Source organism: Phasianus colchicus, chromosome 1 (assembly GCF_987193195.1).
Source record: "Phasianus colchicus chromosome 1, bPhaCol1.hap1.1, whole genome shotgun sequence".
NCBI classification, from domain to species: domain Eukaryota; kingdom Metazoa; phylum Chordata; class Aves; order Galliformes; family Phasianidae; genus Phasianus; species Phasianus colchicus.
The window spans coordinates 140546240-140618328 of NC_143436.1; the positions used below are offsets into that span (position 1 = coordinate 140546240).

Consider the following 72089-nt stretch of genomic DNA (forward strand, 5'->3'; position numbering starts at 1 on the left):
TTTTGGAATAAGTGTGGTACAGGAGGAAATGGGAAACGTCAGACAGTCACCATTGCATTTAGCCTCGTGGTTTCATTTCAGCGTTTTGTCCTTTCCCTTCTCTTGTTCTCCCTTGGCAATTCTTACAGATTTCTCCTTCTGAAATCAGTGTAATTATGGGTTAGCAAAGGCATAGGTGGTATTACTTCAGCCTTCATCTCTAAAATTCAATACTAACATAATATAAGGTGAGTAAACAAAAAAAAAGGAAAACTATTTTTTTTACTTAAAGATTTTTTTGTCCTTCTTGCACACTAATCATTCTTGCTTAAGGGATCAAAATTTATACAGCAGCAGATCTCTGTCATACCAAGACAGCAGCTTGGTGTCAAGTTTTGTAGCCCTTGAATTAGGCTGTGAGAGAAGTAACAGGCAAGAAAGGAAAGGAGGGGATGAGCTGGTCGGTCTATTGGATGGAAGGCACAGAGCTAAGAGCAATTTCCATGTTCTCTGAGTAGCTTCATCCAAGCAGAAAGTACCTCAAGAAACCTCCTGTGTTCTAAGTGCTCCCTTCAATGCTGGGCAAGTGAGGCCAGGTGTGGACCACAGCTGTACTTGCTGCACTGCACACTAGCCAGCTCCAGGAGTAGTGAGCAAGCAGCACATGATGTGTGTGAAACAGGAAAGGGAGACTTGCTTTGGGCTGGAGGCACCTGGATCTTCTGCTAAATGAAGAGTTGGCCTTCACAGCCTGTGCTGAATGAGAAGCTGGAGAAATAGGACCATTCTTCTGATCCTTTGGTGTCTGTGTCCAACACATGTCCTGAATGAAGAAGTACGTAGTCCTCCCTTCATTCTGGCTTCCCAGGGAAAATATGAGACAGGTGGGGTTGCAGCCGAGTCCAGTTGTGAGGTGGCAGGTGTCCAGCAGAGTGACATGCTCCTTCACATTTAATCTCACCTCAGAAGAGGTTGTCCTTGGACTGGTGATGCTGCTGTGGTAGACATTTCTCAGGGGCCATCTCCCACGTGCCATTCTCAGCTTTGGTGGAGTGACTCTCACAGGCCTTTCTTAGCCCACTGCTGGGGTGAGGAGCAAACAGCAGACATTTCTGGGGTGATATCCTGCGTGCAGGACAGAGAACTCCCATGGCACATCAGTGTTCAGAGTGCACTGGTGCCGCTATGGAGTTGCTGCTTCAGCCTCCAGCAGGTCTGGGAGAGATGAGCTACCTCATGAGGGTTTTACTGCATGAAGGGGACATGGTACCCACCAACCTGGTCTCTGAAGCTGGAGCAGGAGTTGAGAAGGCCAATGATTTGGAGGAAAGTCTCCATTGCAACACTTAGGCTTGGCGTGCAAGCCCATGAGGCTATTGCAAGGCTTTTGAGGAAGTCACGGGGAGCAACATCCAACCTGCATGGCAACCAAGCAATTCAAGGTGTAATGCCACCAGCAGGCTGCACACACCAGCACAGAGGAAGGTAGAAGCTGCATGCCCTTTAGTTTTACAGCTGACGGGCACCAAGTTGCTGCTAAAGGCAATGACTTGTTGCCTTTGCAGGACAAGGTGAGCAGGCCTGGGAGTGGAGAGGTGTCCTGGCTCTCAAAGCCTGGCTTTCCAGGCCAAGGGCTGGCCTCAGCTCCATGTGCTCGGAGTCCCTCCGCCAGGTCATCTCTATGCCCCGCTGTACCTGTGAGTAGGGACTGCCCAGCAGAGTGAGAATCCACAGAGTGGGAGCCATATGTTTCAGAACAGCTAACCACCCACTGCTCTGGATGACTTAGGGGCTTTCCTCAGTGATTTTTTGCTGGTTTTCAAATAAAAGCTGCAGCCTCTCGCTGTTAAAATGATATGTCTCCTCACATATATAATAATTTCTCAAACATTACAGCAAAAGGCACACAAGTGTCACGTTTACACCAGATCCATCTTCATTTCAGGCAGGTTACAGGCAAACGCTGGGCTTGCTGCAGCCAGGGGTAGCCCTCTCTCTTCCCTGATGAAGCTGTATGTTTCGCAAGGAAGGCAATAAGGCTCCCGCAGCATCTGTCAGCACAGCACCGCACAGCCTGCTGTCTGCAAAGCAGCAGGAACACTCCTCCCTCCCACAGGCTCAGACCATTCCTTGTTGCAGACCTGATGAGCCAGCACCCTCTCCTTCCCCACAAGGGACCTCACACTGCCAAGGCAACCTGGCACAAGGCATTTGTTAAGAGCCTTCAGTTTTTGAAAAAAAGTGTGTCATTTCCTAATAACTGATGTAGTTTTATACCTAATAACTGATGTAGCATGGGCATCTTCTGATATGGGCCATCTTCTGATGGTCAGGCTGACAGACACCCTGTGCTTTTAGGATTTTCCCCTAGATAGAACCTATTGCCTATGGAAGAGACTTTAAAGAGTACTGATGTGCCCATGAAGGAGGTTTTGCCCACAGTGCAGTGCAGTCTGACTACCGCACCAGTAATCAAACACCTGGCAAGCTGCTCAGAATAACACAGTTGTGGAAAGGCCATTTCAGCAGCAGCTGCCCAGGAGATCCTGAAGGAAATCAGCTTTGCTCTGCAGGGAGCAGTGCCTCTTTTTCCCTGACTAGAATGTGTCTAGAATATTGTACACTCCACTAACTCTGCAGAGCAGATTGTGATAGACCACTTGTATTATTAACAATTCCAGCAGCAATTAAAAAAAAAGAAAAAGAGAGAAAAAAATTGAAAATAAAGTAACTTCATCTCAGCACCCATTCCGTGTACCATTTCCAGCTGTTAGCTTAATGGTGCTGTTTTTCATCCTAAAGGATGCACATGAAACAGACACTCATGTTTCCTCAGCCAGATAATGCCCACGTGCACAATTTGCAGGGGATGCATCAAGTGCTGGAAATATCAGGAAATATCCCAGAGTGCAACCAGGTGGTGGTGTCTTATCTGGCAGCCAGGACTGCTGTGGAGATGAGTTTCATATCTACCTACAAGATACACTGAGGACCTTAGAGTGTGTCCAGAGAAGGACAACAAAGCTGTGAGGGGTCTGGAGCACAAGTCTTATGGGGAGTGGCTGAGGAAAATGGGATTGTTCAGTCTGGAGAAGAAGAGGCTCAAGGGAGACCTTATCACTCTCCACAACTGCCTGAAGGGAGCGTGTGGTGAGGTGGGGGTTGGTCACTTCTCCTATGTAACAGTGATAGGATGGGAAGGAATGGCTCCAGGGGAGGTTCAGGTTGGATATTAGGGAAAATTTCTTCTCCAAAAGAGTGGTGAGACACTGGAACGAGCTGCCCAGGGAGATGATGGAGTCACTATCCCTGGAGGCGTTCAAGAAATGTTTAGGTGTGGTACCGAGGGCCGTGATTTACTGGAAAATATTGGTGGTATGTGGATGGCTGGACTGGATGATCTTGGATGTCTTTTCCAGCCTTGATGATTCTATGATTCTATGATTCTATGATTCTATGATTCTATGATTCTAAGCCTTATCACTGGGACTTTGCCAGCAGTCATCTGGACGTTGAAAGCTAAAGAGAGATTAGAGAGGGTGAGAGGATAGAGAGCACAATACATTTCCATGATTCCCAGCTGTGTAAGCAACCATGACGACAGAGCATGATGCAGAACCTAAACTGTTGGACAGCTAAAACACATGATACAGAGTTGGAGCAAGCTGTCAGGACCCTCATAATATGCAATTCTCACTGTAATCCTGTGCAGGAGGCCTAGGTCATACTCAGTTTAATCACAAGAACAAAAAGGTTAAAAAAAAAAAAAAGTCAATTGCAGTAATGCTTAACTTCAAGCAGACAAATCATATATAACAAAGTACGTGCATTAAAAGGCATATGAAAAGTATGGAACAATTTCCACTGGGATAAAGAGGCTTTATGGACACTGCATCAGAGGATAAAAGGAAAAAATGTACTCTAAAAGATTCTTAAAGGGAACCTAAAAAAACCCCATTCGTGTTTTAAAACAGTAAAGAGTACTATTAGAAGTCAAGGAAATAAATTCCATGAGAGAACGGAGGATATCTCCAGTGAGAGTGATACAAAAAGGATGAACTCTGGCAGACTGAAAGGGAAACTTGTGACTTGGTGTTCAATATATCTGTAAGTGATGTAGGACAGAAAAAAGAAAAACATAAATAGTGAGGTGAGAGGATTTGTTGGTCACGCAAAACTATCCAGAGTTATCTGAACTAAACCCAACTGCAGAGAATGGCAGAAGGATCTCATAGTACTGGGACCTGGAAAATGAATTTGGGTGGAGGAGGCAGGGTAATTCACATGAGGAAAATGATCCTAACAATACAAGCAGACATAAGAATGAGCTCTCCATTTTCTGTCACTATATAAGAAGGATATTATTGTGTTTTTGAGCAGTTCTTTGCAAACACTGGTGTAATGCTAAAGAAACTGTTGGTAATTACTAGGAAAGGAACAGAGAATAAAATAAGGTACATCATTATGCTGTGAATTTATGATGCGTCCTCTTTTCATGTGCTGTCATCTCATCTCAAAAGGTTGTGGTAGAAATGAAAAACAGATACAGAGAATAATCAGGATTTGCTGTATAGGTCTGCTTCATATAAAGTACTAAACAGAATATGATTCTTCTCCTTGGATAATAGATGATTGAGGAGAAATATGAGATAGCTCTACAAAATTGTGTGCCGCATAAGAAAATTTATTCACTGTTTCTCACAGTACCAGGGGTCACCGAATGAAAGAGTCAGAGAACAAGATTAAAACAAACAGAAATGAGCACTTCTTCACGCTGCGTGTGCTGAAATGGTGGAGCTCATTGTCAAAGGATGTTTAGAAGTGGAAACCCTAATTCCTTTAGCGTGTGATTGTCAGAGGTCAGAAGGTTTTATCAGGGAAAATATGAAATTGGATAAGACTGTCCCTGAGCCAGACTCAGTTCATCTGTTTCTTTTTTATTGAGTTCTTGCGAAGAAATAAATGTAGGAAGAAAAAAAAAAAAAAAAAAAAAAAAAAGAGAGAGAGAGAAAAGAAAAAGAAAAAAGATAAAAAGGGATTTCAGAGATTTCAGAGCACAATTACATGAGAAGAAGCACCAAAACCTTCAGGTGACCTGGGACTCGTGATGAGATGAAGCTGTGACGGTGCTTGGCTCCTGGATCCCTGCAGAGCCATGGTGAGGATCAGAAGGCTGTTTGAGGCACCCACTGCAGTGCATGCATACCTGGCTGCTTAGTTTGATAGTTCCTATAGATGGGGCCGCTCAGTCCAACCTGCCCATAGCTGTGGCCCAGGGCTGCAGAGGTGCTGGTTAAGGCCTCCAGTGCCTCACAGGGTCTGTAGTGCACTCATCAGGCTCCTGAAACCTGGACCCAGAGCTGCTATCAAGTGCCATCTTAATCAATGCCTTGTTCCACTTTGTGTAGGAGCTTGAGGAACAAGGTTAAAGCATTTCACTTCTCTATCCCTGTGCACTACGGCCTGGCTCCCTGAGGAAAACCTTACACTTCCAAGTTAATCGGTATAGATGTTTCTAAAGTTTGGTACCACAAATCAAGCAAGAAATTAATTTCAGAGAGTGGGAGCCCCTACTTTCTCTCCCTCTCCAGCCAATTTCAAATGCTCCGCTCTACAAGTTTCTCTTCTTTTCAATTACAGTTCTCCCACGGTAGTAAATAAATTTGTTTCAAGCACACGCGTTTCTCTTCTTTTCAATTACAGAGGCCTCACATGTAATCCAATTTCTTTTAAGTCTTCAGTTCACATCCAACTTTCTTTCCAACAAATGTATATATCAAGTGGCAGAAATACCTCCCAGGCTCTGTCCTTACATTGAGGTTTTGGAAGGTGTTTTTTGTCTCCGTTACCTCTGACTGAAAACTCCTCCCTAGTTCAGCGAGGGCTACGTAGATCAAGTGACTTGTAGGAGCGCTGCCATGTCACTTCTGTTCAGGCCATCTCCTTCAGTCCCAGTAGCTGCCTTAATCTAGCTGTAAGAGTGATGAGAGTGCTGTGTGTCAGAACCCCAGCCTTATGCTGGTGGAAATGCATTCATTTTAACCTGCAGCAATAGCTGACACAGCAGCGAAATCCTCTGAAGGCTCCATCATTAGCTGTTGCAGTCTGATGTTTGTCTCCCTTGCATTTTCACTGAGCAGTAGCAGACATGCAGGATAGGGCTGTAAATGCATGTGAGAGGTAGATGGCCAACCAAAGCAGCTGGAGGTTGAGGACTGCCCTGTTGCTGAGGCTGGGACTATTTGCACTGCCTCAGAAAATGTTACTCCAGGACCCACCAAAGGCACCAAATGAGGAGGCAAGGCAATCTGCCAGTACATGCACTCTGTCTGACCTGTGAATGGACATGGGGCTTCAAATCGAAGTGACCATTTGGGTACCTTCCACGTGAAATGTTGGCAAAAATATACTTAACTTCATAATATTAGGGACCTCAAGTAAGCTGCTCACATAAGAATAAGGGGTTCAGACAGATAAATGATTTGTGGTTCATACTTAGCATGCCACACACGTGGTTGGATTCTGGCAGAGTATATTAAGCTGGCTGCATTAGCAACCCAATCAACAGGGAACAATATGTTTCTGATGCTACAGCCACCTGTCAGCGGACGGGTAGAGCAGCCAGAAATCCATGAAGACCCTCCAAAAGCTTTCTTTTGGTTTTGTTCATTTCATGGAATCATAGAATGGCTTGGGTTGAAAGGGACCTCAAGGATCATCAAGCTCCGACCCCCCTGCTGCAGGCATGGCTGCCAACCTCCCCATTTAATACTAAGCCAGGCTGCCGAGGGTCCCATCCAATCTGGCCTTGAACACCTCCAGGGATGGGGCATCCACAACCTCTCTGGGCAGCCTGTTCCAGCACCTCACCACTCTCATAGTAAATAAATTCCCCCTGATATTCAACCTAAATCTTCCCTCCTTCAACTTAAAACCATCTCCTCCTGAATCACAGAAGGTTGTTGTTTGGATTAGGTTGGAAAAGACCTCTAAGATCATCCTGTCCAACCATCCACCTATCACCAATATTTTCCACTACAAAACATCCCTCAGTTCAACATCTAAACATTTCTTGAACACCTCCAGAGTTGGTGACTCCACCACTTCCCTGACCAGACCATTCCAGCACATAACTACTTTCTTGGAGAATAAATTATTCCTAGCATCCAAACTGAATCTCTCCTGGCACAACTTGAGGCCATTCCCTCTAGTCCTATCACTAGTTACACGGGAGCAGAGACCAACTGCTCACCACAACCTCCCATTTAATCATGGCAGCAAAAAAAGAACAATCCGGCCTTTTGTGCGATCCATGTAAGGGCTATGCAAGTGACGGCCTGAAGTTGCCTTACCACTGCTGCTTGCACCTGGGATCAGGCTGAGCATGCACACCTCCCCTTTCCCACCCTGCTAAACAGATTGGCTGCAGTGCCTTTGGTGGAGAGCCACTGCTGACTCCTGGTGGCCATGGGAAATGGATGTCCACACTCACTCTCATTCAGACATTAAAACAGGAAGGGTAGCTCTATTTTCATTCTCCTCATCTCATTGCAGTTCATTTCCTTTTGGATGTGGCTTTTATTTGCACCCCACTAACAGCCATTTTTATTTCCTTAGTCTATATCAGATGAGGCTATGCCTTTTTTCCTCCCCATTTCACTGTAGCTGTAGTTCATTCAGCAGATCCCTAATTCAATTGCTCTGTTCTGACCCGACCACAGCTTTGCTCTGCCTCTTGGCTGATACCATACTATTTCTTTCCTTACAAAGAGTTGTTCTCTTACTTCTAAACTGTGCAGAGAAGCCCGTATGTTCCCTTAGTCCATGTGCTATAAAGCACAGCGACTTACTGTTTAAAAAAAGCTCTCTGGGGTCCTCCTTGCAGCAGTGCCATTTCCATTGGCAATACAAAGTAGACTTGTGGAGAAGGGCTCCAGAGCTGCTGTGCACAGTGGCAATAGAAATGCAACCAGAGATCGACTCAACCAGTGCATGCCACATGCAGTGTTCTGCAAGACAAAGCCTCCCACCTTTTACATGCTGCACAAGGCACATGCTGAGCAGCATTCCCCTTCCCACGATGCACAATGATTAAAATCCTTCAAAGATACCTACGTGCTCCAAACCCCTCCTCTAACCCTTTGGAGCAGTGTGTAGGAGTTCACTGATCTTTCTCCTCTAGCAAAACATTTACTGGGGGCTCATTAAATGCCTTCTGCACTTTGCTTTTGTCCCTTCTCACTTCTGTGTCAGACATTCATTCTCACAGCCTTCTACCCATTTGCTGATGGAGGATGCTGTTACAAAGGCATTTTGATTTTACTGTACTGGTGCAGCTCCTCAGGAGTGGAGAACATGGGAGTAACTGAAGTTTGCTTCTGATGTGGCATTTGTATTTTTCCCTATGCATTATTTTTCCTTTTTATCATTTTCTTTCTCCTCAACAGGTGGGTTTTTTTGTGTGTATTTTTGTTTGTTTGTTTGTTTGTTTGTTTTTGTAGTATCTCTGTGTCTCTTCAGTTTTAGGGCATCACCTGTGGTGTGCACACACTCATGGGGTGACATTGTGGAGAATCAGAAGGAGGGTGAGAGCAGAGCTGGAGCCCTGGCTGCAGGTAAGAAATAGCACATCTACAGGTGCGCTCTGGAGAACCCTACCCATTTGTGTTGACTAGAAAGCCAGAAGGAGATCTGAGAATGAGACCTCAGATGAGGTGAAAAAAGGATATTTTGAGGCTGATACACTACAAGGGTAGGATGTAGAGGAAGGCTTTTCTTAAATACATACTAAATCAACCTTTTCTTGCAAATAATCACAGTGAGACACAATCCATAATATTTGTATTAACTGATGTTTTCAAATATATTCTACAGAGAACTTGCAAACAAAGAGAAGAAAAAAAAATGCATCGCAGTATTACTGTCACCAGACATTGGAATTTCTGCTGTGTGCTATGACATTTGGTTCCATCACACCACGGAGCAGGTATGTCCCAGATTAGATTTTTAATTGATTAGTGTTGTTGGTGCTGCTGTCGTTATTCCTAGAAGGAGCTGCTCAGGTGGATGGGGGTGATCAAGAGATGGACAGCACAAGCCAACATGATGGCAGAATGCTTTGCTGATTGCTTGGAATTTTGGAGACGCACTGATGCCCATCAGCCCTCACAAACTTCTGCTCCTGACTATGAGGAAACAGTGTTCGGCAGTTTCTCAGGCCCATATTGGGCTTAGATTGGGCAAATTCATCTGCTGCTTCAGTAAAAGGAAAACTCAGTATCAGGTAAAATTGAGGTTGGATAGTGATAGGACAAGGGGGAATGGTCTTAAACTGAGACAGGGGAGGTTTAGGTTAGATATTAGGAGGAAGTTTTTCACACAGAGGGTGGTGATGCACTGGAACAGGTTGCCCAAGGAGGTTGTGGATGGCCCATCCCTGGAGACATTCAAGGCCAGGCTGGATGTGGCTCTGGGCAGCCTGGTCTGGTGGTTGGTGACCCTGCACATAGCAGAGGGTTGAAACTAGGTGATCATTGTGATCCTTTTCAACCCAGGCTATTCTGTAAAATGGGTATTGTGCATCATCTATGCCAGATGTAGTCTTTCACCTGTTGGAAACATATGGCTGTGAAATATATAACTGTTGTAATTCTGGGCTGGTTTTATCTTGCTGGTCATAGCAGGCTTTGGTCTTTGCATTTCCATTTTCCTTCTTTCCTTTTTTTTTTTTTTTTTTTTTTCCTTTTTTTGCTACTTCTACTGCTCCCAGAAGTGATATACCTGCAGCTACAGGTTTGAGAACATAAATCCATATCAAGCATTGTCCTGGAATGCCATTAATTAAGTAAAACTTCTGGTAGAATTAATCTTAATTCAAAAGTAGTTTTGCTTATGTAGAATTCAGCTTCTCTAATTTTCCTGTCAGATCCAGATAATGATACAATATGTCTAAGTGCCTGAGCCTGGATAAAATTTTCAAGCTCAGTACAAATGAATGTTGAGCCTAGCATCTGGATTTACACAGCATGGGAGCACATCTATACTGAAATCCTTCAGTGCTCTCAGTATGGTCTCTGTAGGACAGCTATATAGAAATAGGACAGCTATAGGACAGCTCATTTTATTCATAATAATTTAAATCTTACTAGCAGTAATAAAGTTTCTGGTGACACGGCTATGGGTTATCCTACTGCACCCCTCTGGGAAACTGGTGTGCTTGAATACCTCTCTGAAGAGCCTGTACACCAAAGCACATACCATGGGGAATAAAAGGGAAGAACTAGAGACCTGTGTGCAGACACAGACCTTTGATTTCATTGCAGTTATAGAGACATGGTGGGATATCTTGCATGACTAGAATGTTACCATGAATGGCTATGTGCTTTTTAGGAAATACAGAGAAGATCACAACCCTGGAGTATGGGAGAGCTAACTTTGTCCTCTTCAGGAACCTTCTTGGAAGAATGCAATGACAACAGCCCTAGAAGGAAGAGGGCTATGAGAGAGCTGATTAGAGGATCACTTCCTCCAGGCTCCAGAGATATACATCCAAATGGACAAGAAATCCAGCAAAGAGGGCAGGAAAACTATATGGTGAACTAGGAACTTCTGACAAAGCTCAGACATAAGCAGGAGGTGTACAAGAGGTAGAAGCAAGGACAGGCTTCTTGAGCTGAATATAGGAAAGTTGTCAGAGTGCTCAGAAGTGTGATGAGGAAGGTTAAGGCCCATTAGGAACTACATCTGGTTTGGGATGTCAAGCACAATAGGAAGGCTTTCTTCAAATAAATCAGCAACTAAATGAAAACTATGAAAAATGTGAGTCCAGTGCTGAATGGGGCAGAGACCCTGGCGACAGAGGAAGCAGAGAAGGCAGAGACACTGAATGCCTTCTTTGCTTAATTCACTGCCACTGCCAGCCCTCAGGAATCACTGACTCAAAATCAGGTTAGAGATTATTTAGGCAAACTTGATATCTGCAAGTCCAACGGCCCTGATGGGATGCACCCACAGGTGCTGACAGAGCTCGTAGATATTATTGCTAAGTTACTCTTGATCATCTTTGAAAGATTATGGTAATCAAGACAGGTGCACATGGACTGAAAATAAGAAAATGTCACCCCAATCTTCAAAAAGGGCAAGAAGGAGGACCTTGGGAATTATAGGTCAGTCAGCTTCCCTCAATCTTTGAAAAGGTGATGGAAAAGTTCATTAGAGGTGGAGGCTGTATTTAAGCATGTGGAAGATGTGATCAGGAGTAGTCAGTATGGATTCATCAAAGGGAAATCATTCTTAAACAATCCAATTGTCTCCTATGATGGGACAACTGGCTGGACAGAAGAGGGGAGAGCTGTGGATGCTGTTGGTCTTTAGCAAAGCTCTTGACACTAGCTCTCATGATATCCCCGTAGACAACCTGAGGAAGCACAGTCTGGATAAGTAGATCGTCATATAGATTAAGAACTGGCCAAAGATCAGGTCTCAGAGGGTTGTGATCAATGCTGTGGAATTTAATTGCAGGCGTGTAGGTAGCAGCATCAAACTAGATCCAGTATTATTTAACTAATTTGGATGAAGGAATGGAGTGCCTCACAAGCACATTTGCTGATGGTAGGAGTCTGGAATGAATGGCTGATAGCCCAGAGTGCTGTGCTGCTGTTCAGAAGGATCTTGACAGGCTGAAGAGATAGACAGATTAGAACCTCTTGAAATTCAACGAGGTCAAGTGCGGGGTCTTGCACCCGAGGGGGAATAAACCCATGTGTCTGTACAGGAGCTGACTTGCTGGAGAACATCTCTGCAAAGAAGGATCTGGGTGTCCTGGTGGGCAACAGGTTGGCCATGTCAACAACATCAAGAGGATAGGGTCAGACACTTCTCAGTAGTGCCCAGCTATAAGACAGAAGGCAATGGACACAAAAAGAAACACAGGGAGTTCCCTCTTAACACATGGAAAAGATTCTTTACTGTTTGGGTGATTGAATACTTGCACATGTTGCCCAGAGAGTTGCTCATTCCCTGAAGATATTCAAAAGGCATCTGGACATGATCTTGGGTAATGTACTCTAGCAGACCCTTTTTGAGCAGTGGGGTTGGGCCAGGTGATCTCCAGAGGTCCCCTCCAACCTCCCCCATTCTGTGATTCATTCATTCTGTGGTGCTAATTGTGGCAAAGAGGTTACTACAAGCTCCTAGGCTAATACACTCTGCTCAGTATTTTCATCACTTTGTTTTGCTGCTTGGTCTGTGCTCCTTCTCTGCACCCTGACATCTATGCTGCTTTCAGTTGTTATTGGATTCTCAGAAGTATTCTTTCTATACTGGGAAAATTCTGGTGAATCCCTGAGAATCTCAAAGAACAGCTCCTGTCCAGGAGGCCACCTTTGCCTCCTTTTGTTTTACACCAAGATGAGTTCCTCACTCATTTTTTTTGATGTCTATCAGCATGAGATCATGTTCACATTTGTCTTTATTCCCATACTACTCAGCTGAGCACAATATTGAGTTATTCCCATACTATCTCTGCCTGAGCAAGAGATCCCCTGTGCGTATCTTGGTTCTTTCACCAAACAAGTTTAGTCTGAGGGGTGATCTCATTCCTCTGTCTTTAGGTTCCGTAGGATTACTCCCTCAGCTGCTCTTCCTTTTTCTGTTGAGGCCATGACAGGCTTAACCTCAGGCAGTGTACCAAAGACCTAATAAACTGAGCTCGTTATTTTGGGCTCAGCGCCACACTGACCTGGTTACAAAGCTTCCCACTGGCACTTGTCTGGCCAGGGACTGTTATTTTTTATATTCTAGCAAAGTAATAACCACCTTGAGCAAAACTATCGAGATGTGAAGGGCCCAGTGGGAAGCTACAGTGTGTCCCATCATTGAGGTTGTGAATACCCAATTCCTGGAGGTATTCAAGGCCAGGCTGGATATGACTCTGGGCAGCCTGGACCCTGCACATAGGAGGGCGGTTGAAACTAGATGATCATTGTGGTCCTTTTCAACCCAGGCCATTCTATGATTCTATGATTCTATGATTCTATGATTCTATGATTCTATGATCCTATGCATGTGGAGGAGCAGTCCAGCTGCCCAGCTCCTGCTGTCAGTTCCCCATTGTGCAGGGGTTGAGGGGCCTAAAGGACTTGTTGCATTAGATGTGCTGCCATCACCAGCTGCAGGCTGGTGAAAGAGTGCTAGAACAATAACTTTGTTTTTCTGATTTTGTTTTTTAAGTATGCAGGTTTGCACAGGCTGGACACAAAGTAAGTACAGAAATATGCAAGGCTGTACTTCAGAAAGCGTGCATTACCAATTCAAACTTGTACTGTAGGTAGGCACTAGCATGTAAGACAGCAAGGATTACTTTTTAATTCTAGTTTTCTTTTGTTCTCGGGACTTTGATGTTTTGTGAGGTAGTGCTTTTGTACATGTGCATTTGTAACCCAAATGGCAGAAATTCCTTAGTGATTTATAGCTTGATTATAAATATTAACCTGGGGTACATCTTCGGACTGCACAAAGATGATAGTTTGTTAAAGAAGTTTATTAGGAAAAACTTACAGAGAAACTTTTCTCAAGGAATGTGAATGTGAAGCTGAACACAGATCAAGACGTGAGCACAGCCAGGTGCAAGATCAATGTTTAGAGAAGTACATGTTTGCAAAGCTGTTCCCATCCCTGGAGACACACAAGATCAGGCTGGATGGGGCTGAACATCCTGATTAATTTGTAGGTGTCTCTGTTTACTGCAGCAGAATTGGACCCGATGACCTTTAATCGTTTCTTCCAACTCTAACGCTTCTATTATTTTCTGATTTTGATATGTTTCAAATTACAGGCAGCACAGAGCAGAGGAGCTGAGGGGAGGCCCGATGGCGGCTGCAGCTCCTCACAGGGAGCGGAGGGGCAGCACTGAGCACTGCTCTGTGTGACAGCGACAGGGCCCGAGGGAACGGCATGGAGCTGTCAGGGGAGGGCAGCTGGGGCTCAGGGAAAGGGGCTGCACCACAGGGCTGTGGGCACGGCCCCCAATGCCGGAGTTCAAGGGGCATTGGGATATCACCCTCAGAAACAGCGTTTGAACAGCGGGTGGTGCTGTGTGGGGCCAGAGCTGTGCTCAGTGGTCCTTGTGGCCCTTCCGACTCAGGATCTTCCATGATTTTAAGATTCTGCTAGTAGTGTCTGAAATGTTATTCTGTAGGCCTGAAGAGGGCTTGTGAGTTTTAAAACTTTTCAGCGGGTCTAATGACGCAAATAGCAAGATATTTTTTTTAAAAAATGTGGTTATGTATGGAGGGACATGACTACGCCTGGTAGAACTCGATCCACACTTGACAGTATAAATTCTTAATGTAGTTAAGTCAACACCTTAAGTCAACTGCCCATCAGTGGTGCAATTGGATCTGTTAGCTTCATTACTCTTGCAGTTGCATTGTTGGTACATAGCTGAAATTACGGGACAAATTGAAAAAGGTTTAATTCTAATTAAATGTAAGAAAACCTTTTTCTCCCATTCCATTGGTGTGGGTCCTAACAGTGGCCTACTCTTAAGGATTGTATCTGCCAGTCTCAACCATCTTGTAGTTTGGTGACTCCCTGTCTCAAGTTTTACTGAAAATTTATGTGAAAATTTAAAAACAAGATTTTAGATGGCCTCTGCTGTTGTCTCAAAAAGTGCCTGTATAAAGGCAGCCTCAAAATTCTTGTAATTTTTTATGTATGAAGAATTGCCATTGTGTGATAGTGATAGGACAAGGCGGAATGGTTTCAGTCCAAAAGAGGTGAGATTTAGGTTAGATATTAGGAGGAAATGATTTACTTGGAGAGTGGTGAGCCACTAAACAGGTTGCCCTGTCCCTTCAGGTGCTCAAAGCCAGGCTGGACGGGGCCCTGGGCAGCCTGAGCTGGTGGGGATCAGCCCTGCCCATGGCAGGGGTTGGGGCTGGGTGGGCTTTGAGTTCCCTTCCAATTCAAGCCATTCTACGATTCTGTGATTACACATCTCAGCTTTTGTCTGTGACATTTTCTACCACAAACTTCTGCCTTTTGAAGTGTTACCAATAATGGAAGGTACCTAGCAAACTCACACAGTATGTTTAAGTCATGCCTTCACTGATCTTCTACATTGAATTAGAATTTAGTACTTCGTTTCCATTGTGCCTGACAAGAGATACACACCTTGAAATCTGTACCGGTGTGTGGCTGAACACTCAGACAAAATCACAAGAAATGCTTTATAAAATAAAACATCTTCTCTTTGATTTTGAAATACAGTGTCTTCTGAAGCATTTTTAGGTAAGAGACGTGAAAAGCAATTGAATAAAACCAGAGTGTATACATTTTTTAAGACCTTGCTTTACCGACTATAAATCTTGCTGTGTTAGAATTCTGTACCTAAAATTTTAATGTAAATGGACACATGCAAATTTTGTTGATACCCAAAGAAAAAATCCTTTAGGAATCAATTTATAGCCAAGTACTTCTGATGACATGTTTACTGTAACCTAGTGATGCTTTGATTTATTTGAAAAGCATAAGAAAGCACATACATGCAGCAAGCTCTGCAAATACAAAAATAACATTGTTGTTGTGTTAGTATGATGGCAATGGCACATCCCTCTGGGCACCACATAAACAAATCAAATTGTGTAAGAACAGAGCCTGGATGCAGTTATTCAAGCACATGCAAGTTACGTGCATGCCAGAAAGAGTGCCTCAGGTGAGAGTCTCCTTTCCTTAACTGTCTTGTTTGTCCCCAGAAGGCATTGAGGAGTTTCACTGGACTGGCCAACAACTTGCAGAATGACTGTGCAGCTGCCAGTGCAGCTCAGTGAGAATGCAGCTCTCCATCTGAATACACCGCAGGTATCTTATATGTAGATAGTAAACCATTTATGGTGCATTTAAATATTGACTTCTCTGCAGTCTGTATCATTTTAAGCAGAAAAGTTCAAAGGTGAGCACAATTTCCATGATCGGAGAGGCAGAATTTTCAACCTGTTTTTGGAATTCAGGGCTGATAGAACCTTTAAACCTAGAATATCTAGTATGTGTTTCTGTGATTCAGTCAAGGACAACTGACTCAGCTGGTCCCATCTGCTTCCACATACTGACAAAATTATGAAGTTCCACAGTTGCTCTGAGAACGATTATGGAGAAATGTGGTTTAAAAGCTATTAATGACATGTTCAAATATCCAGTAAAAATATCATGTCTAAACAAAACATTCAGATACAATGTAATATGTTTATTTTTTGAATCCAAATGGTAAAGGTCCCTTTTTAAACAAAACAACAGAAAAAATAATCAACACAATTCAGAGGGCTTATCTCATTTACCATATTCTTCCCACTCTTCATTTATCATATCACAAAGCAGCAACTTATATTATTAGTGCTTATATAGTGCACTTATATGAGTTTTGATTTATGTATTAAGCTTTAAATACAACGTATATCTATGAGCATAGCCCAGAATACACAACATTACATTTTCAAAGCATATGTTAAAAAAAGGACAATAAATGTATATCCAAGACGGTCAAACTCAAATATTTTGACTTGCCAAACTCTATAACAAGTAACAGTAATTTTAAACTGCATACAAAGCAGAACAGTGCCAACATGCCTCCGGTCTGTGAGCTATGGTAAAATATCAAGCATACATATAAAGAAGAGAAGCAAAAGGAAAATGCCACATATTCAGAACTAACCTGAGGAACACCTGACTGCGACTGCACAAAGGCAACCCACCTTCCCACTCTATAATGCAAAGAGCCCAACAACAGAAAGCACTTCTATGCTATAGTAAAGTGAAACATTAACTTTTCCAAATTTTGCCTCTGCATTTTTAAACGACTTGCTCAAAAATGTGAAGATGAACATCTAATTATACTGAACAAATGTACAAACTATAAAGTCAGAGAAGCTCCATAAGATTGCCACTTTCCAACCTTGCATAGTGATAGTTGGCATTGATATTACTACCATAGCTTCGGCAGAAGATATGGAAAAGGAAAATCTTTACTTCTAAGTGATGCACATATGTAACATTTTCTTCACAAAATTCATTTAAACATAGTTTTAATAAAAGGGAAAACAGCTCTAAAAAGAGAAAGATAGTGTTCACAAGCTTAGAAATAAAAAAATACAAAACCGGAACATTCCATAAAAATGAAAATAACCATTCCATCATAACAGCACCTACTTTATCACTAAACAAGCCCCATACATGCAACAAACTAAAACTATCGTATAAGGCTGTCAAATGAAAGGTTTACTTTTTATATAAACAAAGTGTAAAAATAGCAGTAAGTTGCAATTTTCAAATGTAATGCTATGTGAAGATTTTGTGCCCCCAGATTCATTTGGTAGCAATTTCAATATGCATGTGATATGAAGGTCGTTGAATCTAGGAGCCGTGGTACAAATACATTGTGCCTAAGACAGTATTGTCATACCTCTGTTCAACTTTAACAGAATTGGAATGCTCAACGACACTACTAAGTTCAGGGATGCTTTCAGCAGTATCCCCAAAACCGTGGTAGTGTCCATAGTGCAAAGTATCTCCAGGGTCTTCCACCCACGAGGGGCGGTTAGAAACGCAGCTACTTGGGCTTCCATTCAGATGGAGAGATCCACACATATCAGTGGGATTATTCATGGCCTTTTCTGGCTCCTCGGTGCCATTACTGGTATGAATTCGATGCCTACCGGGAGAAGTTACTCCAGGAATTATTCCAGTAGATGTTAATGTTAAACATTCTTCTTGCCTGGTATCCATCCCACTGAGCTGTTGTGCGGCGGTGAAATCCAAATGTCCATTGATGGCACATCCATTTGTCAGTGCATTCAATATGGAGCTACTGCTATTCATATCTGCATTAAGAAATACACCTGTCACCAAAAATTAAGGATCAATCGAAATACATCAAAACGTCTCCACTATACTCCACTGATTTTTAAAATGTTTCCATACACAACTTTGCAAATAAGCCTACCCTTTCTTTATCAGTAACTACATACACAGTTCGTGTTTGTAGGAGCTGGACTGAGGCATGGATTTTAATGTAAAAAATGCAACTATCTTATCTACATTCAACTGTATTTGTCTTAATCTTTCAAAGACATTGTGAGTTTTTCAGAAATTGTTTCCTGTAAGTGTAGCAGACTGCATTCTGGACAGCAGATTGAAAAATTGAATAAGACATCCTTTCATCTTAACTGCAATGCCCTCTTGGGCTCTTAGATTGTAAATATACAACGGAGTATCTGTGACAGGGCGAAGAGTTGCCTTTTTTAAAATATTATTTTCTGTAGTAATTAGTCTATGACTCATTTCTTTCTTTTCAGTGGTCACACTTACAGCACAGAATACACTGAAGTAGGTCGAATAAAGAAATGTTATGGTGGGATGCTAATATAAAATGTGTCAAAGTTCTTTTATTTAGAAAGTTCTTCAACTCATCTAGCAGCTTGCTAGATGAGATAGTGAGGTTTATATTAATGAGTTCATAATAACATCTGTACAATCCACATGCAAAAGGCCATACAATAGCAACAGCAGAGTGCACAGAAGACTAAAAAAAAGATTAATAGTAGGGAACAAAATTCTAAAAATGTGCATGCAAAAAAATAGACAACTGTTTTAAAGCAATTCCTGTTGGATTTAGTAGTTAGTACAATCATTATTATTTCCATCAACAGAATTTCATCAGCATATCTGAAATGCATTTTTTTTTTTTTTTTGCAGTGGTACTCAAAAGTACTAGCTCAACAGCTGCAGAATACACTCTGCCTTAAAATGCCTACAGGTAAAGGACATCTAAAATTTATATCTGTATTGGTAAAGAATAGCGAGGCAAATGGAGAAACCACAGGTCTATACAGCTACATTTAAAGATTTTATGTCCCGTTGTTGTTCTTGGATATATGCACATATGTTTGTGAATACATAAGTGCATAAACCTACGTGCAAAACAGGACTGCATTTACGCTGTATTTCCAAATCGAGCCAGTAAGTTAGTCTGCCTGCTGGTAACTTTCCACATTTAAAAACAACTGGGTTCCTGTCTAAGTGACATGAGTACCACTGTTTGACAAGGAAGAATCAGAAGCTTTGGTTAGTAGTCCATTGCACGGATATGTTTTGAAATATGGATACACCAATACACAAAGCCAAAAAATGTGTTAATTTTGTACCTCACTGTGTGTACTAACCGGAGTTTCCTGTTTCATCCCTTCATGACGTCAACAGAACTCACTAACAACAAATTCTTATTGAAAATGAAAAAGAAAATCCACCCAAACCCATCGAGACACCAAAGCTAATATTTCAGTGATGAAAACGCACAGAAAGAATTTCAGATAGTGTTTATTAACTGAAAAGTGCGAAATTTTAACTGTTTAAAAATAAATCCTTATAGGCTGGCTTTGCCAAGTCGAATTTAATAAAAGTGGCGCTACCCACAGTTAATATGCAAAAGTAGGTAATGAATAATTCTAGTGATAATTATAGAACGTTACTACGCATTAAAAATTAGCACCTATAGTAATAGAGAATATTTATGAATGACAATCATTTTTCCATAAATAAGAACACTTAGTAATTATCACTGGAAAATATCATAATCTACTTTTTAAGAACTGACTGTATATATATGTATATATATTTATTTCTAATATATTAAAATATCTGTCCATTATCATTCCCTTTGGCAAATCTGATTTGTGGTACAAAGCATAAACATTTTAATCACAGAACAAATTAAGGTAAGATATTCATTTCTCATTATAATAATGCACTATCATAGTAACTCCATGCTTTACCTACAAAGTGCATGGAAAAGCTGACCCCAAACAGGTTTTATCAAAGCTCTATGCACACCCTGGGGTTATCAAAAAGCATCTGATTGAGCAGCCCTGAAAAAAACACCATTAATATCCACTACTACCACTAATATTATGACTGTTCCGTGAGGATCAATGTACGAAGTCCAAACAGCTTTCCGATACTGCAGTTCCAAATTTAGTTCCAAACTAGCCTAAGAACATCAGTATCCAGTCTTTTTTTTTTTCACTAAAATCCACAAATTTGTTCATAGCAAGATCCTGTGCTTATATTGTCTGAACAAATTCTGAATACATTATGTAGTCTAGACTATTCTTTATAGCATTTGTTAAACTATGCTGAGTACAGTTCAGTTGTAACATATATTATTTTCAAAGCTATATAAGCACTATGATATGTTTCCCTATCAAGTCTTATCAGCAAGTAAAACTATTTAATGGAAACAAAGTGAATCATTTACATTACTTCTGAGTTTCCGTTAACCTGAAATCATAGCAACTAAAAGCAAGGCACAACGTAATACAAGCCTCAGGTTAGAAGTGAAACAGCCACTGTGGATTTCTGTTCATCTGAGAACTGCTATTAAACCTTCTCTTTCACCATTACAATATATTGCATGAAACAGCTAATTTTAGACACCTACTAAAACCCCATTATGTTGGGTGTTACAATACAACAGTTTTCAAGACTCTAGTCATCATGTGCAAAAGTAAAGAATTAAGTCTTAAAAATAAAATGCGTATTGGTTCTTGCAATGACAAGGCGTTTGCATTGCAGAAACAGTGTATATTTCAATTTCTTTTGGTCCAACAGAACTACTCTCCTGTTGTTTGGTGTCTTCGACCATTTGAATGTTGTTGTAGTTAACAGGAAACTGTCCACTCCCACCTGATACAACAGCAAACTCTCTGTCAACGTGCATATTGTCAGCATCGTCCTCAACTCCTCCATTCATCATTGGTATTAAGCCATCAAAGCTGTAAGCTGATTAAAAAAAGAGGTTTGCTTAGTCACTGGTGCACACTTGAAAACTCAGCCAACAAACAGATGAGTACTTTCACTATTAAAACAAAAGCTTTTTACATACAAATCTAAACTGCTCATGTGTGAAAGCTTCCGACATTTGAGATAACAAATGTGAAATAAGCAAAGGGTGAGTAGCTGCATCTTCATTACTATCCTCAAAAATGCAGAATTACCACCGTACCTACCAGACTTTGCACCTACGTATCAAGCAATTACTAGGTGTAAGTTGACTAGAGTAATTTAGGTTGCCCAGGTAGCATGCCCTGTGGATATAAGCAGACTATCCCAGAGAGCATTCAGTGTCAGTTATGATTGTTCCCCCTTTGCTCCCAAGTTCCAGCTCATATTAACTCATGTCCTACTCATGAGATGTTCCAGGGACCATCCAAGAACTGAACATAGATTTCTCTTGATAAAAGCCAAGAAGTGTCAAGACGTGGGAAATGCTTTAATAAGCAAAATGGGTGTGACTGCACCACCTCTTATCAGCACCCGCCAATGCACCCCTTCAGTATTAGCCCAACAGACCCTGCAGTTTTTTTTTTTGCTGACACACTTTTCTATACTCTGCACACACATCATAATATAGAGGGGCTACTTCAGTAGACTGCAAGTCTTTTTGCATTACTTTGGCACAAGGGAAATCTTAGTAAACTACTTGCTTTTAATGAACCTTAAGCAATTGCTAGTGTGTTTCAGGGCTCCGGAGTTAACATAGGTCTTAAAGGAGACCATAGAGAAGTGAGATTTATATCACCCTAGACCAGGAAGAGAAAAACATTTTCTCTGGATATCTAGAGGAATATGGTGTGCAGTTTCTTGCTGGCATATGCAAGGGTACAGCCACTCAGCAATGCTCCCCATCTTCATCCCACAAAGATAACCCAACAGCAGCCATGTCGAATGTCATGATATGCAGTTGGTCACCTCCTGCACACATCAAACTAAGTGTGTTGAGCTTGTACAGCACAGTGCAAAAGCCAGTCTGCCAAAGGCTGTGGGGTAGATGGATGAGAAGGACTGCAACAAACACACAAATGATCAACTGGCCTCGCATGTATCATCTTTGTATTTGACTGTGTGACCCAACTGCCCCAGGAATCAGAGAGACAGATTTCTGGAACTCACTTCAGAAGAACCGACATAAAATTCAGCTGATGTTTCTAAGTTAAAAGTGGAAATTATTCAGTGTGTATTCTGAATGCAGACTTGCAACAGAAGCTACCAGTGTACATTTTTTCAGCTTCTGGAGCTTATTCTTGTATTGCATTTGCTATCAGCATTGCATAAGTTTGAAGCTGAAGGCTTTTTTAATACTATGTGCCCAATAGCAGATTTGTGTGCAAAAAAACCCCAAAATCGTGTACATAAAGTTCATCTCCTCTCCAGTTTAGCTATTCCAGGACAAAGGGTGAAGCTTGTTTCATATTTTTCCGTACTCCACTGCTTACAATCTCATTGCAAATTGTGTATACCGTGCCAAGACATTGTGTAAGCTTTTCTCAATTGCTGTAATCTGGTCGTAACTGCCTGCACTCTCTGGATATCTGGAATCCCATGTGCAAATAAATGGCAATGCTAAAGGCAAATCTGCCTGAATTTGCTTGTTTTTTTAAAAAAGGCTAGCTAAGCTCAAAGATGTACTGATGACTCCTCATTACTCACCTTTGTTGTTTACAAGGTGCCTCAAGAAAGGTGACTCATTCTCATTCCCAACAGGCTTTTTACATTACTGTGATATTACTGACGTTGATGTCTTTGAAGGCAGACACTGCATCAGAAATTTCGAGTTTGGATGCATCTCTTAATTACTCTAAAAATCTTCAAGCAAAGGCAGCAGTTTCTACCTTGTTTGCAAAGGTGTTAAAAGTCATACTGGTAAAAAAAAAACTCCAAAAAATACCTATTCTGATTGCTTCTCTAATATCTCGGTAATTGGCTAAGAGACCTCATTCACTTGAACATATTGTACTTGTTTGCTTCATCTGACTTACCCATTACTCCAACTCCTTATGTGGAAAGATAATGCGGATATCGCTATTTCACGGCAACATATCATAAATGGCCCAGTGCCACTCCTGCAGATTTTGGGGAAATGGTACCTACTGTCTACCTTAGAACAATTTTCTGAAATGAAAGAGCTTGCTGGTTATGAATATCCAGAAGAATAGCTCTTCAAGATCAAAGGTGTTTATCTCTGTCTTCAAGCAACATCTTCTCATTACCGGAACATGAATGCACTGAAAACATCATTCCTCAGCTGTTATGTCCAACTGTGTACTGCATTTTCTCAATCCAAGCAACTACTTAAAGACTTCATTCCTTGAAACATAACCTTCCATTTAATTGAATAGATGCTCTTTACCATCAGGAATTTATTTAGTTTGGAACAACTAGATAAAGTGGTATATCTTATACCATATTCTTAGCTTCAGAGTAAACACATTAATGCCTCCAATCCCAGGACAGCTGAAATGGTGGCTGGATAGTAAGTACTAAAGCAAATGCTATGGAGTGACAATGTTGTTGTGATTTATTTTATTCGTATCAGATTTTAAAATGTTTCTTTGGTCTCATTTCCACTCTCACTACCTGCAGTTAAGCACCAGTTAAGCCCAGGTTTCTTTGACTCACTGTAAAACACGCTTATTAGAACAAAACACGGTTTCATGAAGATGTCTTCAGTGATTGTCTGTAGAATCCCTATTCCATTGCTGGTACAGGAACAAAGGAGGTTTGAGTACAGAATGCTCAATTCCTCTTCAGTATGAGTTTAAAAGGACGTCTGCAGCAAGGCAACAGGATATTCTCTCATGTTATTCATGCAGTATTTAAGATTTGAAAAAGATTTCTTCATATAGCCACCAAAAATATCTTCAAGGTATTATCCTATCATTGCCGGCAGAAACAGCACCCTCATCGCACTGGGCTGAATATGAATCCCTCAGATTCATTCCCATCTGATAGTCTTGTATAATCTAACAGTTCCCCTTGGAAAATGATCCTGGATATTTAGTGTACGTTCACTTCGTGTTACAAACACAATCCATACCAACGCAGAAACCTTTCTGCATCAAATTTATTTCATCCATCTTGCTTAGTAAACCATTTCTGAAGAATAAATGAATCCCAAAATGGAAAATTACCATCAGAACATCTGGGCTTCTTTGTGAATTAGAATATTATGTGGCTCTTCTAAATGAGAAGAAAGCAAGGAAAGCAGAAGCTAATTTCAGCTTCTGCTCTTCTGTGTGTTATTCTTGGTGTCGTGTAACTACAGTACTCCCTGGGAATAGAAATTTCAGAAGACGTCAAGATGATGACAGGGAGAAATGAGACCATATGACATGTGTACACTCTTCAAAGGATGGAACAACTGTATTTACCTGCTTCTGGTATCAATGCTTAATTTAGATATGTTGGTGAGTTTGTGAATAATACTCGACATCCACTCTGAAAGGCTTTAAAACGTTTATTTTCCTCTCTCAGCAACAGTGTCACCCCATCCCTTTTACCTCTAGGGTCTCACCTTCCGTTCTAGCTTTCTTTACTCCAGCAGACTCCACATCTTCAAAGGATCTCTTTCGACTTGTCCCACCATTGAATGGATTGGGACCTGCATTCTGATGACCCCCATTTAAGGTGCCATTGCTATAGTAACGATTCAGATGACAGTTCTGGAGGTTCAAGAGAAACTGGGCACATTCTTGGAAGCCCTGGGTATGTGCAAGGTCTGCTGCTGTCAGGCCACTGGCATTTCTCAAGCTGTACAATACAAAGAAACTGAATTACACTCATTCATCAATCTAGCTTGCTGCTGCTGCTGCCCTTACTGACTATCTATCTGCTGGCGATGAGAGAAAACATACACTTAGTAAATTTCCATTAAGAAATTAGTTATCAATCATAGTTTTATAACTAACTTAACTTTTCTCACATACATCTGTCTTCTAAGCAAAATTTGGGAGACAATACACTTTAAACTAAAATCAATATACTATGTGCTTTAAAAAAAAAAAAAAACATCTTCCTATTTAAACTTCTCAAAATGCTTTAATCTAAAATAGTCTGAAGTACCTGGCCTTTTACATAAACTTCAGACTGATTAAAGCCTTGAAATTAACCATCTATGATCTTCTGCAGTTTATTTTGTAATCTATATCTTGAGTAAAAGATCAAATACTTGAAACAAACTTAACATGACTTGGCAATTGTCCATGGCATTCTGGTTTCTAAGGTAACAATAAAATATACACACATAAAGGAAAAAAAGACAAAGATGCTACACTTAGTTATGCTTTGCTTATAGGATTTTTTTTTCTGGTTTCTTTCTTATTTCAAAGTGTGTGACATCATAAGTGTTGGAACTTGCTTTCTTATTTGTATCAAGACTTTCTCAACATACAAGAGAAATGACATTGGAATTTGAATACTCTAAAGCAACAAGAATATTATAAATGAAAACAGATAAGATACACAGACTTATGAAAGTTTAATTTGAAAGTGTGTGAAGTTATCACATGTATTTAAACAAACATACATGTCTGTGCATAGAATACAGATTAATAAGGAAATGTAAGTGGTGACAAGAGGGCTAAAAATGACAAAAGATGCCAATACATCTTTCCTAATTTTTTTTCCTCCTTTCCAATACATCAGAAAATTGGATTTGTATCTGGGCTTCAGTAGCTCAGACAAGTTCATTACTTGAAAATTCAGAAACAGAATAGCCACAGAATAAGAATTTAGAAGACTGGTAAGACCTAATTCCCCTGTTGAAACTCATATGAAAAAGAAATCAACTTATTCCAGCTCACGTGAAGAGCACAAAGAACAAAGCTTAGCTTTTCTTCCTAGAACGTTGCAAGCAAACATAACGCAATGCAACAGAAACTTCAGGAACATAAACTTGAAAAATAACCATTTTGAACAAAAACAATAGCTCACTTATATCTAATCCATTTTACATTTGCTGGCCCCTGAAAGGCACTGAAATAAATTTAGACAAGAGCAAGTGCATAAGGCTGCATATACCAAATTTTGAGAAAGGTTTGTTTCCCAGAAGAAGGAAAAAAAAAAAAAAAAAGAAGAAGAAATGTGATCTGAAGTTTCACCTACTTTATAATGTAATGAACCTATTCAGATTTCTCCCCTTCCCATATCCTAAGAAGTTTATCCCTAATAGGTAAAGAAAAACAGGAATATTTTAGAATGGGCTGCAGCACACTGGGTGTAACATTCTTGATTCTGACAGCTTAGAACTTTCTCTCTTAAAAATCTGAATTTAACCTATAATATTCGAAAGAACTCCCACTGTCAGGAAATCAGTGATTAAAAAAAAATACAAACAAATCAAATAAGAAGATAAGAAGGATCTAGATGACTAGAAACTTGCTGGCCAACTGCTATGTAAGAGAAAACAGTTTCTTGCTATAAAAAAATTCATTAGAGAAATGAGAATAGAAATGGTTCACTGCACTGACTACACAAGACACAATAAGGAGCTCCATTTCTTATATGCAGTCCATCTCTATACCAGTCCTTGACTGTAAGCTCTAATAATGTAAATTATTAGAAGGAAATCAAAGTAATCAAAGATTAATTTTGATATTAAGAATAGTATGTATGATGTGGACTGCACTGTCAAAATATCAGAAGGAAACTCAGAGAGGTAATTACCATATTGGAGTAAGTTTTCAACTACCTCAGTTATTAGAACGTCTCTTAAGAAACACTTCATTTCTCATAGCTGCTTATGGAAATAATTTAAATACATAAAGGGTATTGAAGTAATGTGAAAATGGGCTGTGAAAGAAAAGCAGTAAAAAACAGCTTTGGACAGCACAGATGGATAATTCAAAAATTTTTATTTCCTGAAAAACCATTATTTTCCACCTATCCTCCATTTTTTGTAAGTTAAAAATCCCTTCAGTCCTAGCTTTGAGCTGACTATCCCTAATCTTGAAATGGTTGAAGCTCAAAGAAACTCAAAATATACTATCTGATATTCAATCTTCAGGCAAGATATCCCTTTGTTTCTTCTAATCATGCTGCAAATGTGACAGCTCTATTTCTCTATTACTCATTATTTAAAACCTAGCAAGGCCTTTTTTTGAAGAAGAAGAAAAAAAGATACTGCACCTGAGAACAGTTTTGTTTCAGGTCTCTTTAAACTAGGCTACCTAGCTAAATTAAGATCAAGGAAATAACTAGCTAGGTAGACTGGTATTTTTCAAAATTTTTTTTTTTTTTTTTTTTTTTTTACAAAACAGCTGCCAGCAACGAAAGTATGAAAGGATGTAAGAAGTAATATTAAAGAAAAGAAAATCAGGCTAAGTCTTGTGTGCACTATATGAATTTCACAATTAGTCATCTACTAAATAGCATTTACTGACTTGGTACTATATTTTCTAAAGATTGGTCGAATTTCTATCAAAACAGATATGTTCCAAAAAAAGTAAGAATAAAAAGTACAGCTCTGAAAACATAATTCCACTTACTGGCACTTACTCCACACAGAACTGTGTCCAACACAATTCCACTGCAGTGCTGACAAACATGAGAAAAAACTGACTTTACCTTACTGAGGATGAAATGCAGTTTTTGGTAGGTTGTTACACAGTTGATGCATTGTACACTTGGAAGGCATATGCATGTTACCATTTCCAAAGAAATTCATGAATTTGAATAAACAAATGAGTCCTGTTATCCTGTTAAGATTAGTTAGCAGTATTTCATTTTGCTTTGCAGTTCATTCACTGTATCTATGTACTCTTATTCCTGCAGATAAATTAGAAGTATGATGTTATTTGCCCTCAACCTTCTTTATGGGCTGAAAGCCAGGTGCTGGAAATGATAAGGACATATTATTTGCCTCAAAGCACAGAATGAGATGCTAACTCCAAAGCAAAGTAAGAAAAATACAATTGGAAAGAGAGTTTTTCATACTATAAAGTTATTATAAATAGAAAAAATTCACAACAAAAGTCGAAAGAAATCTGGATACAGAGAAGTGATCTTGAAGTTCCTTAACAGATTATATTTAACATTTGAATTATTCTGTAGTGACAAGCATTACATAAGTGAGCTGAACATATGTACTATTAAGAGTTAAAGCTCTGACTTTTTTATGTAAAAGTTTATTCACATACCTGATACAGTGCTTAAAAAAGAAAACACTCTTACAAACCAATTTTTCTTCATCCATCAATTGACGTCCTCAAGGCAGTCTTCAAAACTGACTAATTTTGGCATGAAGGGGGCTCTCATTTTAATCTGCTTTTCTCCCTCCAGTTGACATCACAACTGGCATCAAAGGAACTATGAAGAAGACGCTACTGAAACCGAAAGGCTTTTAAAAAAAGGCTGACCATGTGCCTAATTCATTCTTCAAAAGCAAGGGAACAACTATCCTGACCAAACAGGACTGGTATATATATAGAAATGCAAAGTTAACTTTCAATTCAGCTTTAGTTTAGGAAGCTTTTTTTTTTTACTATCTCAATTTAAATGCAGTTGTTGTTTTGAGAAGCTCACTAGAAGAAGGTATATCTGAGGCAAGCTCTCAGAAAATATGGAAAATAATTCCATCATTGTGAGCTACAGAAAAAATAACTTGGAATTGCTTAAGTGTACCTTTTTGTAAGAAAGATTTACTTCAAGAAAATTTTTAAAAACCTTGCTCTTAGAGGATCTGCAGAAAAAAAAGATGAAGACCTGTTGTTTTTGCACTGAATTATAAATTATACTGAAGTTACATAAAAAGAACTTGATTCTAAGTTGTTCTATATAAACATGTTAAACTTTCTGAAGGAAAAAAGCAAGTACATTTTTATGCATTCTTGATATTTACTAGTTGAAATATACCATCTTCCACTTATAATGTCACATACCTTGAAAAGCAAAACAAATGTTTGCTATAAAAGTCAACATTAAATCTTTTTGGAAAAACATTCATATATGTAGAAAAAGCTAAGAGTATAACTTTTAAATAGTGATCACATCACCTCCAGCTTACTGTGTTTTTGTTAATGCCATGCGACAATCTAAGAAATAAACCACAGTTTTTGTATATCAATGTAATATCTGTTAAAAATACTGATCTCAATTATCTATTGTTAGTTTACAAATAAAGTAGATAATCGTAAATTAGGGTAAGCAAAGCATGCAAATCTATAGATTCTATATCTGAATTCCTAGATTAGCATTAAAACCAATCACCGCAACAAATACCTCAACAGTATGCCTTGTGTGCAGAAAGGAAGCGATACTGAACATTCAATGCCACAACTGTAAGGTTTTCGGAGAAGCACCTGTGGCAGTTTCAGCAGTTTCTATATGGAATGCTCCCCCTTTCTAGGATTACTTGAAAAAATCAAGTCAATTCGAATTACGTAGCTGTAAAACATTGACATGTGTAGTTTTCACAGTTTCAGAATCTTCTGTTTGATTTAAACGGGCAATGGTGCATAAACAGGAAACTTATAATCATAAGGGATCACATATTTGCAGGCAACAATATGATTAAAAGTTACATTAACATACATAAAGTGCTGTAGCACATTATTCATTATGTAAGCCATTATCATGTGACCACCTTAACAACAAGATACTAAGCCTTTTATGCCTTTAAAGTATTATTACTTTCATCCTGAAACCCATTTGCCAGTTCTTCACTGAAATTTATATAGAATAAATTAAAATTACCAGTCAACCCATGGCTTCAATCACTTTAAATTTAGTAGGCTGTATCTCAAAAGAATTAGTAACTATTCCTATATAAAAATTAGCAGATACAAGGATTAAAACAAAAGGAGAAAGAAAAGAAGATCAGAACACGAAAACGCCCACAGTGAGAAAAAAGTTTCCTATAAACACCAGCATACTAGTCTAAAATTTCTACAGCAAAGTGATTTTAAAATACTAAACTTTAACTGTTTTAACCCTTTGGTGTCCAAATACAAAAGTTGCAAAATAGTTTTAAAACTTTTTTCAGATACCAAGATAAAAATATTCTTAACCAAACAAATGTGTGCCATTGCTGGGGACAGCTATAAGAATTCTAAAAATCCATTCTAGAATTACATCCTGGGCATCTACGAAAGCACAAGTTGGTGCCAAGTTTTTATTTCACAACAAAATGTGGCAGCTGAAATTATTTTAGACCTTTTCAAATCATAGTAGAGATTCTCAGAACAGCCTCCAAAACCTCAATGTGGTGAGTATCCTGGAAAGAAGAAAGCTCTTTGTGAAGCCTTTTTTTTTTTTTCTTTCCATCTTAGTATTATGGTTCACAAAGGATTACATATATAGCTGCACCTACTGACACAAGAACGAACTAACTAACCATGGTAAACCACACTGGAAATACTACAGTCATCACTATTCAATGGTGATTTACTGCCTTGGTTTCTGGCTTAAGTGCTTTAAGAAAGACCTAAAACACTGGACTTCAATTTTCAGTATCTCTTGTTGAAATGTGAATCATTCCCACATAAACTTTTGCCTGAAGAATATACCACTGTTTGACTTTGTCTGCTAGCAGCAATTAACAGTAATTTTTAATTTATACCCTACTGTGTAAAAGAGAATTCCTAACGCAACTCACAAAAGGTATCAATGAATACGTTAACCTTAAAATGATACCATGCTTACAAAAAACAGAAGAGACCTTCACTACTGAAGTGAAAATAAGGGCTTCCTAGATAACCAGCAACAGCGCATTTCAAATAAGCATCTTGTTAGTACTGTAGCCTCTTTAAGTCAAAAGAATTAAGCCATGAAAATCAGATCTAACACTGATGCTGCTATTATTTCTCTACAGCCACGGATCTCCAGTGCTTACAGGAGGAAAGCATTATAGAAGACCATTAAGGAAAAGTTCAGATCAGACTCTGACTTGAAAAGCTCAACAGTCTTGTAATGCAGATTATGAAAGGTGCCTCTGGTAGCAAATACAATCACCTTATTTCTCTTTATATAAACTGAAAGGCAAATACAGCCTAAAATTTGAAAAAGTAAGAAAGCAAGCTTTTTTGAAATGTGCCAAATACAGAAGAAAGTTCAAGAGATTTAGTAGAAAAAGCATGGACTTTTGCTTGGGAAAACTAAAGAGAGAGAAATTCCTTTTAAACAGATATTTTTGTGCCAAAGGGAAGAAAATACCAGGAATGAAAGAACTAATCAGATGGACTTGCTATTTCTCATAATAGACATGAAGAGAGAAAGATTTTTCAAACTATATAAAATGTGAAATTTTTGTGACTTGATGCTCTCACTCACACAGAAGATTTTTTTTTTGGATTAAGAAACTACTGATGCACATGGAACCACTCTAAACGAGCTTCAGAAGTTTGTTCAATTTACACTGTCTTTCACACAAGGAAAGCTCATCTACCACATACCAGGAACATCTTGCAGAATACACAGAAGGAATTTGTATGAAACATAAGAGTAACATTCTAGCTAATCCAAAAGGCTCGCTAACCCTCTATGCAAAGAAATGCAACTCATAACCTGTAGCATAAGAAACACATCATTAGAAAATCCTTTCTGAACAACCTGAACATGTTTTGGGCCGAGCTGCAATTGCCTACGTTCTTTTTTTTTTTTTTTGTCTAAGTCCAAAGAGACTTGCTGAACTATGATCAACCAAACTGAAAAGACCCAAACTTGAATAGCAAACAAAACCTGTATCAACACATTTACAACCAAAAGTTAACTACAACTCATTTGCTCTAACAATTCTCCAATCATACAATCAAAATTCATCAGCAGATCAAACATGCCATTCATACAGATCATCCCCACCATCAGTGTCGAGACTAAGCAACAGAACTAAGCAAAAGACTTGTATTTGGGAACATACTGTTATCCTTGTTTCTTTCACTGTGTTTAATACCTCTACCCAAGTTCCTCTTTGTAACACTGGCCTCTCACCTACTTGCTGTAACCAGTAACAGTTTATTTTACAAAAAAAAAGACCTGTCTGAAAGGAAGCTGCACAGGAAGGAAAATCACTTCCAATAATAAAAACAAGCAAAAAACTCTAACATCCTTGTCAGAAATCTAAGCTACTGAGATTTAAAATTAACACTTTATCTTTCTTTACCCAGTTCTTTTGGACTGAAGTCAATAAAACCACCATAACTCACAGAGGCTTGTCACTAATGACTAAGCTCTCCTATGAAGCTGGATTATAACCCCGTGTTCTTTCTTCACATTTCAGAAGGGTCACAAAATATCACTGCTTTAATGAAGGATTTAACTTTACTCATAAGAAGTGCAACCTCTTGCACTCTTATTTATTCCCGAGCTTCTATCAACAACTGCTTTCACTAAGAATAATCTACTCTACTCTGAAACTGAACATGAATTATTGAATTTGCCTAAGCTTGTAGTAGTCTGAGCTTGAAAAGTACCAAACAGATTGTATAAATATCAATATACTAATTAACTGATAAGAACTGTTTGTTGAAACACCACCTCACTCTTATTCCTAAATAGTAAGAAGCAGAAGCATTATTTTCAAGATGGGGTTCAAGACTGTAAGAAAGTTGATGTTGCTTTTTCTATACTGAATCAATAGAACAGCTCTGAATGTATAACAATGGCATAATTATGACTGTTCCCATCACGCATATTATAACACCACAAAGTGACTGCAGGCATATATTTAAAATTGGGTCATTGACTAGCTAGGAAGACAAGCACATGATAAAAAAAGTAACAAGTTTCTGCTAAATTTTTAAGAGAGCGGGAAGAAACCCAGAAATACGCAGCCTTACTTTCCAACAAGCACAAGTGAACCAAAACAGATGTCTAAAACCTGAGATGAGGGAACAGGCCATAAAAGTTTTCCTGGAAAGGAAATTGACAGAAGTAGTAACGAAGTAATAGCTGATTTCTACTTTGTTTATTTTCCTGAAATCTACACAGTTTTTCTGCCTGTTTACTAAAGAGGCAGAAGAGATTTTAAAGAAATTTCAGAAAGTAAAGAAGTCTCAGAGGTAGAAACAAGAACAAAAGCTGAGATACTGTAGGAGCAGCCATAATCAAGATTTGAAAAACGTCCTATGAACAGAGCATGGGAAATCAGCAGAGAAATATCTCTTCAGGGTCTTGCAGCATCCCATAATGGTACAGCAAAGTGATTTTTCCAAACCTTGAAATTTCTGGCAAGAAAATATGAAGATTCCTACCTCAGTATTCAAGTATCTTGATCAACAAAACCCTGGAATGACCTAGTAATCATGCTCAATTGGATGCAAGCTCAAGCCACACAGAATCACAGAATATCCCAAGTTAGAAGACAAGGATCACTGAGCCAACTCCCACTCTTGGTAGCACAGGGGCTTGTAGAGGTGGCTTCTGCAAGAGGAGGCAAGAGGCTGCTTTGTGCCGAATACAGCCTGCTCCAGATGGCTCCAATGGGTCCAGCACAGGCACAGCTGAGTCCATCCTAATCCTTGAGGTACATCTCTCTATCCCAAAGAAATATTGCATTTGAATCTTCGCTCCTGAATGTATAACAATGACATAATTATGATCTTCTCTCCTAGCCCCAAACCAATTCTGTAATGCACAACTGTCCAAATGACAGTTCTAGAAGACCTTTTATTCAGAAATATACAAACTTGCCATACAAGTGAACTGTATGGAAACATGGACATGGAGAGAAACAATTAAGTTCAAATTAGTATAATTAACAGCTGCCTTTGCCTACTTTCTTTTTAGTTAATAGTGTCCTGCTTTAATAGCTGATCTTTGTATTTTATATATACACACACACATACGTGCTGTGACACTACCTTTGAAACCATGTAACAACCCAACATTTCAAAACTCATGTAAAAGAGCAAAACAAAACATGGCACCAAGAAGGCTTTTCCTCTTTAAAGAGCTGTGGATACTAATTTGTCACCATAGCAAATACACAGTTAACCAAACATAAATTGCATTAATTATGCTGTTTCAGCGAAAATCCAGCAGTTATTATGGATACTTTAAAAAAAATACTATCCACATTAAAAGTCATTTACACAGCAAACCTTTTCACTCATATGAGGACATTGTGACCACCTGCTTCCCCCTCTTCAAGGGTCCATGAATACCATAGTTAGTGGAGTAACCATTTTTATGGCTGTAGGACATACTGTGCACAGAATATGCTTCAGCTAAAATGAGAAGGTAAATACCACAAAAAAATCAAAATATTTTCACTAGGGTACAATTATTATTTTTTAATATTACTAAAAAATTTACACAGGAATAGAGTCCCAAATTCTCTCTCATCAATTAGAAAAACAATGCAAAACTTCATGAAATTTAGAGACTGTAAGATATAGTATTTCTCTGTAAAACTAATATACTAACAAGCCTGAAATGAAGTAAACTAGAGCAATTCAGGTGAGACAATTATTTTATCCTTACTGGACTACCATTAATATTCTTCAGCTTCCAACACAACCAAACAAGTGAAGTATATAGGAATAGGGTAGACACCAATATCAAAGATTTCACTAGTCCAAGTAGTTTCATTGTAACAGCAATGTTTCAATAATTACTCATTAGTAGAAAATAGCATTTTGAAGATGCTACAAAAATCAGGAAATAAATATAACCATTACAGATATGGGTCCAGTTTTCAAATCCAGGTGACCCAAAATTGAATCATCAGAGAAACACATATCAATTTGGCCTAATTTAACATACTGACACTGAAAACTGCATTCCATGGAATAAATCTCCAACCCTAGTCAGTCAATTAGCTATCTCTCTTAGGTGACAGCAGCAGAATTTCATCCAAGTCCTGTTGCTCTAAACGAGAAAGAAGCATGAGTTGCTCCGCAAGCCTATTGCATTGGTATATTGATTTTATGATTTCCTGGATAGAATCTCATACTTTATTTACCTATTGAAACTTTGAGAAGTCTATCCTACTGTAATGTAGACAGAATTTAAAGTTAGAAAACAGTGAATTCAAACAATTTCCTGTTCACTAAAACTGCTATAAAATCCATGCCACTTCTGCTGCCAAGAGCTTTGGTCAAAGGCAAGAAACACATTCCAAGGTTTTTGACTGTGGCTTGCAGATACGATGTTTAAGCGAGCAAAATCCGAATTATGTAAATTTAAGTTGCAGCCACAAATCCAATCTCAGCCATTCATCTATTTTTTGAAGTCCTATGGATATAACAGCTTCTCTTCATTTACAGACTCAAGTCATTCACATATTTCATGTTGTTTATGCACTTCTGTAACTTCCTTTGACTGGAAACTTTCTAAAAACCACAAGATCGCATGCTAATTGATGATGATAATTAAGGTTTGCTCAATTCCACAGTAAATTTAAATTCAAATTTATCAGAAAACATCTGAAAAAGAGTGCAAAATGGGAATTTATTAATTTATTAATGATTTATTGAACTTGACAAGAATTTACCTGACAGCTGCATGAGTTATTTCAGTGTCATTGTCTATGAAGAAAATCTTTTCATATAAAATTATTTGTTGATTACTATTAACATAAAAGGTTCTCTATTTCCTGAATGCTCTACGATACCACTCAAAAAGTTAATATTTATGGTAGATTTATCAGGGCAGCATTACAAAACAGTGAGATGGAAACCAAAGGGTAAAACAAGGAGTTAACTACATGATTCTTACTTCACTTTCAACTCAATAGTTTCACATTGCAGGTCAAAATACAACAATCAGTTACCATTTAAGATAAAAAGGCTAGTTCTAATTAAAACAAATTGCTAAAGTATTTACATTATAAGCCATAGAGCTTATACTCAACATTTCTAGGTGAAAACTGCATCCATTTTGTCCATGCTGTAAGTTGCAAAAGTTTGTGAGATTTTCTGAATGTTTTTGCAGTACATAAACCTTTAAAGAAAAAAGTTAAAAGGGCAAATATACACGATTTACTAGCAAACAGTATTAAACTAACTGCAAAAAGTGCGCAAGATGCTATTTTGCACGTTTTTGCATTGTTTTCTGCATTTATTTACCAGTGTAAGGTGTCAATTTATTCTAAAAAAAAATAACAACAGACTACATAAAGTGTACAGTTTGGGGCCATCTCACAGTAGTGGGATACATTTTTTTTAATACATCACTTAAGTGCAATACTAATATAGCACACTGGTATCACTTCAGTAAAATAAACTTTATTACTAGACATGCAAAACATCTGGGGCTTTACAACAGTTGTACATGTCTAGCTGTCTTTTAATCAGGTGTCTGCTGTTTTGATTTTTCTTTCTGATATTAGTATCTATGTTTACCAATCTAAGTTAGTCAGCTAAACGCACAACAGTCAACAACAACAACAAAAAACCAACCACCTCACTTACTCTATTTGCGCACCGTGAGCCACAAGGGCACTTATGGAATCCACACTACCAGACCGTGCTGCTTTATGAATAGGAGTTTCACCAACATAATCCTGCAAAGACAAACTACATTTTGTCAAGCATAATAATCTTTCTAAAAATGACAGTCTTATTCTTACATTATTTGTTTTAATTAAGAAAGCAGATATAATAAAAGCAGCATTTATTAGCTAGCAAATATATCAGGTACTTTATGACATGTTTTTTGCAGTAGGCTCTTACATACTTTAGGTATTTACCAAGAAACATTATAAAGGCATGAATCTCACATGATGAACCTTTATCCAGGAACTAGATAATCGAAGTCATATGCAGCAAAATTTGTTAAAAAAGATCAACACATAATACCGTAACAAGTTACTCTAACATTTATCTCCCAGCATTTTAATTCCCCAGTACCCTGCACTTTGCAAGCCGTCTTGAATTCAGAAGCAAGATGGCAAAGTTTGTGGGACTGCTACTACTTTGAGATCCTGCTATCACTCTTACTCGGTACTGTATGGCACAATAAATACTCACCAAGTGAGAGCTATCTATGTGTACCTCTCAGAGCTCACAGGACAGGTCAGATCTCCCCTAAGATACGCACATTTGACTTACATGTTCTATATACCACTGCTTTCCGTGTAACCTTTGCTCGTTTAAATTCCATTAGCGCTAATTAATAAGTTCAATCACTTCAACTTTTTATATTAAATGCAAACATAATAGGAATAGAGTATTCTTTTCAGGTCCTCTACCCAGCTTCACAGGTAAGAGGGAAAAATCTATACAATTTTATATATGCAATTGGTAAGCAGCAGGTGAATTCCATGTATCATGACCTACAGGACGCAGATGAAATTCAGTACTTGCAATTAAATTAATAATTTATTATTAACTTAATAATTTTACTTAATGTTAGTAGTAACTAAGTAGTAGGAAACAGAAGAATGTGGAATGAAATGTGGCTTTGAGGTAGCAAGTAAACATTCAGTTACTGTTTTGTTACACTTTATCAGTCCTCAACATTTTCATTGCACAGCAAGCTTTTTGTTCTTCTTTCTTCTTCTCACTATTCTTCTTTTACTGAAATATCAACACCAGCTTTACTAAGTCTGCAGTCTATAAACAAAATGGTGGCCCACACTTAGCCCTGCATTATTTGGCCACACTGCCAGCTCTGAGACAGGAGTATATTCAAAATAGGATCACCCCACTGTCCTGACTTAAGTAGTAAGCATTGGAAACTTTCTGCCAAGCTTCTGAGAAATTCAGTCACATTTTCTAGACCATGTAAATGTAACTTGGAATGAAGGAAGGAATTTTGGATTATGTTCCATATATTCAATTTGCTAACTATGAATTTTATTTATAGTTTTTTTTTCTTTTTAACACATTACAAATTCATGGAAGATCAACAAGTTTATCACTGTTTAAGACACATATTCAGCCCCAGCAAGGAACCAGAAAAAGTTCACCTTCTTATTAAATTAAGGATAATCGCTGAGGTTGGCAAAGAGAAAAGAACAGAAAACTTCTTGTAGTCCTCAGGTATTAGGAAAGTGATAAATTCCTTCTTCCAAAACAGCTGTATCTCATGAATAGAAGACAGCTTAAGATGGTGAGGCACAGATACAGGCTGCCCAAGAAACTCAGGATGCTCCATCCCTAGAGGTATTCAAGGCCAGGTTGGATGGGGCCCTGGGCAGCCTGACCTGGTGGGTGACAACACCACTCACAGCATATTGGTTGGAACTAGATGATCCTTAAGACCACTTGCAAGCTTTGTGCTTTCTAACTAACTTCATATCATTCTTTTATTTATAGCTTTTCTAGAAGTTACAGAAGACTGATGGAAGACAATTTTATTAACTATATGGAAACTCATCTGGCACTAATGCATCCAGAAAGATTTTTTTTAATAGTGGAATAAAATTTCCCATCACAGCAACTGACATCAATTGCATCACTTTGTTATTGTTTCCATTCCCCCATTTCTCTTAATGAGATTTAAAAGAAAATAGTTTCTTTTCTTACACTTCTTTTTTGTTGTTCAGCATTAGTATTTATAGTCTCACCTCTAATTTTAAAGATGCTCATCAATAGAAAGTTCAGTTTAGGACAAGTCAGCTCACCTTGCCAATGCATATGATGAAGGTGACAAAAACCTCTACTTGTTCAACAAATCTAATACTCTGCTCATGGTAAGAGCTAAACCAAATTATGAAGTACTGCTGCTGGGAAGTGTTAGAAGGATGAGAAAGGACCTTTGCAAAATGCTCCTTACTACAATATTATGAGAATAAGCTATGTTTATTAGTTGCTCTAAACTTGTCACCAATAACCAGAAAAACATTAGTATCTCAGAACGTATGTCTTGAGGAGGACTTCTTTCAATCACTAGCCCAGAAAAGCACACACTTCCTTGAAGCTAAGGAATTGAGAAAATAATTTGAGAACAGAATGCATGTATTTAGATCCTAGTAGCTTTTTTTTTTTTTTTTTTAATTACAACACCTCATTTTCTATATTCACTAACATTAGTTATCATCTTCTGAAGTTCTCCTGTGGAAACAACTATTTGCTCTCCTTTTTATCTAAAATAGTTTCCTAGCTTTGTAAAGGAATTCTCTTTGGGTTATGAGCTATATTGAAAGGAAAAGAAAAAAAGGTTCCCACTACAAAACAGCTGCAAAGTTTGTGTATTTTTTTCCAACAGATCAAAAAAAAAAAAGAGGAAGAAGTACTCTACAAGATTGAAAACAACTCTGTTAATTGAAAAATTGGAGTGGATGGCACTAAACAGAAAATGCAGTCAGAGGTTTTTCCAAGAACACTGTCTAGATTAAATTTTGGGGTCCCCATTTACTCTTAAGTAGCACTGCACCAAACTGACCAGATTTCTCTCATAATCCAGACATCACATAGCAAATAGATGTACAGGAAAAAATGTTTTCTAGTGTTAATACAGCATTCAAGATAATACAAGTTTGTTTGCTTCTGTGAAGATGATATTTTTGTGTACAGTGCTTCTGAACAGATGGAAGTGTCACAAGGCACCATAAACACACTTCCACACACTTTCCACAACTCACTGTCACACCACATCCTCCTCCATCCCCTTGGAGGAGTGCTACTTTTATTTTGCAAAGACAAAGCTTTTCTTTATTCAGCTTGGAGACATACTAGATTACATTTGATGTTTTTCATTTTACTGACTAGCTATATAGGTTAATTCCTTACTTTGCATTTATAAAAGTGTCTGAGGAAACTTTTGCTTCTGTTGATTATTTTTTCTTCAGTGAATTCATCTCAGCTTAGTTAATCAGTTTGCCTTTTGTTACAATGTGCTTAGCCTCAGAAGACACTTCCTTTATAAATCTCCCCTCAGACTCTGAGTTTCTCCAGACTTCTAAACGTTTTTCTTCATCAGTTCATTTTATAACACTTCCTCCCCTTCAATTTCCCCCAGTTCTGTCTTTTTAGAATATAAATTGGTTGGTGTTACAACATTCCAGTTGAACTTGGAGTAGGAAGTGGAAAATCTGCACCTGAATGATTCAGTTAATTTCACCTCTCATACATTCACTTGCCTTCCTTCTAAAAGTTACTTACCTTCTATTTCTTTTTTTCTCTTAAAGTACTCCCATGCACACTTACACTGAAGGCTTCTGAACTACACAAGCAGTTGTATAATGCTTCTGATACACATTTAAGACATAGAAGCACTATTTTACCTGTCAAGAAAACCAATATTTACCTTATTTAACCCTTATAACCCTATATAACCCTTATTTAACTGATTCAATTTCAAAAGCCTGTAACTGACCACATTCCCAAGATGTGGTCAGATTTCCTAGACCTAGAAATCTAACCTGTCTGAAGCCAGAAAGCAAAAGCTGGGAAGATGGAACTTCTCCCACATTCTTCAGTAAGATTTGTTTTGAATTCATGATTGTTTTACCTTCTGGATTTTCAGTACAGATGAGAAATTTTATTTTTTTTTAAATCTGGATTTAATCCAGCAGGCATAGATGGTTAACAAAGCTATTAAAACACATCAGAAATGACTTTTTTTCCTCCTCACCAAGATATTAGTATGTTTACAGTGTTGCCAGTATAGGTGTCTATATTTCCTATATCTGCCTGCCCTCACTACCAAGTTATGGTAACTGGTAGGACGTGAAGTTAACATCACCTGTAGGGATGGTGTATTTCTTAGCCCTTCCCCTTAAGGCAGGCCACATGACATTCTTCTGTTTACTTTTGCCAATTATGGAAGGTAACACAGAAGAAATATTTGATATACCAAAGTGAGAGGAAAAATATACTTGAATGAAATAAGAGGCTTTCATCAGAAAGAACTTATGAATATCTGCTGCATCATCTTGCACAACAGCTCAGAATGAGTCTGTATTCTGACGTGGATAAAAACAAAAAAAAAAAATCAGGGAAAGTAGCAGCATAATTGCTTTGCACTGTTAGAGTGAACTAAAGCAGGCGGGAAGCTAAATGCAAGTTTTGACTCACAATATTAAGAACTATTAGTAGGCACTGCTCATTCAATAGAAAAAGAAATAACTTTCTGTTGTGTCCAATGGCAGGCAGGAACAGGCAGGATCACTGCTTTGCTCTTTGGATTTTCTGACCCTTAGGGGGCAAGGGACAGCAGGGAAAAACTGCCCACCAATTAGGGAGAGGGGGAAAAAAAAGATAGATGATTCTAGCCAGCATGTACAGTTAAAAAAAGAGGGCTGGGCATCATGGGATATACTCACAGAAATTACTTTGGAGAGCAAGGTAGAGTTGGGACAAGCAGATTTCAGCATTTATCCTTCATTGCTGCCCAGGACCTTTCTCAGGCAACTGCCACCAGCATTAAGATAAGCATTTTAATGTTTTTCTAAACTTCATGGCAGGCAGCATGAGCTACAATACTTCAGGGTAGATAAAAGGAAAACATGCACGCAAGTTCTACTGAGTACCAGAGGTTTACATTAGGACTGAGAGACTCGAGTGGATTCCTTTTCAGAAGCTATCCTTTTTCCAGACGTGATTGGTTAGTCTGTAGCCAGTGACCAGGAGTCAGTTTGGAAGGAATGTTTTACTAGTTTAAATATCAAGTATTCCCAGATCTTTCTCAGCATGTGTTTTGTATCCAGTGTCCATGGAACACTTGTCCTCACACAAGCATTAGCCAGTGACTATGTCTGTTTGAAGTACAGCATCAGTCAGCGAGCTGGAAGGAATAAACAGAATACACATCAGGAAATAGTGCTCCAAAAGCTCAAGTGTGAGTGGAAGCCCCATATGATCACCTCAAAGAGCTTGCAAGTAAGTAAAATCATATATTAAGCAGTGCAAATCAAACAAGAATAGCAGGTTTTTGACTGCAATTCTATAAACACCTTGAAGGAACTGTGGAGAGCAAAGCATGCACTATGCTTTACACACTCACGTGTGAAACATCACAAGTATTCATGGGTTGCTTTTGCTGTAGGTATCACAGAAGTACACTGTCTAGCTTTGAGTGCTCATGCATGTGAAACCAGTGTGACTGAACAGATGCATCTTAATAAACAGCTATTTTTGTTTCTACTATCATTCTAACTACTGAGACACCCTCCATCATCAAACCGAACCTGAAATTTCTTCCTATTGTTCAATTAATATTTTGTGGAAGCAAAAAAGGAGTTTTTACAGAAGTGTAACTTGATCCCACTGTTATCAACAACATACACAGCTTCCCACAATATCAACTCTCAAGTACTGTTCATGCTGGTATCCTCTACCTGTAAACACCTAAATTTGCTTTTCAAAGTCTGTAGGATACTATCAGCACTATTGTATTTGAAAAAATCAGAATCACATTATTCTCCTCTATTGTTTAGATTTCCTTTGTAACAGGCTACCAGTTTTTAAAGACTCCTGAGTCACTGGCTAGTCACCAGAACTAGTCTCCTCTAAGGTGGGACAAATTACCAGTCTATTTTTAAACTGCACATCATACTGTCTTCTGCTTCCCTTACAGTCATCTGTGCACTGCCCTCAGTCCACAGATAGCTCTCTGCACCTCACTCTCCTTGAGAGCTAGCTGCTATTTTCCTCTTGCCTTTTTTTTTTTTTTTTTTTTTTTTAAATAACCTCACCCTGTAGATGTTCCAGGAGAACATCTAGAAGATTTTGTTCTAGAACAGTGGTTCTTCAGCTCCATTTCAGCCTTACTGGTCAGTTCTTCTCTTTATCCACAGTTGGAAACTTTCATTCTTCTCATTCATTCTCATTCATTCTTTTCTTCTCATTTAGAAGATATCTGTACATCTTTATTCTGTGCATGCCATGTCTCCTCTCTAATCACAGTTTCTTTACATTCTTACCTGGACTCCAGATGCATTTCTAGTTCTTGTATTTTCTCTTCTGAAGATTCTACCACTATGCAGCAATAACTTATGCAATAAGTTACTTTTGTCAGGTATCAAGGAGAAGATGCCATCTATAGCCTCTGCATCCCGTCACCTTCATTGTTTCTACAATTCTCCTGGTGTCTCACAGCTGTTCTCAATGCACCAGCCTTCTTTTCTGAAAACTCAACACAAACTTCCCCATTTCTTATTTTTGCATAACTTAAAAAAAAAAAAAAAAAAAAAAACAACTCCAGAAATGCAAAGTTCAAGTTCCCCAGCAATCTTAGTTTAACTCTCAGAATAATTGCTCTCATGTAAGATCACAAATACTTTTGAGTATTGCTGTAAGGGAACACATTATGTATGCACAGCATACATAATAAATCCATTCAATACTAGGAACGTTTTCTCCAAAAGTATAATATTTTTAAGCACTTGATTCTGTTACCATACCAGAGCATGAAAGTCCTTTACATGAACTTTATTATATTAATGCACTCTGCTATTAAATAAATTAATATCTATAACCATGGTAACAGTAATGGAAAATTATCAAATAAGAAAAACCATACAAGTATTCACTATTTGTTAGTAAAGTGCATGTTTCTGATCTACCTGCAGGAAGTTATTGGAAGAGTTTTAGACATAATTTAAAAGATGGTATCAGTATGAAACCAAACACATCTTAAAGTCAGTCATGTTTTTGGAAGATGTCACTAGTTAGATATCAGACTAGTCATCAAGGACCACAGTGGTCTCACGGCTCCATAGGCAATGATGAATTAACTAGCTAATTTTCCAATTCTTATATATTAAGTAAGATGAATCTCACTAATCCTTTTTGTTTTTCCCCTCATAGGCATTACAGTATCAGAACATCAGGTAATGCTGCCAACACCAGAGCAGCATGACTCCATTTTGTTCAAGAAGGAGAAAGATGTTAGTTCCTAAAACAAATGTTCTCCAGAACTTTAGTGGTCTGCAACATTTATGAGCCCTTCTCTACTACAGTGACATCTTAACTGTCAGATTAAGGGCTTTGTCTTTTGGAGAGATGTTAAAAATAACTTATCTGTATGTGAACGTAAGGACCACACACATAGCAAGAAGGGACCAAGACACTCCTTACAGAATTGTATGCGGACATGAAACACACATTAAATCATACCTGTTTGTTTATGTTGGCCCCCACTTGGATCAACCAATTCAGGCATTGTGGATGTCCTCCAAAAGCAGCAATGTGGGCTGGTGTTTGAGCAAATCGTGTTGTACTGGCATTTACAGAGGCTCCGGCTCTGACTAACTGCATTAGGCACTCCAGCTTTAAAGACATGAAGGAAGAAAATCCAAAAGCTGTTACACAGATGTACCACAGTTGGCACCTGCCAAATACATAAATTAAGCCCAGAAAAACTCAACTTACTAGCAAAACCAAGTGGATGCAAAGCAAGGGAAGACAAGAATACTAGGATTTGCCCCTTTCCTCAGTCACACAGCATACCTGAAAAATACTTAATTCTCAACCCCAAAATTCAATTCCAGCATTTATTTTTTGGAGTAAGGGAGAGGGCCCAACTAATACCTCAGAGCTGACCATGAAAAATATTTGGTTCACTTCTGTTAGTGAAAAGTTTCTGACCTAGCAAAGCTGCAAATTTGCTATTAAACAGACATAGCTGACGTTTTGCAAAACGAAAGTGTTGTTAGAAGATACATAGACATTTTCAGAAGAGTTTAAATAAAAATGCAAGAAAGTTTTTACATTTCTTTAATGTTTTCCTGAAGTGAGAGAAGCAGATAATTAGTTACAGCTAATACCATTAATACTATGCTAAAAACCTATGCATGCAATCCTTTATTCTCACAATTTTCTTGTTATTACAGGTGAAGAAACATTAAAAACAATACTGCATGTTTGTGGCAACACCAAAAAATAGAGCTCTCTTTGCTTTAAACAAAAAAATTTAAAAAATGCAGTGTTGTCAAGCTATATTCTGACTTCTATTTTCCACTCATTCTACCAGAAGTAATCCAACACCCAGCTACTATATTTAACTGTTTGCAACATAACATTTGTAGAAGCTACCCGAACTGCAGCCAGGATGACCTCAACTTTCACAAATAGCCTGAAAAAAAAGTTCCTTTCCTGTCAAATAGGAACATTGCCTTTCTGTAGACAGGAAAGTTCTGCTGCTACAATAAACAGTTTAGTCTAGGCTTCCTTTTGTTAGGGTTAAAAACAACCCTCCAAAACAACAAAACAAAGAAACATCACATTGACTGTGATCATTGGTTCACATACAATGAAAACCTCCTGGTCAGTGTTTTGCTGTTAAAGAAAATGTTTATTAGCCATAGAATAGCTACAAAAAAAACTGTTCATAAAGAAATGATAAAGAAGCATCCAATAGTCAAATGGCAGCTTGATTATGAACTATAAAAGTGTGAATACTACTATTCTAATGTGGGTTTTTTTTGCTGCCGTACAATGTCTTTTTTTTTTAATCTGTAATTATGAGTTACATGTAATTAAAAACACCAATCCTGACAGTATTTTCTATAGATCTGCAGATGTACTGCAGACTTCAACTTTCTTTTTCCCCCTATACAATTCAAAGAAACATACTAAGCTTACTCTTCACAAGCAAGATTCCTTTGGACGGTAATCACAGAATCATCGTAGAATGGTTTGGATTGGAAGGGACCTTTAAGATCACATAGTCCCAACCCTCTGCTATAGGCAGGGACACCTCCCATTAGACCAGGTTGCTCAAAGCCCCACCCAGCCTGCCCTTGAATGCTTCCAGGGAGGGGGCAATCCACAACCTCACTGGGCAATCTGTTCCAGTGTCTCACCACACTCACAGTAAAGAATCCCTTCTTAACATCTAGTCTAAACCTACCCTCTACCAGTTTAAAGCCATTTCCCCTCGTCCTGTCACTGCCTGCCCTTATAACAAGTCCCTCCCCAGCTTTCCTGTAGTCCCTTCAGGTTGTAGAAGGCTGCTATAAGGTCCCCCCAGAGCCTTCTCTTCTCCAGGCTGAAGAGCCCCAGCTTATGAGTTTAACAAAGTTTAACTTACCACAAACTAACTGGTCTATTACAGTTCTAACAGCTCCACCTCCAGAAATCTCAACATTACTGAAGAAAAAAATAACACTTTCCCCAAAACAAACAAGTACATTTGCTAGGGAAAAAAAGTTTCATCATATATTTTTTTTAAAGTGCTAAAATTGTGTATTTCTAATGCTAAATTACCCAAACAAATTTTATATGTTAACCTTAAGACTTAGAGTCTACAATCTAGAATCGCAATATTGCTTCAATCAACCTTTAATAATGACTAAGAACTGTAATGCTGTAATCATTAGTAAGCGATGCGCTAGAAAAAGCACCAGCTACCCCAAGAGGCTCCTCTGCTTCAAACAAAAATAAAATGCATGCAGTTTTTAAAACACCAGGCTTTTATTATAATTAATTTGAAAACAGTCAGAGAAACATTACAACTTTAGGAAATATTTCCTTCACAGAAACAGCTGAATCAAATTCCTTAATTACACAGACACTGTAGCACAGCAATTGAAAGGGGAAAAGCATTAAAACCAGTGTACCAGTGTCACCCCTCGCTGTTTAAATTTGCTTTCTTAAAAGCCTACATGATTAGTTATAATTAAACTTCATACTTAAACATTCTTTGTGCATAACTTCCACATATTTTTCTCTCTGACTCTTCCAAGTATAGGAGTGAAAATGCATTTGCAATATCATCTATCCGACGGTCATCCTCTCCCTCCCCCCAGGGCTTTTTTGGGGTTTTAACAAAGAGGATGTTTCATCCCATTAAAAGCTGAAGCAGGGTTCTTCTGCAGCACAGCAGTTAGAAGCTCCTACTTCCGACACTATTAAAAGAGCATGGTAGATTACTTCTGTGTAGAGGAAGAGGCAACATATGCAAACCAACCAATATCCCACTGGAATACTTTTGCTTTGGATCAGGACATATCAGTCTGTTTTTTTTAAATTACATTTTAGAAGATATTTTCCACTGTACTGCTATACCAAAACTGGATGTAACAAAGAAGAAAGACGGGCGTCAATATAAGCCATAATACTGGCAAAACGCCAAGGAAGCAATGTGTGGTTTTTATTTATCTGTACTACTTTTGTTCCAGAAGAAATAGAATGTACTTACTGTTTTGCTTCCTATAAAGTAAACAGTCAAATGGCAAAAATAGGAGGAAGAGAGCACAAGCAAGCAGATGTAACTGAAGAAAACAAAAAGGCACATGCTGGTGGTTACAAAGAACAAAATAAAGGTAACTGTAAGATATAACAGATGTTCAACCCAGCAAGAAAATTTGAACATGCTGCTATCTAAATCTGTACTGCCTTCTGGAAGAAAAAAAACAGGCCATATTGTCATTAAAATTCCAGATATTGCAACTAGGAATGCTTAGCTATCATTTAGAAATGACTCCGCTGGTGTTTCACTTATTAATTGTAAGGTCCACAGTCATGTTCCAGAGTAATGCATTTAAAGTACATGATATTTTCTTGTTTCAGTCATAAGGTACTATGATTGATACTAGTAGTAGATCAGTAATTCCCAATAAAAAGTTCTTATCTTCTGCACATTCACTTCTACCTTCACTCTTAAGTTAAATTTTTTGTTCCTTCCCTATTGCAGGGAACAACTATGTGTAGGGAAGTAGTTCTACCTAGTCTTATTCCAAAGTAATTTTGCATTGTCCTTTGGTGCACAGAGGGTTTTTTCACCAAGCCCAGACTAATGCTGTGTGTGCGTGCATGCATGTGTGCAGAAAGGGTTTTAGATGTTGCTCCGCAAGGACTTACTGCAGAGAGGAACTAAATCAGCTTTGTCATTTCAGCCTCTTACAGGAATGCACTTACAATCGATCGAGCCTGCTGGACTGTGCTGCTGAAGTGTCCTGTATCAGATGAACGGCCATGAAGTTCAGTTGCCATTTAATTTCTTACAGGCAAAGAAAAACCAAATGAAAACCCCACAAAATCCAACATAACAAGTAACTCTCAGAAGAGGGGAAAGAATGTCATTTAGTAACTCCTAATAAATGTTCCGAAAATAGAAGTTTTAAAGTCTCAGTGCTTTGAGATGCAGAGAAATATCCCATTTGCAATAACGATGATTCCAAATTTTAGAAAAAAACATATAAATAAAATAAAAATAACATGACATGCATATGAATATCCACTAAAACTGTTACTGTTTCACTTTTGGCCATCATCTATTAGCTATTACTGAGAAGTAAAGTCAGTCAAGCATTGTACCTAATTACAGAAATGTAACTTCTCCAGAGCACTGAAACACAGGGGAACATCAGGAAATACTTCTCCCACTGTGAGGTGACTGGTAACTGGAATGGTGTGTAGTCTTCTTCCTCGGAGATCTTCAGAAACCACCTGGACACGATCAACCTGTTCTGGCAGCCCTGCTGCAGCCCAGGGTGTTGGACCAGAAGGACACACAAGTCCCTTCTCACCTCAGCCACCCTGCGGTTCCGTTGCACAGTCTGACTCAAAGAAACATTACTAAACAAGGCTACAAAGCATGCAGGTACCTTTCACGCACAGAGTCCACATAAACTGTCAGAAAGCTTTCTAAAAAGTTTCACTTCACTTGAAAAAAAATGTTTTCTCCCTGCTTTAAATGCAAGTTTTAAAACAAATCTTTACTTTTTGATGAGGTACCATTTTGAACATGGCAAATAAGGTAGCTTGCATGCTGACTCGCTCCCTTTCACAGCTTTCTATGCAAGAATGCCTCCAATAGGGATAAGTGAATCGTCTGTACATTCTTTCCAGGTGGCTGGCAGAAAACTGAAGGCGCTTACGGAAAACAGAACTGAACATACACTTGAAGGACATGAGCTCAACTACCATGCAAGTAAAGGATTTCTTTGATACACTAAAAGAAATGGAAGGCTGGAGCACTTCTCCTATGAAGAAAGGTTGAGGAAACTGGGCTAGCTTAGCTTGGAGAAGAGAAGGCTCCAGGGAGACCTCATTGTGGCCTTCCAGTACTTGAAGGGAGCGTATAAACAGGAAGGGGAACAGCTGTTTATGAGGGTGGATTGCGACAGGACAAGGGGGAATGGTCTCAAATTGAGACAGGGGAGATTTAGGTTAGATTTTAGGAGCAAGTTTATCACACAGAGGGTGGTGACACACTGGAACAGGTTGCCTAAGGAGGTTGTGGATGCCCCATCCCTGGAGGTATTCAAGGCCAGGCTGGATGTGGCTCTGGGCAGCCTGGTCTGGTGGTTGATGACCCTGCACATAACAGGGGGGGGGTGAAACTAGGTGATCACTGTGGTCCTTTTCAACCCAGGACATTCTATGACTCTATGATAAACAAGACAAATAGAAAGCTTTAATTTTAAACCAGTATCTTCAGATTTTGTATGAACTTATTTCAAGACAGATCCTAAATTACTCCACTTTGTTTCTGAACACAGAAGATTACTTTCTGGATAGATAGATAGGTTTGGAGTTTTTGTTGTTTTATTGTCTTTTTTTTTTTCCCCTGTGAGACAGTAGGACTACTTAGCTCTGCTTCTAAGATATTTCTCAAGCACTGCAGATGAAATCACTTAACATACAGAACCTGTCTCTTAATGTAATGATTTAGGCAAGTACACGTGAGAGAATACACTAATGTTCATTCGCTGGGACACCATGAATAGACAGCAGAAACATATTAGGAAAAGAAGGGAGAGCGAGAGCACAGAGCATAAGTCCCTGAACATCAGGAGGCAGAGAAATCACTGAGGAAAACAAATACGCACCCCCAGGCCTGAATGCTGTGTCGACTGAGCGCTTAGAAACAGGGAACGCCCAGCTCAAACAAATACATTAATGCACCACTCCTCTTCAGGTTCGAGGTTAGCGATAACGCAAGGGAAGGAGGGCGTTTTAGAAAGCTTTGCCTATCTTTTTCCATTCGTAACGAGTTATTAACGCCGGCGTTCGAGCTCGTCAGTCGAACAAAGGTATCGAGGAGCTCAGCGGTTTTTAGCACGGCAATACAATTCCCGCACCGCGGGGCTGCCCGCACCGCCGCCACTTCACCACCATCGCTCAGGGGGCTCTTAGGAACCCGAGGCCGAGGAACGAGGCCAAGCAAACGCTGCTACCCTTCACCTAAATAGCGCTCTGCCCGCGGGATCCGCAAACAACACCCTCGGCTCAACGCTGCCGCTTTTTTTGATTCTCTACGTAGCCGCACGGCGACGAAGCCGAAGCGCTTCGCCTCCCAGCCCGAGGGCCGCGTTGGAGGCACGCTCGGACACACTCATCTCCCCAGGCGCCCAGCCAGCCCGTTGCGACAACACGGCCGGCACAACACAACACGACACAACCGTCTCCAGGTGCGGAGGAGCCTGAAGGCGGCGGGCGAGCCGGGGCCATCGCAGCGAAGGGCAGAGCCCCCCAGGGCGCCTTTCCCCAGCCCGGCCGCGGCTCTTCCCGGCGACGAGGGCACGAACGCCCCGCGCGGACAGGTGCCGCCCCCCCCCCCCGCTTCGCTCTCTGAGGCGGCAGCGGCGGCGCCTCTCGGCAGCGCGCGAAGGGGTAAAGATGGCGCCGCGCGCCGGCCCGCCGCCCTCCTTCTCTTCCTCCTCCTCCTCCTTCCCTTCGCCTCCCTCCCCCCGCCGCGCCGGGCCCCACCTTGCCGAAGTGCGCGGCCCAGTGGATGGGCGTCCAGCCGTAAAAGGAGTCCTCGGCGGCCAGGTCGGAGCGAGGCGCGCTCTGGAGCAGCGCGCACAGGGCGGGCAGGTCGCCGTCGCGGCAGGCGCGGTGCAGGGGGAAGCGGAGGGTCAGCAGCTCCTCGCTGGAGAAGCCCGCCTCGGGGCCGGCGCCCAGCGACATGGCGGGCAGGGCGAGGGAAAGCGGCGAGAGGGACGGCAGCGGGGCGAGGGGGAGGGGAAGCGGGAAGGAGGGGGAGAGAAGGAGCGAGCGGGCTGCGAGCGGCGGCGACTGCGGCAGCCGTTACCGCCCGAGCACAAAGGAAGCGGGCGGGGCGGGGCGGCGCCTCCCCGGGCGGGCGGGGCGGCGCGAGGCGGGCGCGAGGCAGGGCACGGCGGGAAGCGCGCGGCGGCCCCCGCGATCCCGACTCCTCCAATCCGCTTCGCGCTCCGCCGGGTTGGGAGGGGGGACGGGGGGACGAGGAGGGGGGAGAGCTGGCTCGCGGTGCGCGCGCGGCCGGACCGTTTTTTCCCGTTGCCCGGGGCGGAGGACCTGTTGCCGCCGCATGAGGGGGCAGCGCGGCGGGGAGAGGGGGAGCGCGCGTTCCCGCTTCTCGCGCGGAAACGCGGCGCTGCCTCCGGCCGTCGGTACGCTTAACTCCGAGCCGGGCTTGGAGCGCAGAGCGTCCGTCTGACGGCCGTCGTGTGGTGTTAGCGACCGTCAGTGCCCCGGCAGGAGGGACACTCGTCAGTGCGAAGGCACACGCGCAAGATTTGTTTGAAGCCTTGCCCCGTCGGCCCCTTTGTTTTTTCGCCAAAATAAAATGATTACTTACAAATCTTAGGATGAGGGAGGGAGGATGGATTACAAATGAGCCCCTCCATAGATGGTGACGCTGAAGCACAAAGAAACTGAGCGCTGTGGCCAAGGGACGGAGCGCTGCCACAGAATCACAGAATGGCCAGGATCGGAAAGAACCTCAAGGATCATGAATCTCCAACCCCCCTGCCACAGGCAGGGCCACCAGTTTAATACTAGCCCAGGCTGCCCAGGGCCCCATCCAACCTGACTTTGAACACCTCCAGGGACGGGGCACCCACAACCTCTGTGGGCAGCCTGTTCCAGCACCTCACCACTCTCTCTGTAAAGAACTTCTCCCTGACATCCAACCTAAATCTTCCCTCCCTCAACTTAAAACCATTTCCCCCCATCCTGCAGTTATCTACCCTTTCAAAGAGTTGATTCCCCTCCCCTCTGTAGGCTCCCTTTAGGTACTGAAAGGCTGCAATGAGGTCACCCCACAGCCTTCTTTTCTCCAGGCTGAACAAGCCCAGCTTCTTCAGTCTGTCTTCGTAGGGGAGGTGCTCCAGTCCCCTGTTCATCCCCAAATGGCTTTGAACATCTCCAGGAATGGGGCCTCCAAGACTGCATCTGGCCTTAGCTGTCACGGTTTATCATCCCATGCACACTTCTTCCTTTGTGAGTTATGTGTATTTTTTCCCCACATCTAACTCCCCTAGGCAGATGCTCACTGTTTGACTTGCTTTGGAATTAAATAATGAAGGTACCATGTGATAGAACAGTTGAAAGAAAGAAAACAAACAAATGCACAAAAACCACACACACACACACAAAAACCCTACCAACAGCTTATGTTATAAAAATGGTAATTACCAGAATGTCTGGTATTAAATGAAACAGCTTCTTCAGCTGAAAACAGGCAAGCTGTTTTTTACTGTGCATATAAGCACTGATGTTTGTAGTCACTCGTGTTGTTTATAATTATCATAAAAATTGATGAATATTAAAAATATGTTTTATTATGATGAACAGAAATTAACCAGTACTTTACTGAGGATTCATATTAAGGATTTGCATAAGTTTTTCATCTCTTGCTGGTATATGGAAACTACCACACCAGGTAGACAGTGGATTTTCTAATTTCCTTATAGAAATTCATTAACTTACTAACTTCCACCACTTCCTGCAAGATAGCTGAGTTCAGTTGTACTCATGTTACAAATGAGGAAGTGAAATACCAAGAAAGGAAGTGGTTTAACTGTATTATGCAGGAATTCTGCTTGTGGAACTGAATCCTAGCATCTTTAGTCACCAGAGCAAGCGGTCATCTGCAGGGACCTTGACAGGCTGGAGAGGGATGACAGAAATGTCATGGAGTTCAATAAGGAGAAGTGCTGAGTCCTGTATCCAGACAGGAGCAGTTCCTGGAACCGGAACATGCTGGAACCACCTAGCTGGAAAGCAGCTCTGCAGAGAAGGAACTGAGGTTGTGGCGGAGACCACGGCGGACACAAGTCAGCACTGTACCCTTGCCACAAAGAAGGCTAAAGTATTCTTGTCTGCAGGAGGTAAAGCAGCGGATTGAGGGAGGTGATCGTTCCCCCTCTTCTCAGTGCTGCTGAGGTTGCATCTGGAGAACTACTGGGACTCCAGTACGAGAGACCTGGGCATACTGGAAACAGTGCAATGGAGGGTCACCAAGATGGTTGGAGATTTGAGTACCTCTCTAGTACTCAAGGAGAGGCTGAGGGCTGAAGCTATTCAGCCTGGAGGAGACTCGGGGATATCATCAGTGCACGTAAATACCTGAAGGGAGGATGCCAAGAGCATGGATCCAGGCTCCTTTCAGGGGTGCCAAGTGCCAGAACAAGCAGCACAAACTGGAACACAGTTTAGTTCAGAGTTCCCTCTGAACAGCATTCAGCACTTCTGTGCTGTGTGGGTGCCGGAGCACTGGCACAGGCTGCCCAGAGGCTGTGGATTCTCCTCCTTGGAGGCCTCCAAAAGCTGCCTGGCTGTGGGCATAGGCACCCTGCTCTGGTGGCCCTGATGATGAGGGGTTGGGCCAAAGGGACACAGAGGGCCCTGCCAGCCTCAGCCTTCCAGTGAGTCTACAGTCTTAAGTTTTGTGACTAGAATTTTTGTTGTGAGGTTAACCTTTTTTATTTCCTTACTGATAATCTGCACCAAATATTCTAAAGTTTCACAGAAATCACGATATTATACTGGTTCCTTAATCAATTTGTAGTCGGCATGTAATTTGGAGAATCGCAGTTGTCTTTCTGTTTTTTGTTTTTTTTCCAGTTGTGATTAGTTGCCCATAAAAATATATAAATATGTCATTTTTAATATTCTGGTTTTCCATTGACTACCTTAACATATCTTGGCAATGGGTTTTGTTGGTTGATTAATTGTAATTGTAATTAAATTCAACTGCAATTAAAAATGTTTTCTTTAACTGCCGTCATATGCTGTGAAACTGGAACATGGGAATTCTGGTTTTAGCATTTTTTTCTACATTTCATTACATTTACATTCTAATTCATTCCATTCTCTATCATTATCCTGGTTAGACTTTATACTGAACAATACAAGTCTTAAATATATTTCTGACAATCTTTGTGTGTAAAAGTTTAGGTACAGAGCTTATAAGTCTGTTATGTAGTTCTAACTTCCTTCTAGACAATAGGTTTTGTTTCCCTAATATAGCTGCCTTTATGGTCTGTGTGTATATATGGTAATCCAGGAAACTGTCCATCAAGGTTTCAACTGTAACTTACACCCTCTTAAGAAAAGAAAGCGGTAATATATAACAACATGTCAGGTTCTGGTTTATATGAAGACAGATTTCTGAATTTAGCATGCATTTTATAAGATAAAATTCTTTAACAAAGTAGAATAAATAGTATGCGTACTGTATTACTTACACAACAAAATATATTCCTAATTTCTTATGACTCAGAAGAGTTCAGCCACTAAGTTTAGTTGCCCACTTATATGTGTGTTTGGAAAAAATATTGTTATTTGCAGGCCTATTTGCATTAATTTTGTCCTCTTTCTATTCCTGGTCTTTTAAGGGAAGTGAGAAGCTTTCTGTCTCTGTCAGTTCAAGGAGGTGGGCCTTCTGCTTACTCAGGAGTTTAACAGAACAGCATTTCCCCCAAGGAAGTAACAAAAAAGATGCAGTTTTATTTTAGCTGGTTTTACTTTTATGTTCTCTTTTGCCTCAAGGTTGTGAAATAAAATGGCCTGTAAATGAGGACTTCTTGAATATTAAATAGAGTCTAATAAGTGTACATTTAGATACCGAATACATTATTTTAAGTATTTTGTGAAAATGTATCTCCTGAGCTCTGGTAAGGCTGCATGTTGAGTACTGTGTTCAGTTTTGGGCCCCTCTCTACAAGAAAGACATTGAGGCCTTGGAACATGTTCAGAGAAGGGCAATGAAGCTGTGAGGGGTCTGGAGCCCAAGTCTTACAGGAAGCAGCTGAGGGAACTGGGATTGTTCAGCCTGGAGAAGAGGAGGCTCAGGGAAGACCTCATTGTCCTCTACAACTACCTGAAAGGAGGTTGTGGGAAGGTGGGAATCAGCCTCTTCCCCTGGGCAACAGGACGAGAGGGAATGTCCTCAAGTTGCACTAGGATTCAGGTTTGATATTACAAAAAGCTTCTTATTTGGGTGAGCAGCCAGGCAATGGAACGGGACACCCAGGGACGTGGTTGAGTCACTGTCCCTGAACGTGTACAAGAAACGTTTAAATGTGGTACTAAGAAACATGGTTTAGTGGGCAACATTTGTGGTAGGTGGATGGTTGGGCTAGATAATCTTAGAGGTCTTTTCCAGCCTTAATGACTCTATGATTTACACAACTCTGTAATGTACTCTGCATTTTCTATGCGCCATTCTTGTACAAATTAATTACATTTGCTAATTTTTCTTTGCAGGATGGTTGAAGATGAAGGACTTTATGATAACTCACAGAATGGTCTTGGGTATTTTTGTAAAAAAACAAAACAAAACCACCACCACTCCAACTTTGGAATTTAATTGAATACATACTTTGTTCAAATCCTTCCTTCTTTCTTATGGAGAGCTTGCACTGATTAACATTTAGAGTTTTATTTAGTTGCCATACATACTTGTCTAGTGCCATTTGAGACGCCCAAGAGTATTCTTGCCTGTTGCCAACCGCTGCAGGAAAATTGTACAGGTTTACATAGGTTCCCTGCCACTGTACAGAGCTAACGTATCACTGAATAACAGCCTTGTTAGGCTGCATTAAGAATCTAGATTCTGACAAATAGATCCTTCCTGAATATCATTTGCACTGATTGACTTGGTCACACAGGGGCTTCTTCACATTTTATCTGGAACCGTTTCCCTTAAAACAACCTGTATTTGTAGGAGGTTGTCACATAATTCCATGCTGTCCAAGTGCAAAAGGACAAACTAATTCTGACATTATTCATCATTCATTTTATTTTGGAAATCTGTGAACTGTGATGAAAATGTAGCATCTCTTTAGATGCCATGTATTTATTTTAGCAACGGTGAGAAACTTTCTATAATTTCCTTAGTGCAAATAGAATCTGACTCATCATCTTCAGAGATGAGTTCAAAGTTTAGATTTACTTCCTGGTTTTTCTTAGACTTAAGAACACGACTGAGCATTGTACCACTTGACATACATTGTTCGTTCTGTCGTGGATTTTTTTCTATCTTCACCTTTCTTCCATGAAGACCAACTGTTCTGTTGTGTTTGCTCCTAAAACAGCATGGCAAATCAACATTGTTCTTTCTGGTGGAAGTTACTGGGAGAAACAGCTGATTTTTTTTTGTAAAAAGTTAATTTAATAAACATGGAAGCATTAAAGCCCAAGTGCTAAAATTAAATTTGCATAGTATGTGAGGCCTCTCAGGGCACAAAGACCAGAAAATTAATAGCAGCAGTAGCTGCTTACATGGAAAGAAAGCCATGAGTGGAAAAAGAGCAAACTGAAAGTTCTTTGTCGTCCTTTCCAGCCCTCAGTTCTCAGAATTTTGTTTGGCAAGGAAAGCAGGGAATCTGTCTGACTTTCAAATAATTACTGACGTATTACTCCATTGCAGGCAAGTAGCAAAGAGCAGCTGCTTATTGCAGCTGGAGCCAAACTCTCCCTTTGCCATCCCCCCATTTCTTCCTGCCTTCCCCAGAGAAAGCTATCTCGCTGTTAAGTAAACTAGGATTGGTTTGCAAGATAAATTAAGATTACATTAGAAAAATATTTACTTACATATAAAGGAGCCTTTTAAAAAATCTTCACTGCTTAGGAAACAATGTGATTTTGTGGGTAAAAAATAAAAACAATTTGTTACTCTACAGTTGTAAAGCTGCCATCTTTTATGAGCCTGGGAAGAGTGACCTTATTCATTGTAAGTTTTTGCCAATTCTGCCTCCACGCAACTATTCTCTTCCTGATTCGTGGGACTTATCTGGGCTATGTTTAACAGAGGTCTACTGCCTGACAGTAAAGGAGTTGATTATGATTTTTGGCTTATTGACAAACTGTCCTTCACTTTTCAACATTCCTTACAAGGTTTAACTGAAAATTAAGATTTCTTGAGAGAGAAAATACCTGTTAAAAACAAATAAAAATCCAACAAGAACCGCAACAACAACAACCTGTAAGAAATCAATATCAAACCATTTCCATTTATACTGAGCCTAAACCATTGCAATAAAAGGGTCCTTCAATGTTCCTGTCTTCCAATAAATAAATAAACAAATTACATGCAACATTACCTGAATACTGAAAGTTCATTTCTCCATTTATGTCCACACTGAAGATGAATATAAAACTGAATTCCCGAGTACTTTTATTCAGTAGTGAACTTCCACCAGAAAAAAAAAAAAAAAAAAATGTATGTGTGTGTGGAGGAGTGTTGCTCAAGTTACTCTTTAAGCAATTCACACGATGACTCCCCGAATTCCTCCTGATAGTTCATTAGAGATGATGACTCCCGTATTCCTCCTGATACTTCATTAGAGATGCTGTCTACCTCCCTTGTTAGGCACTAGTGAGTAGCTGCTGTGTTCCACCCTGCTGTGCAGTGGTGGAGGAAGCAACCTGTACGTGTTACTTTGTGCTCTGTGCTATGTTGAGATTTAAGGAATGCTAATGACTGCATGAAAATTTCATCTCTTGCATCCAGAAGGATACCGTGGGGTGCTGCATATTGTAGCTCTTGGAATTCAAGGCTGCAGATGTGGAGTCTATGCAACTGAGCATGATAAAACACACCAAACAAATCTTTCTATGTTCAGAATATCTTTACAAACAATTACTGTGTACTATTTTGTTTTGTGTTTGCATGCAAGCTTGAAGAAATATATTTAGGTAATATTTATTTAAATGTTAAATGAAATAACAAATAAATCCATGACATGACTGCATTTACACAGATGTGGAATTAATAAATCATCTGATTTTCCAATTCCATAATCTGGAAATCTTTCCACGGGGAAAGAAAAATGTGTATTGAAGTGAAAAATGCCATATCCTCTTACAAAGAGAACAAACAAAAGTCTTGAGAAAGATTAAGAGTATGACACGTCTATTTCTGAGCATGGCAAGTATTCTCAAAACCCTCAACCTGTTCAGTGAGATTAGATGCTATGTTTGAGATGCTATGTCTACTCATTTCAGAAAGAATGTGCTTCTCTCCTAGCTGTGGTTTAATCAAGCAATCGTAGCTCCATCTTTCTGTTAAAGAAGATGGTGTCTGGTTTTTCTTCGTGAAACAGGGTAAAAAGACAGAAGCAGCTTATGTTACGAGGTTTCTCTAGCTAGCATAATATGAAAGGGGCCATCTTGTGGTTGTCTATTCTGCAAGTAAAATGTTGCAACAGTATTGCCTTGAAAAGCTGAAGTTACGTCTATAGTTCTGTACTATATATATAGAAGTACCTCTACAGTTCTGTGACAATTTTTCTTCTACTTGTTTAGAAATGTTGCATTTTGAGTAAAACTGTTTTCACTCAATCTTTTTCATTCTATCAGATTTCTTATTCTACCAGACATTCAACCTAGTTATACAGAATTAAACTTTGAATGTTCATTCTACGTCCTCTGTTAGTCAGTCCACACCAACATTTACCAGTCCTCTGAGTCCTTACATCCTTTAATTTGCACTCTAAATTCTGCTTTAAACTGCAGTCAATCATATCTCTGAAATACGACTGTCTTAGTAGACCTGTTTTCTAAATAAGTGCCAAATGATTATTATTATTATTTTTAATAATATCCATTAAAATGTAATCTTTGGGAACTATGTGTATTCCAGATGCAAAACTGAAGCAAACCGACCTTTGGATTTGACTTGGGGAGACAACATTTAGATGATAAATCAGTCTGATTTCTTGGCCTCTGATAATACACAATGACACTTAGATTAATATTCACAATCCTGAGCAGATGTAGGTAAATCTATTTCATATAGATTAGCTCACTGATGTTTGTATTAGTTCAATTAAATCTATTTTAAAAATCCCTTAGATAACTCAGAAGTTATGTATAAATAAAGCCTAAGTCATAACTCCTGAAGTTCCTAAAGTGGAACATTTTTAGACAAAAATCTGGTTGCTTTAGAATTGTTTTAATTAATTAATTAATAATGGTAAAATTAAAAGTCAAATTCAAATTTTTGGACACTAATAATTTCATGTCCTTCTTATACTGTAGCACCCAAACCTGCACCCAGTGCTGGAGGTGAGGCCACCCACTGCAGAGCACAGTGAGACAACCCCTCCCCTCACCCAGTGGCAGTGCTGGGCCTGGTGCACCCCAAGGCACTGTGGACCCTTTTGCCTGCCAGGGCACACTGCTGGCTCACATTTAACTTGCCACAACGCCCATATCACTTTTCATGGGGCTGCTCTCCATCTTCTTGTCTTTAGTCTGTACATAGATCCAGTGTTGCCCCATCCCAGATGCAGAATCCAGCACTTGCTCTTGTTGAACTTTATGCTATTGGTGATTGCCCAGCCCTCCAATGTGCCAAGATCTCTCTGCAGGGCTCCTCTGCCCTCAAGGGAGTCAACAGCTCCTTCTTAGTGTCATCTGCAAGCTTAATTAGTATACCTTCAAGAAACATATCCAAGTAATTAAGAGAAGCATTAAAGAGAATTGGACTTAAAATGGAGCCGTGTGAAGCCCACCACTGACAGACGTAGCCCAACCTATCGGCCAATTGTTCACCTGTCATGTTATGGTTTTGCCTAGCTGTGTGCTGGACATCAGGAACTTTGAGAAACAGTACTGAAAGCTTTGCTGACATCCAAAAATATTGCACCAAATGGCATCCCTTGGTTGATTGGATCTTCTTTAATGAAGTGAGCCTCTGGGTATTTCTGAAGACGATCACAGCAGTGATCAAGGATCACAGACTGACCTCTGTCTCTGTGTATTTGAGTGGGACTTGAAAATTTATTTTTTATGCATTTCTATGATAATATGGATTTACTTCAGTGAAACTGAAGTAGACTTAAGTACCAGGCTGATGTAATTATACAGTTTCTTGATATTAAGAAGTATGACAGTCAAGAACTTTTACAATTGTGGTATGTTGTGGAGAAGAACAAATACGCATTCCAAGAATCATAGAATGTAATGACTCTAAAACAGGATCAAATGTGAGAATGGACCTCCTGGAAGAGAACGTATTTTTATGATATTCTCTCTACTATCTGAACTCTAGGAAAACCCGAGGCTTATCAGTGTATGCTCATTTAACAACAGAACTGAGTTTAGTTTATTAGAATTATTTGGATTCAACTTCCAGAAATTTCTTGTTGCTGGGGAATTTTGTACTCAGATAACTCTTTAGTTTTAGTTTTTCTACAGAGGTCACTTCCACATCAATAAACAAAAAGTAGGGTAAGATTTTCCCTGGGTATAAAAAATCACTTCTGTCCACTGCTTAAGGAGGCTTACAGTAAATCAATCATAATGGTAACTTCATACATTTTATGCATGTTTTCATTTCTGCTAGTTGGGATTACGTTGATTCTACAACCAGAAATTGTCATATCCAAATGGCAAGGAAAGAATTTTTAAACTGATAGTAGCGAGATAGTTAAGTAGAAGGATCTGGAGGAGAATATTGCAATACCATCATCAATAGTAAACTACTGGCCTACTAAAAATGAAATCCTTTTGGTACCTTCTCCTTTCCCCTATGAAGAAAGGTTGAGGGAACTGGGCTAGCTTAGGTTGGAGAAGAGAAGGCTCCAGGGAGACCTCATTGTGGCCTTCCAGTACTTGAAGGGAGCATATAAACAGGAGGGGGAACGGCTGTTTATATGGGTTGATAAGGGAGAATGATTTTAAACTGAGACAGGGGAGATTTAGGTTAGATATTAGAAGGAAGTTTTTCACACAGAGGGTGGTGACGCACTGGAACAGGTTGCCCAAGGAGGCTGTGGATGCCCCATCCCTGGAGGCATTCAAGGCCAGGCTGGATGTGGCTCTGGGCAGCCTGGTCTGGTGGTTGGCAACATTGCAGGGTTGAAACTAGATGATCACTGTGGTCCTTTTCAACCCAGGCCATTTTATGATTCTATGATTCAATGATTCTATGATGCAGAGGGACATTTCATACATCTGTGCAAAATATTTGTACCCTAAGAAGCTTTCAGACATAGTATGTGTGGAACTGAATGTAAAGTGTGAGAGTCTGCTGAATTTTAACCTGTGATATTTCTTGCAAATTCACCTCCAAATGCCTGTTGTCTCTTTCTGTCACTTACTTCGGTATTCACTTGTTCCTTCTTCTATTTATAAAACCTTAATCTCAAGAAGCATGGCATTTTTAATTTATTTTTTTAACTATTTTCTGTAGATGGTAGACATCATTTGAAACAGCTGAACACTGCTGGAAGCGTATTGAACAACCTCAGTTCTTGCAAACGCCAGCTTGTTCTTCACCAGTGTTGTCTCTTCTTCAATAGCTGAGTTCTGGTTCTGATCTAATCGGAGTGCATTGACCTCCCCAAAATAAACAGAACCAAACTGAAATGCCTGCTTTGTTTATTAGATTGGGAATTTTATTAGATAAACCTTTAGCAGCGATAACTGCTTGTCTGTACTGAAGAAATGGCTACTTCCCAAATTCAGCTATGTGGTCTTTTACTGTGAAAACTTTGCCTTATGGGCAACTTCAGTACATTCTTCCTGTATCTGCTAGGTATGTTAGAATACTTTCTGAAATAATACAATTCTGAGCAGAAATTACCAATACTGGCCTTAAAGCCTTTAGGCAGTGTAAAACAGGAGGTTTACCTGTAAGCATAACAGTATTTATTCTAGCAGATGCTCTCGTCTTCCAACTGTAGTAGTGATGTACTTACAGTGAAATTCAGTATCCTCCCATGCAGATATTCTTTTCACTGACCATACTTTCTCTAACAAATACGCTGGTATTTTAGGGGGAAAAGAAGATGTGCTGCCATTCTGAAGATGTTTGTGAAATTAGACCTAGCAGGCTTAATGGAGCTTCTTACATAGAAGCTTAAAACAGCCATTATTTATATCAACATTCAGTAATTGTGTAACCCAAAAGGAATGGCAATTTGTTATTTTAAGCAATCAGATCACTGATTGCTTAAAATGCTTATGCAGAAAGGCATTAGAGACTTTCTGATATCACATGATGGCATGAAGATTAATGCTGAAATCCTTAGTCATACCATGTTTAAAAATGATAGATATGCTCAATGCCTAAAATGAGTTATCTTTTTTAAAACATTTTTTTTTTCCCTGTATGGGAAATAATTGTTTGCCTATAACAGTATGCAGATGAATGGCCACACTTGCAAAACAGCCTTAACTTTCAAGTTTTGGAGAAGCTGATGAATATCCAAATAATTAAGATACCAGCTTGCATTATAACATATCAGGTTTGGTTCATTTGTTCTTATGGGTTTTCTATGTTATTCTGGATAAGATTCATACGTCCAGATTAAAGAATGCTTCATGCTACTATTGAGAGCAGCTGAAATCCTCTTCAAATAGCAGTTAAGTTTCTTAAAAACTTTACTGTGTCTGAAACTAGGTCCATATCCACTGGAAAAATAAAGAGGAAGACTGCTGGGGTTCCATAGTTTTCCAGTGTTTGTAAGGCTAAAAATTATATTATATATCGTATATATATTACATTATTATATTAATTATGTGAATTAATCAACTGCTACAAAAGCTGTGGGTATGGAAATGTGTAAAGAAAGGCTTACATGTTTCTGTGATACTTGAATCACAAAAATGTTTGGTATTAAAACTGTAATGTATTCACATCCTGAAGTGTATTACCACTGTAAAAGTGAACAAACAAGATATAAAAATGTATGAGCTGTTGTATGTTTGGGAAATACTTTGGGTTTTTTTCTCAGTGCTGGGGAAATAAGCCTGTCAGTGCAGGGGAGACCTTTGGCTCAAACAACTCCAAGTTATGCTGGAAAAAAAGGGAAAAAAAAAAAGATATTAAAGGAATTCCAGGCAGTTGTGATACATACAGTTGTAGAAAGTAATAGTTCATTGCTTTCTATGAGTGTAAACAGTACATGAAATTTTGGCAAAATAAGGCAACATTTATTAACATGTTTTCTCAGTTTACTGCAATTTATGATTTGTATTCAAGTTTCATAGATTGAAACCTTAACACATACGTGTTCACCTGCATGTCAGAATCAAGTTGGAACAGTTTTGTTGTTGTTTTTTTTTTTAAACATTTCTGATTTTTTTTGTATGTGCAACCTCAGACTTGTGGATTTCCACTGTCTCACCAGATGACTGCTGTAATTATTCTCCAAAAGAATAACAACACTGTCATTTTCTTCCTGTTCTAAAGAACATTTCTGCTGCATTTTGTAGACAATAATTAAGGTAAGTAATTACTAACATTCACCTCACTGAAGCTCAGCTTACAGCCCATTAATTTTGCAAGTGCATGTGTGTGAATGGTGCTTTTCCCCCTAGTATTACTGTTGGCTAGTTCACATGGTCCAAACTGAATATATTGGTAGTTTTGGATTCCTGTCTGAACAGATTCACTACATGGACACTCTTCTTCTCTACGTTTAGTTTTCTTCTGTCTGATTACCACTACCATGGAAGAGGTGGACCCTTATCCACTCTCGAGGCAGGCAAAGAGAAAGTCAGCTATTTTTAAGTGCTTATTCTGGCTGGGGATTTCCCCTAACCCCAGCTGCTCCGTATATTTGTCAAGGCATCTTATGGGTTTAAAAACATCCAGAGCTGGATGTTGCAGTGCACCATGTCACAATGTCTTAATCTGTAGAACAAGTGTGTAAATTTTTTGATGGATGAAGTTCTTCCTTTGTAAAACAAAAGACATGGCAAAGACAGCAGCAGGAATACAGTATTTGGGGTCACTGACTTGCTTTTCTGTCTCAGCCTTGACCAAAGAATAAAATCATTATGACTCATTTTCAATGTCTGTTCAACCTTCCATTTTCTCTAAAATTCTAGGAAAAAAAAAATAAATGGATGTGCACTACTGTTGGTGGTTTTAAAGATTCTTGAATAAAACTGTTGAGATGTCTGGCCTCAGAAATTAAGGTTACATATGTACCCTGTGTATTTAAACCTTATTTTGGAATATGAATGCTTTCCAAAGTATATAAAGCTTGATATAAAAAAATAAAGTGTATTTAAACTCTTCAGTTTTTTGGGAAAAGCTTTACAAACTACAATGAACTCAGAAATTCACTGGGGAATTTCAAGGATAATTGGGGATAAGGTCTACAGTAGAGATGCTGAAGGCAACTTTAGTTGGCAGACAGTTCAGGAATGTGTGCTAGAATCTCATATTAATGGGATGTCTTCTGGAAATGAGAGCCAGGAAGGAAAATCCTACTGATTATTTGAGTCTAACTTTCTGTTTCTCACCTCTAGCCACCTGCCTGGACTGTTTTGACCAAACATGAGAAAGCTCTGCCAGGGCAAGTCTTGCATAAGATGTTCCATGATTCTAGTTTAATCCAGCACTCTAGATTTGTGACGTACTTGGCTATTTCCAAGAAGTGTTAGATCTGGTTGGTTTTTTTTTTTTTTTTTTTTTGGTTGGTTGGTTGGTTGGTTGTTGGTTTTTTTTTCCCCAGGATTTCCATGGTTTTACTGCCAGGCAATTTAGCTGAATGTAGTTCAAATTTCCCCTGTATCTCATACTATGGGAAAGAACTCAGAACAAATAGTCAGGGGTTCGTATGGTATGATGACTTAGGATTTTTTCTTGCAGTTGTGATGTAACTCTTACACAGTGTGTGTGCTAATTTGTACAGGTGACGTACTGCAGGGAATGTGAATAGAAAGCAATCGCTTAGGTCTGTGTATCTATAACAACAGCGAGTTAAGAACTAGATCAGAGTGCTCTGACTCACCAGTGGCGATGATCAGCTTGTGATGGCTGTAATGATTCCTGCTCCCAGCTGCCCATTCCACCCCGTGACATGCCCTTTACAAGCCCCAGTTGCAGAGGTGGCTCAGCTGTTCATGTAGCAGCTGCTGTAGTTTGGCAATTTGGAGCTAAGCATATTAAGGTAATCCAAAGTAGTTTTTGACTTACTATAAAACATTGGGCTGTCAACAATAGTTCTTCACCAGCTGTTCTCCAACGAACATATAGTTGCACCAAAACCAAAAATCTCTGGGGAAAAGGGAATAGAACTTCTGTCAATAACCCCAAAGATCTGAGATGTTGGATGGGAGAAGTTATGCTGTGTACTGTGCTGCGAAACTCAGAAACATTTTCATGTTCTTTGTTAGGAATAGGTGCCCTAGACTTAAATTCAGCTTCAGACTCAGATGGAGCACAGCCAAGATAACTCATATCTGATCGTGAATCAGAACTCTTAGAGTGGGAGTCAGATCCAGATCAAGTTTGGATGTCTATAGGGTGAATTTAGATATGTGAGGTATATGTTCAATGTACAAAAGATTCAGTGACAATGGTCAGTGGAGCCTTGAGGCTCACTTTACATCATTTTTGGGTTATATGCTCTTCTTTCATTGACCGTGCCATAAGTAAAGCTTAATGAATCACATTCATCTACTTATTTCTGGAAGTATTAAGAACCCTGTACCCCTTTTCTTTCTTGGTCAGTTTTTCTCTTTCCTATCTGCTGGTGATACTTCTTGAGTCTCTTCGGGATGTAACTGTCAGATTCTTCATGCACTCCTGTAGGAATATCATGAATGTTAGTGGTTTAAATAGGTTTTGCTCTACACAACAGACTCAACTAAGAGATGTGACAATTTGGCTCAACACTACAGACAACAGAGGGGCAACTTGCATCATTTGGAGTCTCTCACATGCAAATTGTCAAGTGTCTCATTGGATCAATAAGATTTTTTAAGAGTGTGGGACAGCTTGCTCTTCTTTCTGTCTCTCATCTGCACGAAACAGCATTGTGTGTTGCCTTATTAATCATTCAGATGTGCCTTTTCCTCCTGTAGTCTCTTAAAGAGCACAGCTGTTGTCTTGGGCTCAGTTATAGTGAGTCCTTTGTGGTTCACTATGTCCCTTGGTGACTTCATCTGCCATGAGATTGCCTTTATATCCAGAGCACCTTCAATTTTCTTCCAATATTCCCAGTATTTTAATACTAGAAGAATTCCCCTTAGGTTTGAAATGTACCCCTGTGGTGACCATCTTTATGTTTCCCCTTCCTTCCAATATTATATTTTTCAGTGTTTTTCAACAGCTTGTCTTTTAAACACCATTCTTTACAAGTGTGTCTGTGATTAAACGGGTACATTGTTCAGAGATAAAAGGGCTACTGGTAGAACAGATGTCACTTGCAGGACCACATATCCCCTTCCCCTGGCAACCGACAGAAGTTCTGGCTAACTTGTAAGTGGGCATGATGCCCTCCCAACAGATGGTCAGAAGAGCAGGGAGCCAAATACCCATCTATGGGCATGAAATATGGTTAAGAGGGTCGTGTCTAGACACAAATGTTGAACCAGCTTTTGAAGCTGAGCTTCTGTGCCCACAGTCAATCTAAATGAAAGGACATGTTTTTTTAAAAAAGGAACCTTCTACATTAACATATGGCTGCTTTGGTGTTTAGAGCTGCTGATGGGAGATCAAGAAGTAAGCAGCGTAGCTGCTTCACAAAGTTAGTTCAAGGAATCAAAGAAATCTGCAGTACAGTTGCTTGGGTAAACATATGTATCCTTAGAACAAAAATTCACATTTGTTTGCATAGAAAATTGTTTTCTTATGGCTTTCACTCTGTCATTTTTACCAGCAACTTTAAAAATCAGAACAGTTTTTATTGTCATAAATCTCTCTCAGAAAATAAAGGAGTTACAACATGGATTAATAGAACAGTTTTGGTGTGTGGCTTTTTATTATACTTACAATCATGCAGAAGAACCCGATTAGTTTTTAGCAAGTTTATAGGAGAAAGTCTGTGTCGTACGCTGCTGCAGCTGAGCAAGGAAATATCTTGCAACAAGGATACATAACTAGATCAAGATTTTCGCCTTAATTTTTTTACAGCTGAAAATGCTTACTAAAATGCAGCCTATACTTTACTCACTTTGCTCATACCTTAGCCATCTGAATCTAAAAATCAAGCAGGTTTAAATCAGTTTCATGGTGTGCTAGATAAAGCCATAGCATGTCATGACAAATAATAAATTTACTGATTAATATTAAGAAATGGATGGAGATTTATATGCGTCAAAGCAACTCAGCTGCAGAATTTGTTTTTGCATATTTGTAACGGAGGAGCTGACTTCAGCTTTGAAGGAGAAAAGAAGTAAGGATTCATGAACTGAGAGTGAGACAGTATTTTCATGTGAGATGAGAAACTGAAAGAATTGGCTTGTTTGTTGCTGTGTCCTGAAAAGGATGGCACAGGTGGATCACGTACAGGTACAAAAAAGGGGCAACAGTCCATCTTCACTCTGTATCACTTCTGAATTGAGACAGCTTTGGAAGGCTGTCTTTCTTGAGGAAAAGGAGAAGTCAACTTCTAGGTAGTTCATGCTCTGGCAGAAACACGACTCACATGCAACTCTAATTTGGAAGATTATGCCTTTCCCTGTGGTCACCTGGCTAGAGATTATTAGGATGTTTCATTACTACTTACAGGTATTGGGTAGTGATTTTTTCATTCACTACCAAGCCTGTTTTGATGATCATGGGCTGAAAAGTCATGTATCACATTGTCATTCACTTACACTTTTTGGATCCAACTTCATTCAGCTTCATATCGATTCCCCAGCTAAACCGTGATTTCTGAGTATTATGAATTCTGGCATTTTTTAGAGTAGCCAAAATCATTTGAGTTTTTTATAACTTCATTTTGTATGGATGTGCTATTTGACTTCATGCATATGCTTCTATAGTTGATGGAGATTATGAAGTCTGTCAGTAAGTGAGACAGCAGCATGCATTCAGCATCCACATTAGTTCATACAAGCGTGGGTTTTTTTCAGCTTTTCATATGCTGTACCAGTACACAATACCCCGTGAACTCAGTTCCAGCTTCCTGGTATTTACCAGCCTGTTTTCCATTCTCTTTTGGTCCAAATTTCTGTGGCCCTAAACACTGCTATGCTAAAATACCAGCTGACATGAAGACTCATCAGCAATGTGAAGTTGGCTTTTTTGAAGTTTCTTATATAAATAATGAACTTCACAACTGTGTTGAATTATGGTGCTTGGTGTTTTCAGGTTCCTTGTCTTTCTAACATTTAATGCACATGCAGAAGGGTTAAGGAATGGGGACACAGTAGAGAAGTGTGTGTGAACACTGTGAAAATGCCTAACCAATTACTTACTCAAGAGATTGTGGAAGCCAAAGGTTCTCCCAGCAGGCCTGGCACAGGCTTTTCATATTTTTCAAGAAGGGAAGTAATTTCATCCTTGTTTATAGGTACAAGTAAAATACTATCCCAATTAATACGTTATTTCATATATTTACAGAAAAAAAATCTGACTGCAATTCTTACTAAAGCAACATCATCAAACAGAATCTCTGCGCAATGGTTTTTGGTAGTAGAGGAGCACGCATCACAAGTTGCTGATCCAGTTGCATGCTGAGAACACAGACATACATCAACCACCATAGGAGTGTCTTAGCCACTGGGCTGTAGGGCAGGAGGAGGACAAAGGTTTTTATCTTTTGTGTTGAGGCTGAGCCACTGTGTGGGACTTGGGGAGATTGAGGAGGCTGAAGGGCTAAACATTCAGCTCTTGGGCAGTCTGGAAAACGACAGTTTTTAAAATGTGTGACTTCAGATTTACCTGCCTCCTGCACAGAAAATAAAATGATCGTCTCTGAGTCTGAGTATGCATTTTGCACAGGATCCTGCCTGTTTTCCCCACTTAGAAGCTTCTAGCTTATCAAATTATCCAGTAGTCATTTGATTAGGAAATGTGTTTTGTCAATGAACGATTATTAATCAAAATTGCTTATGCATTTTACCATGGTTAATTCTACACACTTACTGCAGAACGGGTGAATTAGGAGATCATTGGTGTGGTTAATTTGTATGCCACATACAATGCATAATTTGGAGCTTTGCTTTCTCGTTTGTAGAGAGAACTGTTGGGATGCAGGGTGAATTGAGAGAGCGGGACACCACCACCTCATGTTGGTTGGTATCGAGTTGTTCCTCAGGTTAAACAGATACCGGCTTGCTGACCTTCCTGGTTCTACTGTGACATACCACGTTTTCCCTAAAACTTCAACTCTTTTTTAATAACCTATTTTCTTTTAAATAAAAATAAAGTTTCAAATCTTAGATATTGGAGGGAATTGCCTGGGAATGTTACAAAGAATATGGGAAGAATCCTGGATGGCAAATAAATGGAGCTGGGAATGAATTAATGGAAAGCAAATCTGAAACTTTTTGCAGTGCAGTCCTCTCTGTATCTGAGGAACTGATCTGGAATTTGTAAAGACATGGTCTGTGCAACATTATAAAAAATATACGTAACAAAAAGACCCTTTTTCTACAGTTGGTTATTATCAACGCTATTGGGAGGATGACTGAATGGCTACACCCAATGGATGGTGAAGTTATCCCCTAAAGATTTGGATTAATGTTCCTTGGCACCACAGGAATTTTTTCTTAATCTTTTCAGATATGCATTTGCAGACACTTTGGTTATTTTCTCTCAGTTTTCTCCTAATTTGGTAGAGTACTGTTTTGTTAATCATGTCACTTTAGGATATTTTTTTTTTGTAGAACTTCATGTTTCCTCGGCAAACTCAACTTCTGAATCACTAGCTTTACAAACCAATCTCAGCTTTCATTAGAAATAAAGTATCTACACATTTCAGTTTGTAAGAAAATGCTTGAAAATATGACTGGAGCACACTCTAGAGGCTTAAAAACTCAATGGCAGATAAATAACTCTAAATTTATTCATATTTCAAATCTCACGATTTTAAAGCTGGTCTCATGATTTATTTATTTTTTAAGTTTGATTCATTTCTGAAGAAGATTTGAAGCACGGCTGGTGAATAATATGGATTTACTTGTCTGCTGTTCCTTGGAGGAACTGTTTTTTATTACTCTTTATCTGCTGACGAGGAGTCGAGTGTTATATCATCCTGATTGCTAAGTCTTATAATCTAGGTCAGAGATGGATTAAACTCTGCCAGCACAGAGAGGTGCTGGTATTATTTCCAGACCATTTTGGAAATTTGTAAAATTTATCTTTGGGAGGTTTTTCGAAAGCATTTTGTCCTGGAAAGAACAAATGTTACATTTCGTACATTTATTTGGAAGATAGAACACATGTCTATGTCAATTCAGAAAACTCTGAACAGGTCTATAGATGTTATAAGGCTGTATAAAATTTAGTATGCCGCTTAAAAAGGGTCATTACTCTAAACTGAGGTTATATGTTCTGTGCTGTTTTACATCTTGTCATTTGGTCTTGGAGCTTGCATGGAGAAATGGAAGCACAAGCTTGTTGTATAGCTTCATTTATACGTCGCTTCAGATTATCTGACCGTATGTCTGTCATCTTCACTTTGCAAATAATGTTTATCTGTATAATATTGCCAATAAAATGTGAAGCTTTTCAAGTGTAGCAAAGCATTAGTGCATTCTTGACGAGTGACTTCTGACACTTTAGGATAAGGCTTAGCAGTGGGCTCACGTTACCCTCTTGAAGCACCACGCAGATAGGGCTAAATGTCTGACTGAGTGACCTGGACAGCTGAGCGTTGGTACTGTATCTCAGCAGCAGTCTGTAAAACCATTCATGCTTTATTCCAAGCTGTCACATAGGCAGCTATCAACACTGTCACATTTTTGTTATTATTTGCAGGTATTTGTTGAGCATACATTTTGCCTGCTTGGATTCTGTTGATTATATATTATTTTATGCTGGCACTCCAGAGACTCGGAGATGAATCAAACCAAGGCATCTGTGTTTGGGTGTGGAGTTCACATCCAGTAGTCACAAGACCTTTCTTTTTTTAAACTGCAGTTGCTGTCTGTTCCCACTTCTTTGGCTGGTCATTGCTTCAAGATCCAAAAAACTTATCCTCTAGTCCTAATTCCTGCATCCATTACACTGCCTTCTGGAGCATCATAGGGCAGAATAAGGCACCACCTCTCACATTTACATTCAGATTTTATTTATTTTTATTTTTTATTTTTTATTTTTTGCTTCTTCAGGTGGTGGAAAGACTTCAGATTTTGGAAATTGTTTGAATCATCACTGTAATAGAGCAGTGAAATGCTGTGTAGTTACCAAGCCCTGACAGAAACCACACCTCTGGAAGCCAGGGATAAAGGATCAAAAAGCCTCTCAGTGATAAAAAAAATACTGATGAGGAGCAAAATCGAAAACACTTATTCCCCCTACATGAAATACAGCGAGAACACACCTGGGCCACAAGAAGAATAAGATCTCTGATGGTTATCGAGGTAAGGGAAGGCCATGGTGACGAAAGCCAGTTCATGAAGAAAAATAGAAAGAAATAAAGGCAAATGTCATGATATTGAAGCCAAAGAGGGAATGAAGATGTAATAACATCTAAGAGAGTTAATATGCAGCACTTTAACTGTCAACTAAATAAGGGAAATCAACAGCTATACATAAGACAGGAACATCTTGGGGAAGACACCATTCATTTTTGCTTCTTTCAGTGAGTTTGCTACAAGTCAATGGGCTTCGTTTTTTTTTTACAGAATATTTGTACTACCATTAAGAAAATTTGGACTGTTTTTAGCCGCTATTACACACAAGCACGTGTAGTGTCAGCCTGTGTGGACTGATTAAATCACACTGCCTGAGTAAAATCTGTATGTATGCTGTGTTCTGAACTCTGCAGCGCAAGTTGGAGGGAGGCTTTTACCTCTGGGGATGTGACAGGAAGCAGAAGATGCTCTTGGCTCTGCCGTGTAATGAAGTTAGCTCCAATTCATCGAGCTCATCTTACTGGTGGGGGGAAGCACTGTGAAAGTAATTATTAAGAGACAGAGCTAAGAACATCACTGAGCTCAGCATACTAAGCTTTTGAGCCTTTGTGATTTTATTAGATGCATGAATGAAGTCACCTTTTTTAAATAGCTGAGAGGAAGGGAAAGAGGCAAAGATGTGTGCTGCTGAAAGTCATGCTGCTAAAGAAGCCATGGAGCCACTTGCTCAGACCCAGCAATTCATTTGGGGCTGCTGTTTTCTGTATCCTGAAAGATGAGCTGAGAAATTTGGGTTGTCCCATTCTGCTTTCTTTACCTGTAAATTCTCGAAGAGTAGGTCAGAACCCCTTTCCTAAATACAGCCTCTAGTCCTGGAAAGTCATAAAGCAATCCGTGTCGTTATTCCAGTCTTTTTGGTCTTGAGTGACCAAAGAGAAAGTCTGGTATTTGTCTGCATTTCAAGAA

The 72089-nt window shown here is 39.4% G+C and overlaps 1 protein-coding gene across 2 annotated transcripts; it reads right to left on the reverse strand.

Moving 5' to 3' along the window:
* Positions 1 to 16201: 16201 nt before the first annotated feature.
* Positions 16202 to 50704, reverse strand: ANKRD10 (ankyrin repeat domain 10). Of its 2 annotated transcripts, none has more exons than XM_031613776.2 (6): positions 50346 to 50704; positions 43806 to 43958; positions 36213 to 36304; positions 24380 to 24615; positions 20713 to 20808; positions 16202 to 17870 (listed from the first exon to the last, which is right to left on the reverse strand). In XM_031613776.2, the coding sequence occupies exons 1-6, from the start codon at positions 50544 to 50546 to the stop codon at positions 17386 to 17388; spliced, it is 1263 nt and encodes a 420-aa protein (XP_031469636.1). In that variant the 5' UTR covers positions 50547 to 50704; the 3' UTR covers positions 16202 to 17385. The 2 variants fall into 2 exon arrangements, with proteins under 2 accessions (XP_031469636.1, XP_031469637.1); XM_031613777.2 differs by having other exon boundaries at positions 16202 to 17852; positions 50346 to 50703.
* Positions 50705 to 72089: the final 21385 nt, after the last annotated feature.

Bases quoted from the DNA above. Each gene is read 5' to 3' on its own strand.
- ANKRD10 (XM_031613776.2), bottom strand. From the start codon at position 50,546: ATGTCGCTGGGCGCCGGCCCCGAGGCGGGCTTCTCCAGCGAGGAGCTG. The intron at 43,959-50,345 runs GTGGGGCCCGGC...ATGTCTTTAAAG, and splicing joins GGGCCGCGCACTTCGGCAAG to CTGGAGTGCCTAATGCAGTT. The intron at 24,616-36,212 runs GTAAGTGAGGTG...TGTATTGTACAG, and splicing joins GCTCACGGTGCGCAAATAGA to CTTGAGAAATGCCAGTGGCC.